This window comes from Lotus japonicus, chromosome 3, assembly GCF_012489685.1.
Source record: "Lotus japonicus ecotype B-129 chromosome 3, LjGifu_v1.2".
Classification (NCBI taxonomy): domain Eukaryota; kingdom Viridiplantae; phylum Streptophyta; class Magnoliopsida; order Fabales; family Fabaceae; genus Lotus; species Lotus japonicus.
Genome location: NC_080043.1, coordinates 7,846,767 through 7,899,083, shown reverse-complemented (window position 1 = coordinate 7,899,083; position 52,317 = coordinate 7,846,767). Strand labels below are relative to the sequence as shown.

The window sequence follows — 52,317 nt, the reverse complement described above, 5'->3', positions numbered from 1 at the left end:
GTGTACTATTCTGAAATGCCTACCTACCAAAGTTCAGCCACTGCAGGTTCTGGAAGTTCCAGAAATGCCCTCCAACGGTCATATTCTCTCAACAGAAATATCCTTTGCACCTTGGACTATAAAAGGCTGAAGAAAAGAAGAAAGCAAGAGCGAGAGAAAACAAAGAGCTGCAATACAAGAAAAGATTCAAGCCTCTACTTTCTTCATCTATTCTTATTTGGTTTACACTCAGCTTATTTAGAAGCAAACCTTTGTAAACACCAACCTCAAACAGTTGTTTGATTTTCCTTAAGGGACCGGGTAGGTCAGTATCCTTAAGAAGACTAAGAGAGTGAATCTTAGTGGTGATTCCTTTAGGAGATCAAGGTTGATCGGATCCTAGAGAAGACTAAGAGAGTGAATCTTAGTGATAGCTAAGTCAGTGTATTGTTAGTCACTTGTAGGTTTCAAGTGCAGTTGTAACAATTATCTGATTAGTGGATTGCCTTCATTCTAAGAAGGAAGAAATCACCTTAACGGGTGGACTGGATTAGCTTGAGGGATTTATCAAGTGAACCAGGATAAAATACTTGTGTGCTTTTCTCTTCTCTCTATCTTTATCCGCTGCACCATCTATCTTAGAGAAACCGAAAAGATTTACTTTAAATCTTAAGGGGAAAGTTTTTATATTGAAAACGCTATTCAACCCCCCCTTCTAGTCGTTTTTCACACCTTCATCTGATTCCTCAGAAGATTCTTCTTGGATCATCTTCCTCTGAGCTTTCTTTTTGATAGGAGAAGGAAACTCTGGAGCTGGCGGCAGTCTGCTGAAGAATTCATCGAGATCAATTTCAAAGCCTTGAGCCCTTAGGTCTTCAACATAGCACCTAATGGCTTCAGGATTGTCAGCCTGTGTCCACAAAGGGTAGTCATTTAGGGGCGCCCTTCTACTTCTGATCTCAGAAGATGTGTCTTCATGGGCAGGAGCAATCTTCTTCTTGACTAGGCCCATTTTCTTTAGAGAATTTGCAGTGAAGACATCACTGACAATAGTGGTCAGTTCCTCTGTGCATCCAGCATTTACCAGATCTTGAATGAGGCCACTCTCAATGAAGAGATCAGACAACAGTCTCCCAAATGGAATATACTTGATTGCTGACTTGATGGAGGCAGTGGTACGAGACTTCCGGATACACTCCTTCAAGTAGGAGAACAGGAAGTAGGGAAGGCAAATCTTCTTCTTGTCTTGGATGAAGAACAACATCGCCTTCTGGTTGAAGTTGATGTAGTCTGGGGAACTGCCCTTTGGTCTCTGGTTTATGCAGTGGAGCAAAATCTTGTGCCAGATCCTGAGCTTGGGATGAAGGTCCATCACTTTGTAATTCGTCTTGCCCGGTTTGTAATTGGTGTACAGGGCCTTGTTGGTCTCATCCTTTGTCTTGGGTTTCAACTTTGATTCAGTAAACTGGAAACGATACCCAAAAGCAGTTTCTGCACCCAGCAGGTTCACGAAAGACTTCTCTGTGATGATGATCTTTCTTCCAAGAATGTGAGATACCACCTGAGTATCATCGCAGTCGGCGTGCTTCCAGAATTCCTTGATAAGTTTATCATACACCGGTCCTCGAAGCCTGTTGAAGTAATTTCCCCAACCTTGAACTTGGACTTCAGGACGAAGATCATACCCATTCGTAGCAAGGTTGTCGAGGTCGAATCTCCATTCTGCCAGAACTTGAAGTTCCTCAGGAGCATATACGCAGTGAACGGCACAGCCCCGTTCTGCAATCGGAATAATCTGCTCTTGAGCTTGACCTTGATCTTGAGTCGGATTCTCAGGACCCCTTTGACCTGTTGCTAGACCAACTACCATATGAGGGAACTGGGTTGCATCTGCAGTAGCTCTTCTGGTTTGACTCACCATTTTTGGAGCGGTTGAAGGTTTAGGTAGAAGATGAAGGTTGAAAGATGAAGAGAGATCGAGAGAGAAATCGAGGATAAGCGGTTTTGAAATAGCAAGAGAGAGAGAGTAAAAACCGAAAGTGAAGGAGATCGTGTGTGTATAGTGGGTTTTGACAAATAACCGTTGTTGATTCAAAAAGCAACTTAAAATCAACGGTTGAAAATTAAAGATAGATAGTAACAGTAAATACACATATCACACACAGGAGAGAAGCACATCTACACGCAATCATGACAGACTGTCACACAGGCACAAGGAACTATGCATCAGAAATACTGACACACGTGTTGCTGTCTCAGCTTCAGAGTCAGTACCAATGGGTACACACACTCTGATTGAGTTACCTTCTGGACTAGACATCTTCTGATCAAGAAGTATCATAGTCAAAGGTTCTGATCCATCTTCACTCTGGACAAAAGTCCATGTTCAGATTTTTCAGAATAAAATTAAATCTATCCTCTGCTAAGGGCTTTGTAAAGATATCTGCCCATTGATGGTCAGTATCAACAAACTTCAGAAGAAGTACGCCCTTCTGTACATAATCTCTAATAAAGTGATACTTTACCTCAATGTGCTTTGCCCTTGAATGCAAGATAGGATTCTTACTCAATGAGATTGCAGCAGTGTTATCACAATAGATTGGGATATTGCTCTCAAGGATCTGATAATCCTCCAGCTGATGTTTCATCCAGAGCATCTGAGTGCTGCATATTGCTGCTGAGATATATTCTGCCTCTGCAGTTGATAGTGCAATGGTTGATTGCCTCTTGCTTGCCCATGAGACTAGATTGCTTCCCAGAAATTGACAATTTCCAGAAGTACTTTTTCTCTCTGTTCTATCTCCAGCATAATCAGCATCACAATAACCTGAAAGCTTATACTCTGATGTTTTCTTATACATCAAGCCAAGGTTAGTGGTGCCTTTCAGATACCTTAGGATCCTCTTAACAGCAGTTAAGTGGGTTTCCCTTGGATCTGATTGGAAACGAGCACATAAATGAACACTAAATAGTATGTCTGGCCTAGATGCAGTTAAGTATAGAAGTGAACCTATCATGCCACGATAGAGCTTCTGACATACTTTACCACTTTTATCTTCTTTCTCTAGAATGCATGTAAGATGCATTGGAGTCTTGCCCACTGTAGATTCCAGCATATTGAACTTCTTCAGAAGTTCTTTAGTGTACTTGCTCTGATGGATATATGTTCCTTCTGGTGTTTGATCAACTTGTATTCCCAGAAAGTACTTTAATTCTCCCATCATACTCATCTCAAATTCAGCCTGCATCATCTCAGAAAATTCTTTGCAAAGAGATTGATTAGCAGAACCAAATATAATATCATCAACATAAATTTGCACAATTAAGATATCATCTTTATAAGTCTTGCAAAAAAGAGTTGTATCTACTTTACCCCTTACAAACTCATTCTCCAGAAGGAATGAGCTGAGTCTCTCATACCATGCTCTGGGAGCTTGCTTCAGACCATAGAGTGACTTCTTCAATTTAAACACATGGTCTGGTTTCTTCTCATCTTCAAAACCTGGGGGTTGATGAACATAGACTTCCTCTGAAATATAACCATTTAGGAAGGCACTCTTCACGTCCATCTGATGTAGAACTATGTTGTGATTCACTGAAAAAGAGATCAACAGTCTGATTGCCTCCAGTCTTGCTACTGGAGCAAATGTTTCAGTGTAGTCTATTCCTTCCTGCTGGCTGTAGCCTTGAGCAACTAGCCTTGCCTTGTTTCTGACTACATCTCCTTTCTCATTCAGCTTGTTTCTGAATACCCATTTTGTTCCAATTACATGGACACTCTCAGGCTTCTTCATTAAGCTCCAAACATCGTTTTTGGAGAATTGATTCAATTCTTCTTCCATAGCCAGAATCCAATCCTTGTCCTGAAGAGCTTCATCTATGGACTTGGGTTCAATTAAGGACACCAATCCTTTCAGACTGAGCAAGGTCTCTTCAGAGGGTCTGAAGGCTGATCTGGTTCTGACTGGTTCGTCTTTGTTGCCCAGAATCAATTCCTTAGGGTGAGCTGCAGTGATTCTGCTCTTCTTCAGAGTTTGTGAGTTAGAGGGACCAGCTTCTTCCTCTGGTTCATCTTCCTCTGGCTCAGCTTCCTCTGGAGCTTTGCCTTTGTCAGAAACATTAATGCTTAAATCTGCAAACTTCTCAACTAGCTTTGACTGGTCAGAGTCAAGCTTATCGTCAAATCTAACATGAATAGATTCTTCAATAGTCTTAGCATCAGTATTATAAAATCTAAAACCTTTAGATCTCTCAGAATAACCAAGTAATAGACACTTAGAAGACTTAGCGTCAAATTTATGCAATCTATCCTTAGTATTGAGAACATAACAAACACAGCCAAAAGGATGAAAATAAGAAATGTTGGGTTTTATGTTCTTCCACAATTCATAAGGAGTCTTATTCAGAATTGGTCTCACAGAGATTCTGTTCTGAATGTAACATGCTGTATTTACTGCCTCTGCCCAAAAGTGCTTAGCCATGCCAGTTTCTTGGAGCATGGTTCTAGCCATCTCCTGAAGAGTTCTGTTCTTCCTCTCAACAACACCATTTTTTTGAGGAGTTCTGGGACAAGAGAAATCATGTGCAATTCCATAGGAATCAAACAGACTCTCAAACTTGTCATTCTCAAACTCTCCACCATGGTCACTTCTGACACGCACAATCCTACAAGCCTTCTCGTTTTGCACTTGAGCAATGAAGGTAGAGAACACAGCATGAGACTCATCCTTGCGGGTTAGAAACTTTACCCATGTCCAGCGGCTATAGTCATCAACGATAACCATCCCATATCTCTTGCCACCTATAGACTCAGTTTTCACTGGTCCAAAAAGGTCGATATGCAGAAGTTCCAACGGCCTTGAGGTTGAGACAACATTCTTTGCCTTGAAAGGGACTTTTGTGAATTTGCCTTTCTGACATGCTTCACAAAGAGCGTCTGAAGCGAACTTCAGATTGGGTAAGCCCCTGACAAGGTTTAGCTTGCTCAGCTGAGAAATCTTTCTCATACTGGCATGCTCTAACCGTCTATGCCATACCCACTGCTCTTCATTAACAGACAGAAGGCACTTCACATTCTGAGCCTCCAACTCAGATAATCTGATCTTATAAATGTTGTTCTTCCTCTTGCTGTTAAACAGAACAGGGCCATCGATTTGACTTACAGCCCGGCAGGACTTTTGATTGAATATAACATCATAACCCTTGTCAGCTAATTGACTTATATACAATAAGTTATGTGTTAAGCCGTCTACCAATAACACATTATCAATGCATGGACTACTATCTACACAAATAGTACCAGTACCAACAATTTTACCCTTTTCATTTCCTCCAAAGCCAACTTCTCCTCCAGGCTTAAGTTTCAGCTCTCGGAACATACGCCTTTCTCCCGTCATGTGACGCGAGCATCCACTATCCAGATACCATGATTGGTGTTTCAGTGGAGCTATCAAGGATATCTGCAACATAGATAATCTTGTCCTTAGGTACCCACTTTCTGGGTCCTCTCTTGTTAGTTACCCCAGAGGTTCTGATCACCTTGGGTGTCTCAACATGATATTTTAAAGGAATATTTGCATGATATTTAGTCATAGAGAAGGATCCCTTTTTAAGAGGGTTTTTAGCAACTTTAGCAGGTAAAGGATCAGGCAATATGGTACCTGAGGGAACAAAGCATTCATACAAGGATTTAGCTTTAGACACAGAGGGCTCATTTCTAATTGGTTTAGAATAGCTGCTTACGCCATAGATCATTGAAGCCATTAAGCTTCTATCCACGCTTTTAGCTAGGAATCTTTGAAAAGACTTTTCATACTTAGACTCATTTCTACAATCAGAGGCATCACAGGCAACAATTTCTTCTAACTTAGCAATCTGGTTCTTAAGCACAGAGTTAGAATTGATCAAAGCATGATTATCATTTTTCAAATCAGAAATAATTTTCTCATGTTCAGAAGGAGTCTTGGAAACAGCAGATAAGTCCTTTTTCAGCTTCTTATGCTTAGACAATAAGGAGTTATATTTATCCATGATATCAGACAAAGCATGTTTCAGTTCAGAGGTAGAGAAAGAAGCGATTACCTCATTTTCATCGTCTGAGTTAGGATCTCCTTCTGATTCTGAGTCAGAGTCAACAGCTCCCTTTGACTCTACTTCCTTGTCTTTGACAATAGCCATGAGTCCTTGGACTTCACCATCAGAGTCAACATCCTCTGACTCTGATTCATCAAATGTCACCATCAGACTCTTCTTTGTCTTGAAGTGCTTCTTTGGCTTCTTGTCCTTCTTCAACTTTGGACAGTCACTTTTGTAGTGCCCTGATTCTTTGCACTCAAAGCATGTTACTTCCTTAAGTGAGGACTTCTTCTGACCTAAGGATTCAGACTTTCCTTTTGCCTTTCCAGAGCCTTTGTATTTGCTCTGCCTGTGCTTCCAGATGCGATTGAGTCTCTTGGAGATCAGAGTCAGCTCATCTTCATCAGAATCTTCTGATGCTTCTTCAGATTCCTCTTCTTCAGCTTGAAGAGCTTTTGACTTCTCAGCCTTAGCCTTTTCAGATTTAGATTTCAAGGCTATGGACTTTTTCCTCAGATCTTGCATCTCTGAGCGCTTCAGCTCATGGCATTTCAAAATGCTGATGAGTTCTTCTAAACTCATATTCTCAACATCTCTCGTGAGCTCTATTGAAGTCACTAAAGGCATCCAACTTTCAGGAAGACACCTGATGACCCTTATGACATGATCTTTTGTTGTGTAGCTCTTGTTGAGAGGTCGTATGCCAGCTACAAGCAACTGAAATCTGGAGAACATTTCTTCAATGGACTCATTTGGCTCCATGATGAAGGATTCATACTTTTGGATCAAAGACAATGCATTTGATTCTTTGACTTTCTTGTTTCCTTCATGAGACATCTTCAGAGATTCGAAAATTCCTTTCGCAAACTCACGATCTGTAATCTTCTGGTACTCTTCATAGGAAATAGCACTTAGAAGAATTGCTCTTGCTTTGTGATGTTGTGAGTACAGCTTCTTTTGATCTGCAGTCATCTCTGACCTTGGGATCTTCTTGCCATCTGCATCAACTGGACGCTCGTAGCCATGCACAATAATATCCCAGAGATCTGCATCGAAACCCAGAAAGAAACTTTCCAGTCTATCTTTCCAATATTCGAACCTTTGACCGTCGAACATAGGAGGCTTTGCATTGTAACCATCTCTTTGAGTTTCACTGGTGGTGGCAGCCATTGTTTTTCACACCGGCCCGGATCACTGAACACTGTTAGGTGTGGTAATCAGAACTTGCGCTCTGATACCAATTGAAGGTATGAAAAACGGTAGAAAGGGGGGGTTTGAATAACGTTTTCAGTATAAAGCTTCCACCTTAAAGATTTTGACAAATCTTTCGAGAACTTAAGTGCTAAAGATAAGAGATAGAGAAGCACACAAGGATTTTATCCTGGTTCACTTGATAAATCACTCAAGCTACTCCAGTCCACCCGTTAAGGTGATTTCTTCCTTCTTAGAATGAAGGCAATCCACTAATCAGGTAAGAGTTACAACTGCACTTGAAACCTACAAGTGACTAACGATTACACTGACTTAGCTCACACTAAGATTCACTCTCTTAGTCTTCTCTAGGATCCGATCAACCTTGATCTCCTAAAGGAACTAAACAAACTGTTTATCAAAGAATTGTTTACAAGAGATTTGCTTCTAAAAAGCTAATAGTAAACTCAATGAATTTCAGATGAAAGAAAGCTTAGAAGAATTTGAATATGTCTTGCGCGTATATGAATGCTTCTAGCCGCTTCTTTCAGTCTTCAGCCTCTTTATATACTCCAAGGATTAGGGTTGAGCGTTGCATGGAAAATGCTACCGTTGGAGGGCAGTTCTGGAAAATCCAGCTTCTGCTATGTCTGAGACTGTTAGGTAGGTCGTCAGGAAGGTACAGTTGCTTTTGTACTTGGATAGCGACTTGACCTTTAAACCTAGGAGACTTCTGATCAGGGGAATGCTTCATATTGGAACTTGCGAAGCCGGTTGATCAGAGTCAGAGGGAAAGCCCAGATCCTCTGACCATTGTTTCTTCTGATTCTGAACTCAGAGGGAAGTACATGGTCTTCAGAGTATCTTGCTTCTGGACATAAGAATTTCACTAATCAGCTTCTGGATCTTCAAAGTCTTCTACACCATCAGAATATCTGAGCCTTCAGTGTTTCTTGGTTATCAGACTTTCTGGATCTTCAGAACTTCTAGTGACTGAGTCCACATCAGAGTTTGTATAACTTCAGAACTTCTGAAGCTTTTCCACTGTTCATACTGAACATGGTGAATGCGAAAGCGTTGCTTGGGTCGCTCTTTAACACAGTGCTTCTGATTTGTGTGAGATTGAGTTGAGGTCAGAGCCTGTAGATAGCACACTCAGAAAAACACGTTAGAGTACCACAATTGTTCATATCAAAAGGTTAACTTGTAATCATCAAAACATAGAGTTGTACTACTAGATCAAAACTTGATCTTACATCTTCGTATCGCATACTTTGCAAGTCGCATACTGTGTATTTGTACTCGTACCACGTGCCGGAGCCTATGACAAACCTAGTAACTATGGACTGTACCTATATGTTTGGGTTGGGTTTTTACTAAGAATGAGACATATTTGCCATTGCAACATGCTATTCGATCACGCCGCAACACTGCAATGTCCGCAACTGCAGTGCCTGCAACCGCTACCGCAGCCACAATTTAAAACCCTAGCAAAGTTAGATTTATAAGCTTAATCATTTTTTAGGCCAACACAATTAAATCTCAAAATAAATCAATAAATATAATTTTGAGATATTATATAAAATATAATTTAATTATATGATTTTATTTATTTAAATAGATATGGCTATTAAGCTTAAAAAACTTTTGGAATGACTTGAACTCACCTCTCTTTTATCTAAATAGCTTTTTTAAAAAATCCTAAGCCTAGTTTATTAGATTTGGCATGGAATCATATGACATTGAGTCTGATATAGGCTAGACCATATATTTCTATTGACAGTTTAGTTCACTTCAATCTCTAAATGAGATAAAATAAAGGGAAAAGAAAGGGAGATGTAGAAGAAGGAGAGGAGGCCATAAGTAATTAATAATAGTAGTAGTTTAGAAGAAAAAAATTGGTACATTGGAAAGATAAATGACACCCTCGAGAGATTGATCTCTGGACCTTCCCCTCCCCAACTCACATATTTCCCAACTCTTACTAGTTGAGCTATTTATAGTTTAGAAATTGAACATGAATTATTAATAAATTCTATTAAAAGTTAATAAAATATTAATGTAGGAATTATTTTACCCAATTTATAAAATGTTAAAATCTAGCTCGTGACTAAGTCGCACGTGAGCTCAACTTCAAGTTCTAACCTATTTCTATTTATTTTCCCACTAAATACGTACTACTACATTTTTTTTTGATAAGCCAAAAAAATATATTGAATGAAGTACAAGGGGTATTTCAACCCAATACATGAGGATGAGAAAAATAGCGGAAGAAAATACAACCCAGAACAAAAAGAAAAACCCCCTCCCCAAGGAAGCACAGCTTAGTAGAATATGCCTCGTTAAAACCTTTTCCGAAAAACCCCCTTGAGAAAAACCTGGAGAAGAAAAAAGAGTACACATTCTAGAAAGCAATAGCAACACTTCCAAGGGGAATTACAAAGCCCACCCACAAAATGAAAATACAATCAGATCATTAACACCCATAGACATACTATCACCAACAATGTCAAAGACAAAGCCTTCAAACCAATACAACAACCATGGAAATCGAGCAGCACGTGACATGAGTCCTTAGAGTCCACCATGACTTGGGAGGAATGGAAAAGCTTCAACAATTGCAACCGCCCACATATATTCTTAAACCAACCAGGCAAGAGTAAGACCCAGCAATGCAGAAATAGAATTCTTGCCAATTTCAACACTGAGCATGTAGAACTAGGAATTAACCCACCAAAACTTCTCCACTAAAGCCACTGCTTCATCCCCCATTCTGCAGAGACCTGAAAATCACAAGGAGAAGGCACAAACAACATACTTCAGAACGTTAATGCTGTGAGAGTTTGTGAACAATGTAAAATGTTGAATACAATCTGATTCTCATTCAATAAAAACCTCAGTATTTATACAATGACTCAACAACTAACATACTCTAACTAACTTGAAAGACTAACTCAACAGAGCTTGGGCCCAACTACACCTATATTACAAACAGCCCAAGCCCACATACAACTAACACCCTCCCTTAAACTGAACTTACTTCAAGTAAGACAGTTTAACTTCAACTGATCACAACTACACATGCCTAACTTCCTTCTAAGTCTTACAAAAGAATCAACCTTCAAAGGTTTAGTCATGATATCAGAAACCTGCTCATCTGTACTGCAATGCTCAAGTTCTATCTTGCCATCCTGAACCAAGTCCCTTAAGAAATGGTACCTCACATCTATATGTTTACTTCTTCCATGTAGAACTGGATTCTTGGACAGCTTAATTGCAGAGCTATTGTCACAGAAGATCTTAGAACAATGGCTTTGAGATGAGCCAAGATTGTCCAGAATTCTTCTAAGCCAGATGCACTGACAAGCACACATGGCAGCTGCAATAAACTCTGCTTCAGTGGTAGAGAGACTTACCACTGCTTGCTTCTTGGAAGACCAAGCAATTGAACCAGTTCCCAGAAGAAAGACATAGCCTGAGGTACTTCTGCGATCATCAAAATCCCCTGCATAATCACTATCAGTGAAAGCCACAAGATCTTCATTTCCCTTCCTGTTATACAAAATTCCCAGATCAATAGTTCCATTCAAATATCTGAAAATCCTCTTAACTGCCAACAGATGCAACTCAGTAGGTTTTTCCATGTATCTGCTAACCAGACATACAACATACATGAGATCAGGCCTAGTAGCAGTAAGGTACATCAAGCTCCCAACCATTTGCTTATATTGAGTAGCATCCACCTCTAAGCCACCTCCTCCTTTAGTCAACTTGCTGCCTGGTACCACTGGATTTCCAACTGCATTGTTGTTCTACATTCCAAACTTCTCCAGTATTCCTCTAGCATACTTCCCTTGACTTATGAAAATCCCCTCAGAATTTTGTATCACCTCTACACCAAGAAAATAGCTCATCTTGCCAAGGTCACTCATATCAAACTCACTTTTCATTGATCTCTTGAATGCCTCAATCATTGACATACTGCTGCCAGTAAAAATAAGATCATCAACATAGAGGCTCACAATCAGAATCATACCCTCCTCATCATGCTTAACAAACAAAGTATGTTCTGAAGGACACTTTATGAACCTTTCTTTGAGGAAATAGGACTCAATTTTACTGTACCAAGCTCTTGGAGCTTGCCTCAAACCATACAATTCCTTTTTCAATTTATACACCTTAAACTCTTCCCCTTCTTCTGAAAACCCAGTGGCTGATCAACATACACTGTTTCCCCTAACTCTCCATGTAAAAATGCACTTTTAACATCAAGCTGAAATACACTCCATCCTCTTATTGCAGCAAGAGCCAAGATGGCCCTGATTGTGTCCCACCTAGCTACTGGTGCAAACACTTCAGTGAAGTCAATACCATGTTGCTGAGCATACCCTTTTGCTACTAGTCGAGCCTTATATTTCTCTACTTCCCCCTTCTTATTGTACTTGGTCTTAAAAACCCATTTAACTCCAATACTCTTTGCTTTATCTGGTAAAACGACTAAATCCCAAGTATTATTCTTCTCAATTGATTCCATCTCTTTTTCCATTGCCTTCCTCCATTTCTCATCACTAACAACCTCCTGAAATGAGGAAGGATCAGTCAAGGATGCCAGAACATTGAGGCTAAAATTCTCATCATCTAACTCTTCTCCACTTATAAACTCTCTCATCCAAGTAGGCTGAACTACATTTCTTCTTTCTCGTCCTGATGAAGTTCCAGGCATTTCAGTTGCTGTGCTAGAAGACTCAACACTTCTTGTATTTCCCACAGTAGGATCTGAAGCAGCTTGACTTTCAGTTTGTAAGTCTGCCTCAGGTGATTGCCCTCCGGTGTCACCATTGGTACCATTATTTTCATCACTTAAATCATCAATATCAGCTGTTGTATCCTTTCCTGAGTGCCAATCCCACTTATCATCCTCATCAAATACCACATCCCTGCTTACAATAATCTTCTTTGTAACTGGATCCAGAAGTTTGTATGCCTTTGATTCTTCACTTACTCCAAGCAAAACACATTTGATGCTCCTATTGTCAAGCTTCTTCCTGTTGTTCTCAGGAACATGTGCATGAGCAGTACAACCAAATACCCTAAAGAAATGGACTGAAGGCTTCACATTACTCCATGCTTCCTCAGGTGTTACATCTTTAACTGCCACAGTAGGACTTCTGTTTTGAACATAGACTGCCCAATTCACTGCTTCAGGCCAATACTCCTTTGGAATTTCCTTCTCAGAGAGCATACTTCTGACCATATTCATGATGGTTCTATTTTTCCTTTCAGCCACCCCATTTTGTTGAGGGGTGTAGGATGCTGTCAGCTGCCTCTTGATCCCATGCAAGTTGCAGAAATTATCAAAATCCTTGGATGTGAACTCCCCACCTCTATCAGTTCTCAAGCAACCAATAGTTTCCCCTGATTCCTTTTCAATAACTGCTTTGAACTTCTTAAACACTTCTAGAGCAGAAGACTTCTCAGCTAGGAAATACACCCAGGTTTTTCTACAAAAATCATCAATGAATGTGATGAAATATCTCATCTTACTGTTAGATTCTGGCTGTATGGGACCACATATGTCAGCATGGATCAATTGTAGCCTTCTTTGTGCTCTCCAATTTCTCTTTTGTGGGAAAGGATCTCTGTGCTGCTTCCCTTTAAGACAATCACAGCAAATGCTCCCAGTTCCACTAAGTGTGGGCAAGCCTCTTACCATTGATTTCTGAGAGAGAGTTTTCAGACCACTTAAACCAAGATGCCCATATCTTCTATGCCACAGAACTAAATCATCATCAATGGACACCTTGTAACAGCTAGGGGTAATGACATTAGCCAAGACAGCAGACATTCTATTGGAGGACATTTTCGATTGCATAATGAGTCCTTTAACAGGGTGATAGACTCTACACCAACCCTCCTGAAATACCACATTCAAACCTTTCTCCTGTAATTGTCCTACACTTAGCAAATTGTTCTTTAACTCAGGAATGTAATAGACTTCAGTTATTACTTGGTTCAACCCAGCAATTTGCAATCTAATGTCTCATTTTTCTTTCACAGTCATCTTGGAATCATCACCCAATTTAACAGTTGTGGAGAAATCTTCATCTATCTCATGAAACCAATCTCTAACACCACACATATGATTACTACAGCCTGAATCAAAGAACCATACCTTTCTTTATGAGATTTCACTTCTGTGTGTGCCATGAGTAAAAGTTCTTCTTCATCGTCTTCCATTTCAGCGTAGTTTGCACTCTCCTCCCATCTAGGACACTCATACTGGAAGTGACCCAATTTGTGGCACTTGTAACATTCGACCGTTTCTTTGTTGAAATTGCCTCTTCCCCGACCTCTGCCACCTCTTCCAGATCTTCCTCGACCTCTACCAGTAAATTTTCCAGAATTTGACACCTTCAATGCTTGTTCTTCCTCCTTGTAGCCACACATTCTCTGCTCATGAACCAGTAAGCTACTCTGCAATTGGTCAATTGTAAGAGTACCCACATCATTTGACTCCTCAATTGAACAAACCACATAGTTGAATTTCTCAGTCATGGACCTCAAGATCTTCTCCACAATCGAGGTCTCTGTGATTGCCTCTCCCTGTATCTTCATCTTGTTGGCAATTACCAGGGTTCTTGAGAAATACTCGTTCACAGTCTCTCCTTCTTTCATTCCCAGCACTTCAAATTCACGCCTTAGAGCTTGCAATTGAGCCCTCTTCACCTTGGTGGATCCTTGACACTTCTGCTTCATGGAATCCCAAATGTCTTTTGCAGAATCTTTGCAGAGAATGGTCTCCATGATGTTCCTCTCGATTGATTGAAACAGATAATTCTTGGCCTTGAGGTCCTTCAATTTTGCTTCCTCATGTGCCTTTGTTTGCTCCGGAGTTGGATTCTGAGGAAGTGCAGGAATCCCTGATTCAATCAATCCCCAATACTCCTTTGATCGCAGCAGATTATCCATGAGCATAGCCCAGTGATCATAGAATCCATCGAATTCGGGAACCGATGGTTGCAGAAAGGTTGATTCCTTCGATTGATCTGCCATGTTTGCCTCTTCTTCGCTCTTCTTGATCAAGCTTCTTGATTGGTCTTTCTCTTCTCCGCCAAGATCCCAATTGTTCTTCTCTACTCAGCGGTTCTCTTCTCCGCCAAGAACCCAGTCGTTCTTCTCTACTCAGCGGTGATCAAGCTTCTTGATCGTTCCTCTTTCTCTTCTCTGCACTTTCCTTCATTCAATCACTCCCTTCCGATGGAACTGCGGTTCTATGGTTCAGGCCCCTTGCGGAGCTCTGATACCAAATGTGAGAGTTTGTGAACAATGTAAAATGCTGAATACAATCTGATTCTCATTCAATAGAAACCTCAGTATTTATACAATGACTCAACAACTAACATACTCTAACTAACTTGAAAGACTAACTCAACAGAGCTTGGGCCCAACTACACCTATATTACAAACAGCTCAAGCCCACATACAACTAATGCAATACAAAGTACACAATAACTTCCCAGACAGAAATTATATATTCAAATAAAAGTAGTGGGGCAATGGCCCCATATTAAATGTAGAACGTCTGCCCCAATTGATGTCTTCCATGCCCTTTATGTAACTTTTTTTAAGGGTTAAGTATCTAACTTTATTACTGACATACCTAGTTCATGTGGTAGTTGTTAAAATGCAACACCAAGAAGCAAGAGAGCTTGGGAATAAATGTTGGTACCAATTAACCTTAAAAAATAACTGTCAATTTAGACAATCCACGAAATTTACCTAAATAGGATCGCCTCCCGATTCGAAGAGAAGAATATTTGTGGACCAACAAAAAAATATCATGATCAATGTCAGCTTAAATAACTATTGATTTAATTTCCTTTAATACATCGTAACTAATAATGACAAATCATTATCAATGTCAACTTTTATTAATAAATATATTTAATGACATATATCTTGATTTAGTACAACTTATGTTTATGATATATATGCTGTAATTTATATGCATCGTGATGTGTTTTACACTATATACCTGTGTTTTGTACATGGTCTCACCCCTGTCCACAAATCTCTCGTACGCAGCCTTCATTTCCTTCTCTTTCATACCTCCATTTGATCATCTAATTCTGAAAGCATCACCATGACTCCATGAGAACACTGCAAAATATGCACGTACTTTCTACGTGACTTACAACGGTGACCCGTGCTAGTGTATCAAAAAACCCCATCACATCAAATTCCAGTCTAAGGGTACAAAATTCTACCAATTAAGTTTGATTATATTATAACACCCCAGATCATGATATTATCTTATAGATCTAACTCATGAAATATACATGTAAAGAAAAAATTAAAATGGGATTTTTATCAGAGAATTTCAGATCAAGATATCAAGATATATATTTTTACTATCTTATATATATTCAAGCAAGAAAATATTAAACACGATATTGGTACAAACCAAAGCTAGCTAGGCAAACTAAATCATGTGAGGGTTATGAAACTTTTGGAAGGAACAACTACCGTTTCTTGAACCGTCGGGCTTACACCCCTCCAAAGCAAAAATACAAACAAGAAACTGAACAAAATCAATGAGAACTCTCAAAATTATCTTAAAACATGGAATCAATGGACTGAAAATCGCTTGATACACTAGAACGGGTCACAATTGTGCATCACATGAGCTGAAATTCATACAAAGATCTTGAACCATTCATGGCACAAGCTGCAAAAGCAATAAGAATATAATTAGGTAGTAGTGTGATGAAGAGAAAGAAGGTGAGTTTTGATGCTGCAAATGCAATGGAAGATGCTTATATAACAGTGTTAAATTTGAGGCGTGGGACACCGACAAAGTGACAAATCGAATTTGATCTATGATCTATGGTGGTGAGTTCTTAATGTTTACTCGTTAAACATGCAAATCGAACGTCAACCGTTGGATTACAAAGCGGTACACGTGTTTCCCATCGAAGACGTGAAGCGAGGATCTCATACCATAATATATATTGATGTGCGGGTACCCCGTGCGCAAATTTGCTTAAATATTTTATTGTAAATTTTAACTAGTATTTTTTTTAAAAGAATAAATATAAAGACTTTTTTTTTAGAACAATAAATATAAAGACTTACAGTGATTTTTGTGTGTATATATTTATGTCATTTATGTATTAAGTAATAATATATTTCTACATGAGGACTCCATTTTTTTATTTCTTAGCTTTTGATTTTTTAAACTAATTCCTTTACTTTTTCTAATTAAATGTCAACTTTAAAAAAGAATTAGGTTTTGTAATTAACTAATTAGGGTGCTTGCTATGGTACCTTAAGTCAGATTAAGGTGTGATACCCAAAATGACTTGGTTCAATAAAAAAGACTCATGTATCGATTAAAATTTTGATTTTATTCTATCATAGTAATGCAGTGTTCTATTCGTAGAGACGTGAGATATGCGAGTTGTGTTTTCTGAGATTTGTTCATCTATCAATCATGTTTATTTTACGCGCATCTCCATTACCATTATTCGTTCTCACCACTCGTTCATTTTTCATTAAAAAAGTGAATTTCATGAATTAAAGTTAATTGACAAGTGAAGTAAAATCTAAAAATGTAGTATTTACCTTGAATAATATGATAATAATCAATTAAATTACTTAATGCGGGTACTACACCTAAAAAAAATTCAGAGTACCATAGAATTTACCACTAATTAGTGTTATCATTCCTTTAATTATTTAATATTTATAACCATTATGACTGATGATTGGTGGAGGACGCAGACTTTCAGGTTAGGAGGACTAAAATAATGGGAAAAAGTACATTTTTTTTTTTAAGTTAAGTATATTTTTAATCTTTAAAAAATTGATAAAATTTTATTAGTATCCAAAAACTCTAAGTAGAGCATACAAAAATGATATATAACTAACATATAATTAAAAAAATTAATATATATATACATATATATATATATATTTGTACTGCATAAAAAATAATAATTCTTAGTCACTCCAAATATAGTAAAGAATATAACCATGGGTTTGTCCGAAGCTTTATCTCCAATGAACGTAGTATCATTTAAGTCTACCTTTCGAGGCACTCCATCGATGTGTGCGACATCACCTAACTCCTCGGTCTGAGGCTCTGCCTTTGATGAGCATGATAACATCCAAATCCTCTGCCTGAGTCACTGCCTCTGAAGAGCACATCATTTATTTGAGTCCTTCGTCCGAGGATTTGCCTTTGATGAGCCCAACATTTATTCATGTCCCTCGTCCGAGGCACTGCCTCCCATGAGCGTGTCATCATCTAAGTTCACGATCCAAGGCATTGCCTTAGATGAGCACAACATCATCTAAGTCCACTGTCTGAGGCATTAAAATGTGCCTCCGATGAGCATGATATCATCTATGTTTGAGAGACTGCCTATAATGAGTGCGACATCATTAAAGTCATGCATCCAAGGCACTGCCTTCGATGAGCAAAAAGTTTATAATCCCTTCGCCCGATGGAATCTCTCTAATTAGCGTGTTATCCATTCTAGTGTTTACACTATGTCTAGCTCTTGGTATCTACCAAGATTTTTTATTACTTCAGCCAAGTATCAAGAACTTCTCATTTAAAAGTATTCTACATGTTTTCTCCTCAACAAATATTCTAAAGAACTCCAACAAATATTCTACAAGACTTCTCCTAGATCCAAGAAATTAAGGATTTTGCTTCTGCTTAGATTCTCTTTAGAAAGAGTGATGTAGAAAGTCTAAGATCTAGCAATACACGATACGACTCTAAGGAATACTAAGCAATACCGCAATGCCCGTAACCGCAACACCTGCAACCGCAATCGCAACTGCAATTTAAAACTCTGAGTTAGACATTAGGGGTGGGCAGTTAACTTAAGCTTAAACTTACCCAAGTTCCACAAAAATTCTGACTCCGCCACCAAATATAGGCCGAGTTCAGTAAAGTTCAAAAGTCAATTTGAACACAAGTCATTAAAGTTGATAAAACAATATTGATAGAGATACCATTTTGTCCAAATTCCCTAAGCTTCATTACCTCCATTATTTTAAAAAATTTGGGTGCATACCTTCATTATTTTATGCCCACGCGGGGAAGTAACTCATTATTATTTTTTTCAGATGATGCGTTTTGTGACGTAGTTCCAAATTGAGAGGAAGAAGACAGCTACCATAATAATTCAAAGTGAAACTTTACATTAGCGCATTTCCGTTAATGTGTAAGTTTACTCTTTTTTTTAATAAAAGACTCATCGTATTGTTAGAAGAGGTCTATGAATTGATTCCTGACAGGCGCAATTCATCTTTTCAATGTAAAAAAAATATTATTAACCGTCGCGATATGTGGACATTCCCTTATTAGTATCACACTTGTAACATGATTTATTGGAAATTTTTAACCGTTGCAAGCTGGGCATATTAAAAAAATGTGAAACACTGTGTATGGCTTGGCTTATATATAAAGTTTTTTCTTAAATATGTTTTGGTCTCTAAAATTAGGGTCTTTTGGTTTAGACTCCTCTAAATATAATTTTTTGATATACACCCATAAATGTAAAATAATACTGAGGTTTCAGCTCATGCTTAGGGTGGAAATAGGTCGGCCGAGCTAGGCTCTGCGTGAGCCTGGCCTGCATTCTCTTTTTGTGGCCTAAGTCTGACATGTGGCCTATCAATAGGCCAAATTTTAAAGCTTGGTCTGGCCTTTTATAAGGCCTGGCCTATAAGCCTACTTAAAAGCCTATTTAACAGAAAATTTCACCAAAAGAAGGTCATTAGGCCAACGGACTAATAGACTAGCGGGCTAATATGCCTTTTTATATATCATTTCATTTTCTTTTCAAATAAATAAACTTGTATATCATTGCATTTCAAAGAACAAAACCTCAATTATTTAAAACAGACACAGCAAAAATTAAATTATATATAATTATATTATATTTATGTATATTATTAATAAAAATAATAGATAAGTAGGCATGCCTATCAGGCCAAATAGTAATTTTTAATTGTTTGGGCCTGACCTTTTCAGTTAAACAAGCATTTTAAAAGGTCTAAGCCTGACCTTTTTAATAAACGAGTCAGGCCGGGCCGAGCCTCAGACGAGCCGAGCCATAGGCTCCTGACGAGCCGCCTGACCTATTTCCACCCCTACGGCCATGCTGTCACCTTACGCCGTATAGAGGGACCTAAACTAAAGAACCTAGATTTTAAAGGACTTAAGATATGATAAAAAATTAGTTTTAGGTCCTCTAAAATTTTGGATCTTTGGTTTAGGTCCCTCTATAATCATAGTTCCTTGATTTAGGTCCCTCTAAAATATGTCACATCAGCGTCCGTTAAGTAAAGTTAACGATAGGGGCTTATTCCTCCATATTATTTTCAAAATAAAGGTATATATAAGAAAAATATTTAAAGGGACCTAAACCAAAAAACACTAATTTTAACTATGTGGTCTACTATATTCATTTCCTTTATTTTAAGTCAAGAACTTGAGATTTTTTTAAACAACTTGAGATTGATATTGCTTGAAGTGATCGCGTCGGCAGTGGCGGAACCAGGAAAAATAGTATGAGAGGGCCAAAATAAAATTTAAAAATAAATTATAGTTTTTAATTAGGAATAAACACAAATATACACACAAAATTATAATTAAACTAGTTTATATTTTTCTTAAATGAAAGATATATTAATAATAAAATAGCCTAAGCCAAAGAAGCAAAACAGGCAAAGTACAAGTTATATGAGGCTGAGAAACAAAAATCCACCACCAACCCGCAAAATGGCACAAGCGTAATTCTAAGAGAGAGTCTCATTGAAACCTTGCTAGGAAAAACCCATTGAGATAAAAACCTAGCAAGGAAAAAGAGTACCACAATCTTGGGACAGCCATTTCGCAACAAGATTCAAACGAAAACAACCCCTACAATCATGAAAAAGCTAATATAGCGTAGCTGAGAGAATACAAGAAATTAAAGATCCCAGAAGAGTCAGACTATGCATTTTCGTATTGCAGCAAACATCAGACAGGAACAACATCATAATACAGCAGCAACAACAACAAAACAGCACCAGCAAGCTTATATTTCGGATTTCAGCAACAGCAACAACACCAGCATGGTTATAATTAAACTAGTTTATATACTCCTTGAAAATGTATTATAAGTTATATTAATAATGTTAAAATTTTATTTTTCATTTTTTCCAGTTTTTTTAATCTCGGGTTATTTTTTACATTAGCTTTTTTAATTTTTCATTCTCAAAAGTGTTTTCTTGGAAAAAAAATAAATTATTCTTTTACTCTTGATTATTAGTTTTTGAGAAAAATTATAAATTAATTTTAAGCTCTAAAACTATTAGCACTCCTCTTGTAAGAAATGGTCTAGGACTATTATATTTCCAACACTCATGTTTCTATGCAAAGATAAAAGATATGATTGTTTTAATTCTTGCACTAATTATAGTATAAAAGTCTCCATCGAAAAAATTATAGTATAAAAGTTACTAAGTAAAAATTAAAATAATGTCCATTAAGCCTCATAGAAATTTTAAAAAAATAGTAGAGAAAATAAGTACATGAAAGTATATTTAAAAATACCTTCAAGCTTGTGGAGAGAGAACACACCAAACATTGTTATATACACAGTCATTTTATAAAAGTTGAAACATTTCTGAATAGAACTAAAAAAAGGTTGAGGAGTCATTTTATGCTCTAAGACTATTAGCATTCCTTTTGTAAAAAATGGTCTAGGACTATTATATTTCCAAGACTCATGTTTCTATGCAAAGATAAAAGATATGATTGTTTTAATTCTTGCACTAATTATAGTATAAAAGTCTCTATCGAAAAAATCATAGTATAAAAGTTACTAAGTAAAAATTAAAATAATGTCCATTAAGCCTCAAAGAAATTTTAAAAAAAGGCTTAAATGCACTCTTGGACCCTCATGTTTTAACTTTTTGCGATTGTCAACCTTTATCTTTTTTTTTTCTACGAATGGGAACCCTATTCTTTCAAAGCGCTGCACCGTTCACCCTTCCGTCCAAATCCGTCAAAAACTTGACGGAACACGCTGATATGGCCTTCCACGTGGATAAAAGGGGGATTTAAAAAAATGGCTTAAATGCACTTTTGGACCCTCAAGTTTACATATTTTGCGATTGTTGACCCTGATCTTATTTTTAGTTTGAATGGAGACCCTAATCTTTCAAAACGTTGCACCGTTTACCCTTCCGTCGGAAGGCTAGGTAAGTGGGTTCCGTCAAGTTTTTGACAGAAGGGTAAACGGTGCAACATTTTGAAAGATTAGGGTTTCCATTCGTAGAAAAATAAGATCAGGGTCAACCATCACAAAAAATATAAACTTGGGGTCCAAAAGTGCATTTAAGCCTTTAAAAAAATTGTAGAGAAAATAAGTACATGAAAGTATATCTAAAAATACCTTCAAGCTTGAGGAGAGAGAACACACCAAACATTGTTATATACATAGTCATTTTATAAAAAATGAAACATTTCTGAATAGAACTAAAAAACAGGTTGAGGAGTGGATCAAAAACACTACACACAAGAAACTAGACAAGGATCTCAACCAATGGGCCAATGCAACTCATTTGTTATTTACTGCAGCGTTATAATATATATATGTATTGAACCTCGGGAGGGCCATGTCTTAACGTGGTTATACCATCTATTTATAATATATAAATTGTGAAGCGCGCAATCTAACGGCGACACCTCATCATTTATTCTTTTAACAACAATGTCCAGCTCAGCATTTTGGCTGATGTGTCACGTTCCATTCTTCTCAAGCATTCAGAACTAGAACTAAAAATCCTGAATCACGAAACCTTCTCCAGCAATAGCATCAATCTATCTCTCCTCTAAGCTCTGAGTGCACCAATGTCGGCTCCTCTCCACGCCACGCTTTCTCGACCGCCGTCATATCCACGTCTGCAATGTCATCGTCCTATAGAACCTGCATCGCTTCGCCGAGATATATTCAGTTTCATAATCCTCATAAGTCATAATATATATTCATTGGAACAATACCAGGCCATAATTACATATGGAGAACTGAAGGTTTCCATGGGATGTTCAAAGGGAACAACACTAATTGTACTCAAATTGTCTATAATTCTGCTGTTGAAGTTCTTCACTTGCGATTTACGAACACACTTACAAGTAAGATTTACTTTAGATACAAAAAGATGCCTAATTGCTTTTCTGTTTAGCATTCTTTTTATTGACTTTTAATTCAGGTGTTATATTTTACCAATCAACTCAGGGCTATAGAAAGTTGGCTTCAATCCTCTTTGATCGTTTTTCTTTTACTGCACAATTTTATTTAGTCACCCCTGTGGCTAATATATTTCTATCAGTTCGTATTTTTTTTTTAATTTCTCTGCTGTTTTCTTTGACCTTTACTTTTGATTTGGACAGAGTATCTGTATCAGCTACAAACTGGAAATGGTATGTTCACGTTAACCATTTTTTCTTATGGATTTGTGTTCGCCTAGATAATTTATGAAACTTAGGTTCCTTCTTCATCTTTGTCATCTCACCTCTTTGCTATGATATAATTTTTCCACCTCAGTTATTTTGGTGATGTGCCTCTTATTTACTTATGAATCATATCCCTCTTTCACACTGAGTTTATCATGAAAGTTTATAGGTCCCCAGCTAGAGGGTGGTGCTTCTTGGATGTTATTCGTATTATAGTACTTGACACATTATTATACCTATTATCTCTTTGAGCACTTTGTGTAAAGTGAACTTGTATGTATCATTTAAGGCATATATCTACATAACCTCTTTTCATCAGTGTTTTTCCCTGGTGCAGGAAGATGAATGATATAGTAGCTTCTGGTTCTGAAATGTGTGTGGTGTGCCAGAACTCCCAGGTTAGTGTGCTATTAGCCTATTATCCAATTGTGGATTATATTCAATATATTAAATTTGTTTTCACTAATTTGTGATGTTGATTTTCATCACACACTATTTCTGATATCTCTATCTTCAAAGAAGCTAAAAATTCTAACCAAATTTTGTGTTGAATGGCTAAATTAGGGAAGAGAGAGGAGAAGTATGATATCATTGTTGGAGTTTGCATAGTAGCTAACCATGTAAGTTGTAAGATCTCTTCACATAAACAAACCATAATGCATCTCAATAAAGAGTTACCAACCCTTTCTTCAGTGTAAATCATGTCAAACATGGAGCTAACATGCTTTCTGAAGGTATAAATAGTTATAGTCATAATCTCAGAAAGTGAACACAAGTCCAAATAAACCAAACAACAAAGAAAATGAAAAACTAAGCACCAAAACATTAGGAATGCGTCACCTTTTTAAAATTTAGCTTGTCTCAAAGGTTCACTTTAGAGGGTGAACAACATAGCTATAGCCATTGATTGAGAAATTAGCGGTTTAGAGTGTCTAAAAATGCATGCATATATATTTCAAACTATGGAATTATTGAAATCTCAATAATTGATTTCCAAATAATGATTTTAACCTCCATTTTATCCTTTAAAGTCTACTTCTCACTTTAGATGATCTAAATCCCACAATCTCACTTTGAAAAAGACATTCTTTTATGTTGTGATGACAATAAGCTCTTTCTTCACTTGCCTATTATATATATATTATATAATAACATTCAAAAGAAAATGTACAGGATGGACCAGTAAGTATCTTCACACACAAGAAGGTCTAAAGTGAACAAGGCTATCTAATTCAATTATTTTTGTTGGGGCATTCAACTTTAGTACATTAACAGAGAAGGGATGTTGCCTTTTATTTGACCTAAATATATGTTCACATCTATTTTGCTTTTGGTGCAGATCTGATTGCATACACGACTCATTTACTACCATTTGGTGACAGGCACATGGGGATGGGTTATGGTATTGAAGTTGGACAAATAAAACAGTTTCTTTTTTCTCTTGTGATTACATATTTGATTTTTTTTTTACTTATGAATTTACATGACCTTTGATTTTAAGTTGTTACTTTTGCTAAACAGCCTAAATTGTACTATGTAACCAATGCAGTTGCATTCTGCTATTTTAATTAGGGGAGTATTGAAAAGGAGCAAAGCTACTATGAAAATCTACACCATAACATGTTTTTTGTTCCTCTACTAAGTAGCACCCTGAAACATGCACTTCAAGTTTCAAGTTATCATCAGTTCAACTCTATATATTTTGTAAGTTGCATGGTTCAAGAGCGGTAAACAAAGTGTGACTGTCGAGACCTAATTTTAGCCATTTTAACTCTAATTCAGTCTTATTCCCATTTTAAATAAGACATTGCACTCATTATTAACTGGAAATGCATGTAGTTTGACAAAATGTGTGCAATGTCTCTTCCCATTCCAATGATAAACAAAAAATGATCACCCTTTTGCGCCCTTATTTTTCATGAAATAGGGGTACTCTCTCAAATAAGAGTAAGAGTGCATTTGGATACACAACTTAATTAAGTGTCTATGAAAATATTTTTTTTATCAAATCAGTGCTTATCCATAAGCCAATTTGAGAATTTTCTTTAAAAAGTTGAAAATAAGTTGTAGATGAGCATAAACTCTTATTCACATTTACAAACTTATGAACTCTTTCAAACACTACCAGCATGAACTTTTTCTCAATTAAGTTCTTCCCAAATGGGGCCTAAATCACATTTGTCTTGAGAGTCGAGACCCAACTTTCCTACCCAAAAGTTTCTACTAATAATTTCGAATTTTCCTTTAACAAATTATGCATATGTTATAAAATAGCCTATTTTTTATGAAGAAGTTCTATTGCGCCAATTTTTTTTTTCAACTATGCGTTATTGAACAAAACATCTGTTTCACAATCCAATCACTCTCAATATCAATATTTTTCAACCAATCAATAACAATAATTAACAAACTCACAATCCTTATAACCAATCAAAAGTGAAGGATAACAGACTGAGCGTATAACCAATCAAAAGTGAGGGACAACAGACTTTGAGCTTAATGATGGTTGATTTACTCAAACAAAAAATTTCAAAACCCCGGATGACTTATGACAATTGTCTCAATTTTATTTGTCCGCGCAACGCGCGGGTCTTAGTCTAGTTGTTAATTAGTTACAAACTTCAATAATTATCATTAATTTTTCATACATTATAGTTTATCTTTCAGAAATTGAAGACAGGAGTAAGATACAATCTTAGAGCTCAAACCAAGAACGTAGCAAACATTATGAATAAATTGCAATGCATACATAATGATTAGTTAGTAAACCTAAACCATTAAAAAAAACAAAATAGACCCATCAATTTATCCACATTGAGCATGTTAATAATGGAAAGAGCTATAGCAGAAAGCTCAAAAACATCCTTGTTTCTCTTAATGGTGAAACGGCATTGCTCTTTTCCTTGAATTTATCTTCGCATGTTGTAGATGCATCTAAAACCGAGCTTATCTTGACATTAAAATTCGCATAACGCTTGACCTTGTAATCTCTAATAGCTTCTCTAATTGTTGTAATGGAATCAGAGTAAACTTCAAGGCAATCATCTAAGCACTCTTTGATAAACGTGTCTAAGCTCTTCTTCTTCAAAAGCTCCTTGATCATATATATTGTATCGGTCACGCGTCTAAGCTCTTCTTCTTCAAAGCTCCTTGATCATTGGAAGATAAGCCTAAGCGCTCGCGAGGAAGACCTACGAAGCAGACTACGGATGCGAAGAAGCGAAAGGGTGTGGGAGAGGAGGAGCATGGTATGAATCCGAGACATGTTCTTGATGATGAAAAATAGGTGTTCTTGTTCTTTTGTCTATATGACATGACACTGGTATCCCCTTTTCTTCCCATTGCTCACGCCCTGGGTGTTCCTCAATACATCTTGTTCACTTCTTCAGCTTCCATGTTCTCCTTCTATTCCTACTTCCCAGTTTATATCTCAAGCTCCAAACTCCTTCCCTGATGTTGTTGAGATTCCAGGGGTTTCAGTTTCAGCAATACCCAAATCATCAATCCCTCCTCCGCTTATGATCCTCAACAGTACTATTTATGGCAAACTTTTCAAGGAGGACAATCATAAGCTCTCAGAACTACATAGGGTTTTGATCAATACTATTGAAGGACTAGAAGCAGTGTCCCTACTAGAGGCTCTCAACTGTGGAAAAGTGGTCAAAGATTTGCCCCCAGTTCATGCAGTTGGTCCTTTTGTGCCTTGTGAAGAGCTTGAAAAAGTTGATTAGCAGAGGGGAGTACCATCAATGAAGTGGCTTGATGATCAGCCTAGCTTGTGGGTCTGTGGTGTATGTTAGCTTTGGCATTAGGATTGCCCTTGGAAGGGACCAATTGAGAGAGTTAGGAGATGGGTTGGTTAGAAGTGGATGCAGATTTCTGTGGGTGGTGAAGGACAAGAAAGTTGACAAGGAAGATAATGAACAAAGGTTGGATTGGTTGCAAGGGGCAGAGCTTGTGGAGAGGATAAAAGAGAGGGATTGGTTGTGAAAGAATGGGTGGATCAAAGAGAGATTATTGGGCACAAGGCTGTGAGAGGGTTTGTGAGTCATTTTGGGTGGAACTCAGTGATAGAAGCAGCATGGTAATGGTATAAATTAAAAATTGTCAGTGATAATGCTAAACGAGCACAATAAGTAAATTAAGGTTGGTTCTGCTGAAGACCTTTTTCTGCAGATAAATTTTCTCTTATATGATCATCACTAATAGAAGGGAAAGTTTAATTACCATTGATAACAGTATATATTTTGAAGAACTCAATCCTAATCAGAACTTATGACTACTCAGGTCTGGTCATGTGATATGCTCTTTGCAAACAAAGGTACGTAGTATGTTCAAAGGGTGATTGATGCATCATTGATTCATTGGTATGATCTGTGTTTCGCAGTTTAAAATCAAGTTAGAGAAGAGATACTGAATCACTCAAATCAAGGACAGGGTCAAACTCTTTGATCAACATCAACTTATCAGATAATCACAGTATTAACACAAAACATCACTCAAACGAAAGACCTATATCAAAATCAACGGTAATCTTAGCATAAAGCAAAAAATTATTAAAAATTAAGGTAAGAAGAAATTGGAAAGGGATAAATTAAAAAGAAGAGAAGACATGTTTCTTCTTCAAGGATCTGGTGAGAATGGACTAGTAATTAAAAATGTTAGAGCATCTACAATAATGCAAGTTCCTTACACCATTGCTTTGCGGCTTTGCCATAAGCAATTTGCTTAACTTGTCTTGCTTTGTTTAATGACTTTTTGAGTTATCTTCCTTGGGGCTTTTTTATGCTTTGTTGTGGTTGTTGATTCTTTGGATGCTAGTTTTGGTTTTGGGGTTGGAGTTTTTTCTTTGTTGCTCTGCTGGACAGTCGGTTTTTTTTTAGTCATCCTCAGTTTACTAACTTTTGCGTTTCTTCCCTTTTGAGAAGGACCATATCCATATATAATAGTCATGTGATCACTTAAAATAGTCAACTTTTTTAAAAAGTCACATGACTGCATGTTTTAATATAAACCGTTTATGATTAGATCTAACGATCGTGATTTATTCTTATATCCTCACATATAATCAACTTCCTTTTTATTTTGAAACTGATCAACTTCCTTATTTTTTTTCAGTACATAAGTGCTTAAAAAACAAAACACAAAAAACTAACGCCTCAAGAAACGAGTGCCACGATAGTCCTCTGTCAACAAAGGGATGACAGCCACTGGAGGGCTCGCCAAGAAGCTATAAATCTGCTAGACCCCGACGCACCTTCCTTAGCAAGCACATCTGCAACTGCATTCCCCTCCCGGAAAATATGTTCGAACTTGACCTGCCAGTCCCTGTCCAAGAGCTCTCGAATCAAATCAAACACAGTGGCATACGCAAGGAAACGCCCAAACCCCTGCTGCAGGAGGTTCGTAGCATGTTGAGAATCAGAGAAAACTACTACCCGACAAATACCTTGCTGCCAACAGAGGCGCAAACCAAAGAACATCGATCGCTAGAAGTTCAGCTTGCAAGATCGCGGATATCCCCACGAATGCTGTGAAGCCAAACTGCCACATACCCGCAGCATCCCTCACCACACAACCCGCACCGGCACGCCCCGAATCAACTTCCTTATGGTATACATACATTTTTTATTTTCAAAAAAAAATAATAATTTGTTCTAGAACTTTTTATGGGAAAAACGGTTGACTTGAAGATGGTGATCGAAAGATATTTTTATTAAGTAAACACTTTAATAACGAAGACTAATCCCAATAATTGATACTTGAATACCATTTTTGACACAGATGTCAATAATATTATAATATCTATCTAAATTGCAGTGAAATATTATACTGTTTAACATGATGGCCGCGCAAATATAAAATCAAAATTGTCCATATATACCTGCACAGCTAGCTACCTTTTCCAAATGGTCCATTCAAGAGAGGAATCAATGAGCAACAGTAGTAGTGCTGTGAAAATGATGCACGCGGTTCACTACGATGCCTATGGCGGAGAATTGAAGGTTTGGTCCATTAATCTCTTTTTTCTTTTGTTTTGTGTGTTTGCATAATTATATTACTTGAACTATATATATATTAACCCAGTTGCAATTGCTTGTAATTAACTAAGCAGCATGTTGAAGTTTCCATTCCTACTCCAAAGAAAAATGAAGTTCTACTGAGATTGGAAGCTATCAGTATTAATCCAGTTGATTGGAAGATTCAGAACGGTCTTCTTCGCCCTTTGATACCTCGAAAATTTCCTTACATTCCTTGTATGAACTACTACTCATAGTTAATTACTGCTATATCAATCACCAATTAATTATCTTAATCTGTATACTAGCTAGTAGTGATTAAGTATAACATCAATATTCATGCATATTTGCTTTTATTCTTGGAATCAGGTGGTGATGTAGCAGGAGAGGTAGTAGAGGTTGGATCACTAGTAAAAAATTTCAGAGTTGGCGACAAAGTCATTGCTAAACTCACTCTTAAAGTACTTGTCTAACCTCAAGAGTTTTAATTTTGTTTGTCAATTAGCTGTATATATTTCCATATGTATAATTTTTTTTAGTAATAACTCATTTACACTTCACATTCTCTTCCATATCATTTGCACATATTTTCTTTCTATTTTTCTATACATTTCTTGTTACCTCACAAATTATATAATTTATTTCTCTCATTTCTCTTCTTATTTATGTAAGGTGAAAATGAAATATCAACAAAACATTATTAACTTTTTAAATCCAACCACCTAATTATTTTGTAGATTTTTTTATAATTTTATTCTGACCAAGACAAAATCCTAAATCTAACTGTTCATGTCTATAAAATATATTAAAAAATCATCATGATGCCCTGTCACATTAAAATTTGGGAGAGTAAAGGCATATTTGTTTCCAGTTTTCAAAAACTATTTTTGAAAATAGTTCTCATTTTCAGTTTTTAAAACAAAAATACCAAAATAGCCAAAAGATGTTTTCAATTTCTGTTTGTTTTTAGTTTTCAGTTTCTGTTTGATTTTAGTTTTCACATATCAATCTTCTAAATGTTGGAAACATGTCATTCAAATTGTTTTCTTCTTCTGAAAACTGTTTTAAAAACTGAAAATTGAAACTGTAATCAAACATGTGTTTTAAACTCTACTCCAAAATTTAGCATATAAAAGTGAGAATAGTCTTTTTATATATAAGGGATATCTTAGTCACACTTTAGTTAACTTGAGACTTCTCAACGTATCCTCCACGCCTAAGGCCGGACATTTGGAACGTGTGGTTTGCAGAAATGACCATATACGAGTGACATATTTAGGATAGACTATAGTACTATATTAGAATTTGAGAGGTCTAACTTTACCCCAAAAGCTAAGTTTAGAAGTGAGGATTGTCTTCCTATGTATTAAGGGTTATCTTAATCATATCTCAAGTTAATGTGAGACATGTTATGTACCGCTGGGTTTGAAACATATTCTTCTTAAATTAATCCTCTAGTAATCTTATGATCATTTAGAAATTTTAATAAACTAGCTACTTGTTCAATGACAGTATGGAGGTGGATTGGCTGAGTTTGCTGTGGCCACTGAGAGGTTAACAGTTGCTAGACCATCCCAAGTCTCAGCTGCTGAAGCTGCAGGTATACCTGTGGCTGCTCTCACAGCTCATGATGCATTCACTCAAATTGCAGGACTCAAGCTTGATGGAACTGGAACTGGCCAACACAAGAACATTTTAATCACTGCTGCTTCAGGTGGTGTGGGTTCCTATGCTGTTCAACTCGCTAAACTAGCAGGGAACACCCATGTGACAGCCACTTGTGGAGCTCGCAACATTGATTTGGTTAAGAGCTTAGGTGCTGATGAGGTTCTTGACTACAAGACTCCACAAGGGGCAACACTGAGGAGTCCATCTGGGAGGAAATATGATGTGGTCATACATTGCACAATTGGAATTCCTTGGTCAACTTTTGATCCTGTTTTGACTAAAACTGGGGTTGTGGTTGATTTAACACCTGGTGTGGCCACATTCATTAGTTCTTCCATGAAGAAACTTTTTTTTCCCAAGAAGAAACTGGTGCAATTTATCCTAGACATCAAAGGTGAGGGTATGGAACATCTAGCTCAATTGGTCAACGATGGGAAACTCAAGACCATTATTGACTCTAAGTTTCCTTTGAGCAAAGCTGAAGATGCTTGGGCTAAGAGCATTGATGGCCATGCTACTGGAAAAATCATCGTGGAGCCATAATAGCTAGGTGCTCGATCCCAGTTTGCCTGGATCAGTTGTATGTTTCTAGTTTCAACTTTCAACTAATTAATTATGTTTAGGTGTTTGCTGTGGTGCCCGCATTTTTCAACATGGGTAGGTACAGGAATTTGACTGACCACTAGTATTTAAGCACATGATCTGAACTTACATAGTGTTTTAATATATCCTTATACTTTCATTAATTGTGAAATAGCCCCAATTTTATTTTACTATTTAATACATGACCCTAGTAAAATTGAGGTTGCCTCAGTTAAAAACATTTTCACCATTTGCTTCTGGAATCAACTCGCGAGGACGGAGAAGATGAGCATGGCTGTGAACCATTAGCGAGCTGACTCGATCCTCCACTTCTGTTCGCTTCTTCATCTTATTTCCTCCTCATTCGTTCGCTGAGTTAAGGTAAGATTACTTTTGTTTTCTTTGTTAGACAGTTTGAGTGTTGTCAGTTAGTATATGTGAGATGTCTCGTTCGTCTCCGTTTGAAAATTTTGGATCTAGCTCCCCTAAATTAACGATTAATTTGATTAGTAGTAGCTTCCATATTATGTTGGTGTTGATTGTCATTTTTAGAGACATTTGAACCCTAATTTTACTGTTATCCGAAACCCTAATTTGTCGGTTGGGGAACATTTGGGATTTATTGGAACCCTAATTTTTTTAGATGACAAATTAGAAGTGGTAGGGTTGAATTGGATCGTTATTGGTAAAGCATAAGTCACGATTTGTCCAATGCGTAATAATTGGGGCTGATTTTACTGTTATCCGAAACCCCAATTTGTCAATTGGGGAACATTTAGGATTTAATGGAACCCTAATTTGTTGAGATGAAAAATTAGAGACGGTAGGGTTGAATTGGATCGTTATTGGTAAAGCATAAGTCATGATTTGTCGAATGCGTACAAATTGGGGCTGATTGTACCCAGATTTGCGAAATTGGGAAATTAGGGTTTATAATTTATCGAATTGGGTGTTTTGGATTTTTAAATTCTAAAATTTTAATCTGAAAATGCATATTATTGGCATGCTATAACTTATGTGTGGTATCCTATTTTTAGTAGGTGTTACATGAAGATCATGACATCCCAATCACATAGCTCCCCAGGATCTTGTAGTCATGTTGATTATGAAAGGTTATGCAAATGTGGTCTGTTAGCTTCGTTTAGGACATCCTGGACAGAATTTAACTATGGACGTCGTTTCTATAATTGTCCTGCAATGGTAATCATCGTTTCTGGTTGCTAACACGAATTCTTGATTCAAGTTGTTTGAATCACATATTTTTTCTTTTCTTTCTTCATTTTTACAGAAGTGTGACTATTTTGTCTGGGTTGATCCTCCTCGACGCATCCAACAACGAACTAGTAGACAACCAAGGAATCAAGCGAGTACATGTTTTGTTAATCCAGTAGCTGAAGAAGAAGAGAATAGTGGCCATGAGAATGAAGATGCCAAAATTAAAAAACTGGTGGATGGAATGAAGTCCAGGGACCAAATGTTGTTGACCGTAGTTTTTGGAATTCTTGTGGTGGTCCTAATTACGTTATTGCTTGTAATTTTGAAGTTGTAATTGTTGTGTTTATTGTCTTCGAATTCTTGTATTAGACTAAGTGTGGATTATGCTAAATTTTAGCATTTTGGTGCTTAAGTACATTTTGGTGGTTATAAGTTAAGTACATTTTTGTGGTTATAAGTACATTGCTAAAGTTATATGTTTATCATTGTTAGCCCTAGATGTAAATGAAACTTCATGGAAAGGTTATTCATCTTCAGCAATGAATGAAAACATGGTACAATTTTTCACAAGCTTCATGGAAAAAGATTTATCTAATCTCCACAGTTAATCTTGAATCTTAAACAGAAAACCTGGATGCAGTGAAATGAAGTGGAATGAAAACTAAACCGAAAAAAAAGAACTTGGGCCAGGCCCATTTCCTATGTCTATGAGTGAGCGAGTCTACCCAAAAACTTCAAAAAAATCCTAACCTTTGCTCTGTTTTTATAGGACAATAGCATGTGGTGAGTTGTATCTGTATGACCCCATACATATCAATAAGGATAAGCATTTCACAAGTAAAGAACTTAAAGATGTAAAATCAGCCATTAAAACATTTTCCAATCTTAACAAAATGCAAATCAAACCGAAATTAGTCATAAAGGCCCAAAAAGATTGTCAGCAATGCCCAAAAATTACAAACCATGGCATAATTAGCCATAAAATTGTCATAGTCATAATGATAACAACAGAAATAAACTTAATTTGGTTGAGAAGGTGATCCAGGAAAAATTCTCTTCCTCTTCCTTGTACTGAGACATGAAGAAGGACTACCAGAGGTTGAAGTAGTGTCAGATAAATTAACAACGCTGGATGTGCTTTCACTGTCCCCACTGTTATCATCTGGATCAACATGTTCATCTTCAGCATCTCCAGCACCATCATGATCATCTTCAGCATGTGCAGCAGCAGCATCCAATGCAAAATCATCATCATCATCATCATCATCATCATCATCATCATCATCATCATCATCTGCTGCATCCCTTTCAGACTCTGGGCGCTCCTCAGTGCCAACACCTCTGCATTCAAGAAAGGCAGATGACATCTGCCGTGCTTCTTGTCGAGCAAATTGGTTCCACCCAGCAAAGCGCATCGGTTCCATATACCGCAGGTATAGAGTTATCAGAAATCCATAAGGAATGCCCATGGAGTTATTTGCTTGGACACGCCTTAAATGTTGGTGGACGAGATTAACAGGGTCTAACTTAATTTTCTTCAAGATGTGATAAATGATGAACACATCCAGATCTGTGATATAGTTATGTTGAGATACCCTTGGACAGAAGACGTTGACAGCCATAAGGAAAACAAGGCTGGCAGCAGGGGTCAGATATATGACGCGGGTGGCATTTGCATTGGAGATTTCCTGCGCGCCATACACAGTTTGGCGAATATCATCCATGTCCTTCCCACGTTTCCAGTCCTTATCATATATTTCCCCTCCAGTTGGGATTTGAAGAAGATCGGAGATTCTGTCAATGTCAAATGACAAATCATAGTCCAGAACCTGCCCTTTCAAAGTACCTGTTTCATCGAACCGGGCACAGCCCCAGAATTCTCTCACAAGCTCTGGAAAGATGGTTTCCTCAGCAGCAGCATAATTTATGTGCATAAGCGAACTAGAATGAATACGTTTGGTGCCTGGTATGTTCCACTCCAATAAGTCATGAATGTCAATAAAATATGGCTTGCAGATGGGTCTATTTGCCATTTGAGCCTGGAATCAGAAATGTGAGAATTTACAAGGGATCAGAAAATGTAGATAATTCACAAAAAACCGCCATCTAAATTCATATATTAGAAGCATTAATAGGAAGCAATTATGATTTATTTGGGAAAAAAACTCTGAAAAGGGGTAAACATTGAAAAACATACATATACTGGTTTTTGTGAATATAACACACATAAAACAGGTTTCCTCATTACAAACTACTCAAACATGTTAATAATAACAATGTTAAATAAACGAAACCACCAAACTCATAAAACATCAAACAGGTTGAACTCGAAGATGAAGCAGTTTTGAAGATTATAGCCCTAATCTATTATAAATAGAGTATAAGAACAATTGACAATACCCATAATCGTTTGTAATCCAAATCACACAGAAAGCATTATACTTCATGATAGAGAACGAGAAATAAAGCCCTAATTTCTAAATTGAGTAATTGACAAAACGCTTACAAGATTCTAACCGAAACCACAAAGAAAGCAATCGACATGATGATAGATGAAGAAAATTAAAACCCTAACTTCTAATTTGAGAAAAAAAATGGAAAAAAATGGTGTGTACCTTGAAATTCCGCAGGTGTCGAAAAACCTTTGCAGTGGTTGTGGAAATCTCTTCATATATTCAAGGGGTAAGGCATCGTGTGTTGATATTGCACCGGTTGAGATGCTCGAGTATGGTTTCAATTCTCGTGTCAGCAGCCATTTGGCAGAGTCCTTAAGAGAAAATTGAATACCTTGATGGTTTCCAATGCAGTGATGATTAGGGTGGCTGATGCGTTTTGGGAAGAAAGGGGCTAGGTTTTGTTTTTGATTTCCCAATACCAGAGGACCAATTTGTGAGTGTGTGTATTTTGTTAGTGAGGAGAATAATATTTTTTGATTTTCATAAAATAAAAAATAAGCATGTTTGGAAAAATAATAAAATAATCGCTTTAATTTTTTATTAATTAATTTAGTTAGAAAAAAAAGTAATGTATGCTTGTTTTGTTTTAAAAATTTAATTATGCAAAAATTTTATGCTAAAAGTCAATTAATTTATGCTAAAATTTGAACTGCATAATTAATAATAAATCAATTGTTAATTTGAGAAATAAACGGAATATTTTGGGGAAATATTCAATAGGAAAAGTAGTAAATGCTAAAATTTTAATTTCAAACGCTAAAGTTTTATTTTGGCGTTTCCTCATAAATTTTAATCAGACAAATTTTCCTATCAATTAGTAATGTGAAAAATATATGGAAAAATTATGAGGAAATACTTGATAGTAAAATAAAACGCTAAAATTAAAATTGATGCAACAATATAATTGATATATCAATTGTTAATGTGGAAAATATATGGAAAATTTATAAGGAAATACGTTATAGAAAAATTATACGCTAACATTGTATTTTCATACTTGAAATATCAAATGTTTGGAAAAAATAAGGGAAAATTTTGAGGAAAAAATTAATTTTGCGAACTATATGATGAATGCTTCGGGAAAATTATTTGATACAGTACAGGTTTTTTTTGTGACTGAAATAGTAATATAACCTGACACCTAAATTCCTTTGAAAACATTTTGATACTCAAATTTTTTTTTTCTAAAATGAATGAAAGAGTGACAATAACGCATAGCAATATTTAGTTCAACCATTCACAGGAAATAGTAGATATAAAAAGACTACATAGCAAAATTATAGTCATTTAACCACCAGCAGTCACAATATTTAGTTGTCCAAACAGAATAACCGGGATAAAAAGTCGAAAATGATCAAGAACAGAAACAGGACAAGATTCAACACACGATCAAGCAGTTAAATGTCAGAAAGTAGGTGCCCAGAAAGTAATGAAAAATCTCAAGTTGTTGACACAGCTGCATCCTTGCATATGTCCATGCAGGTCAAAGCTTTTTTGGTAAGGACATCATACTTGTTGTTAAATTGATTCATTGTCAAGTCCAGAGCTAGCCTCAACCTGGAACCTTCATCAACCTGCGTAAATACCGATAAATAATTAAAAATTTGAAGCAAGTAATTTATAAAATATTTAAGTATGAAATTCTTATTTACCTCAATCTTGTAGTGAATGAATCCATGGTGTGACATCCATTTAGCCACAAATATTCCACAATCATTCCTACAGGCACAACAAGAAGTTAGTTTTATAGCTAAGTAAACATTTTGGGTGATGAAGGCACAATATGGTTACTTAGTGATGAAATCAGATAAACTACAAATCAAATCAAGCATATGCAGGAAAATTTGGGGGAAAATTCAACCTGAAAACCTAATTAAAAAATAAATAAGCCAAAACAAGAGTCTAAACAGGAACAAGAGTGCTTGATGGTTGGATGAGAAATTCGTGAGAAAAAAATGCAGAAACCCTATCAAATGCCAAAAGGGGCTAACCTCAATTTCGTAATCCCTGCCTTTGAAATCCTGATGGTTGGATGAGGAAAGAGTGAAAAACCCATAAAAATGATCTCTGAGGTATTTATATGGCGTTTTCAATTCCTCACAATGGCCAGTAGAGTTTTAGGCGTGTGTGTAGATTCAATCTGCAGCCTTTGAATACTGTGCAAAATTCTTCTTTCTCAATGCCGGAATCATTATGTCTGACCCTGACATTTATTAAAAGTGGGATTAGTTGGGTCATGATTTGTAGTAGGAAAACGCTGATAAACAAGGGAAGGAAGAAACTATCTTCTGGCGCGTAACGGAGATGGTAGAGAATTTGTGTTTAACAGCTAGTAAGACCATTTACTCAGATATATATATTTTCAATTCAATTTCTACTCAAACAATTGTCTTGGTTCAGTGGCCAAATTTTTATAAAATTTATAACATGTTAAGGGTTCAACTCCTACATAGGACCTAATTTTTTTTTATTTATATATGTATATATATTTTTTGCAAATTCAATTCTTATTAGAATGACGCCTTTAAACTATTTTCATGGTTCCAAGTTATTCAAAACACCAAGCTATCCAAATCGCTCGCTCACCCTCGTGCATGGCTCACACAACGATATAGTACGAGTCATGTGTATCACATATTAGGGTTAGCGTTACGGTTCATTGGCCTAACACCATTAGTCCCACCGAACGACGAATCAATGCTTATTAGGTTATGTTAGATGATGTAGGGTTCCCGCGATATAGTGGCTCACACCAAGCTATCCAAATCGCTCGCTCACCCTCGTGCATGGCTCACACAACGATATAGTCCCAGTGGTTTGCACACTATCTATTCAACCTTGTTTGGTAGGGTTCGATCCCACCCAACCTTTTTTATTTTTTAACATTTTCGTATTATTTTGCTCCATGTCTTTAAATATGTACTTTGGGATTTTGTTTAGAGTTTAATGGATATGCACTGACAGTGTAAAATAGTTTTACACAGACATCCAATTGAATTCCGCCACTTGATGCATTAGGGTTCATGTGCTAGAATGTATTAGACAGAAACTTTAAATATTTTTATTGGGATTTTATTTACATCTATTTAATTATCATTAGTATTTAAGTATATCAATTCTAAATATTATCTTTAAATACTAATTTTGAGATTTTATATACATCTATTTATTTATAATTGTCATTTAAGTATAACAATTTTGAATATAACCCAATTTATTTATCATTACTGTTTAAGTATATACTCTGTAACTCTGTTGTCCAAGTTCCGCCACTTGATGCATTAGGGTTCATGTGCTAGAGTGTATTAGACATTTAGACTATATAGTGGCTCGCACCAAGCTATCCAAATCGCTCGCTCACCCTCGTGCATGGATCACACAACGATATAGTGCGAGTCATGCGTAACACATATTAGGGTTAGCGTTACGGTTCATTGGCCTAACACCATTAGTCCCACGCAACGACGAATCAATGCTTCTTAGGTTATGTTAGATGATGTAGGGTTCCCGCGATATAGTGGCTCACACCAAGCTATCCAAATCGCTCGCTCACCCTCGTGCATGGCTCACACAACGACATAGTGCGAGTCATGCGTAACACTTATTAGGGTTAGCGTTACGGTTCATTGGCCTAACACCATTAGTCCCACGCAACGACGAATCAATGCTTCTTAGGTTATGTTAGATGATGTAGGGTTCCCGCGATATAGTGGCTCACACCAAGCTATCCAAATCGCTCGCTCACCCTCGTGCATGGCTCTCACAACGATATAGTGCGAGTCATGCGTAACACTTATTAGGGTTAGCGTTACTGTTCATTGGCCTAACCCCATTAGTCCCACGCAACGACGAATCAATGCTTCTTAGGTTATGTTAGATGATTTAGGGTTCCCGCGATATAGTGGCTCACACCAAGCTATCCAACGTGCATGGCTCACACAACGATATAGTGCGAGTCATGCATAACACTTATTAGGGTTAGCATTACGGTTCATTGGCCTAACACCATTAGTCCCACGCAACGACGAATCAAAGCTTCTTAGGTTATGTTAGATGATGTAGGGTTCCCGCGATATAGTGACTCACACCAAGCTATCCAAATCGCTCGCTCACCCTCGTGCATGGCTCACACTGCGAAGTGGATGAGATTGAACTTTATGAAAATTGTGATTTTATATACATCTATTTATTTATAATTGTCATTTAAGTATAACAATTTTGAATATAACCCAATTTATTTATCATTACTCTTTAAGTATATACTCTGTAACTCTGTTGTCCAAGTTCCGCCACTTGATGCATTAGGGTTCATGTGCTAGAATGTATTAGGCATTTAGACTATATAGTACGAGTACAGTACGAGTCATGGCATAACACCATTTAGACTATATAGTGCATTAGGTTAGCGTTACGGTTCATTGGCCTAACACCATTAGTCCCACCGAACGACGAATCAATGCTTCTTAGGTTATGTTAGATGATTTAGGGTTCCCGCGATATAGTGGCTCACACCAAGCTATCCAACGTGCATGGCTCACACAACGATATAGTGCGAGTCATGCGTAACACTTATTAGGGTTAGCGTTACGGTTCATTGGCCTAACACAATTAGTCCCACGCAACGACGAATCAATGCTTCTTAGGTTATGTTAGATGATGTAGGGTTCCCGCGATATAGTGGCTCACACCAAGCTATCCAAATCGCTCGCTCACCCTCGTGCATGGCTCACACAACGATATAGTGCGAGTCATGCGTAACACTTATTAGGGTTAGCGTTACGGTTCATTGGCCTAACCACATTAGTCCCACGCAACGACGAATCAATGCTTCTTAGGTTATGTTAGATGATTTAGGGTTCCCACGATATAGTGGCTCACACCAAGCTATCCAAATCGCTCGCTCACCCTCGTGCATGGCTCACACAACGATATAGTAAGAGCGTTCGAATCCTAATTTAACTTTTTTTTATTAAGATCAACCTTAAGTCACCTACTTAAAAAACTGCGAAAGTTAGCTTATCAAAAAAAATTATAAAAAATAAAACTGCCAAAGTTTGGATTTGAACCTTGGACCCATAGCTAAATTGGTGTGGCATTAACCACTTTGACAGTTATCGACTTTTGTGATCTGTTCGATTTAATAGGTATAAGTCTAATAATTTAATACAATAATCATAAAACAAGAAAGCAAATGAAAGGAAAAAAAAATTGAGACATGAACTCGAACACGGGACCAGCACGGGACCACCACGCGGATTTTTTAAACTAGTATAATGAAAGTACCAACGAACCAGCACGGGGACCAATGCGATTTTGTTTTCATCATTGCTTCTTTTTACCACCTTTCCGTCTTCAACTGCACCTGTTACATCAACTTACATGACCAGATATCAATGTCTATTCAACGAATGCTTCATATCTCATTGAATCTTCCATGAATGCTTTTTTCTCCTTCTCCTTGATTTTAATTTCAAAGGTGGTTTAAAAGTGGAACACGTGTAAACATCTCATTTTGCATGGAACTCCAACCATCATGTCTTTTTTCTTCCCCTCTATAAACTCTTCCGTTCTTTAGTTTGGATTTCAACCTACACAAACATTTCTGCCATAGTCATATATCTTCCCAAAGTACCCATTTTCATGAGAACATGTGTAAATAAATCAATTTTACTTTGTTCAGGTTTAAATAAAATATGGCGTTATTGAGTAAACATTTTAATGAGAATAGATATCTTATGTGAAAATAACTCAATTTATCTATTAATGAAAAAATAAATTTTATATTGTTAATTTTAGTATTTTAACACTAGTTTCTAGAGAGAAACAAAGATGCAGACATTGTTGTTTGGGGCTGCGAAGTGGATGAGATTGAACTTTATGAAAATTGTGATTTTATATACATCTATTTATTTATAATTGTCATTTAAGTATAACAATTTTGAATATAACCCAATTTATTTATCATTACTCTTTAAGTATATACTCTGTAACTCTGTTGTCCAAGTTCCGCCACTTGATGCATTAGGGTTCATGTGCTAGAATGTATTAGACATTTAGACTATATAGTACGAGTACAGTACGAGTCATGGCCTAACACCATTTAGACTATATAGTGCATTAGGTTAGCGTTACGGTTCATTGGCCTAACACCATTAGTCCCACCGAACGACGAATCAATGCTTCTTAGGTTATGTTAGATGATTTAGGGTTCCCGCGATATAGTGGCTCACACCAAGCTATCCAAATCGCTCGCTCACCCTCGTGCATGGCTCACACAACGATATAGTGCGAGTCATGCGTAACACTTATTAGGGTTAGCGTTACGGTTCATTGGCCTAACACCATTAGTCCCACGCAACGACGAATCAATGCTTCTTAGGTTATGTTAGATGATGTAGGGTTCCCGCGATATAGTGGCTCACACCAAGCTATCCAAATCGCTCGCTCACCCTCGTGCATGGCTCACACAACGATATAGTGCGAGTCATGCGTAACGCTTATTAGGGTTAGCGTTACGGTTCATTGGCCTAACCCCATTAGTCCCACGCAACGACGAATCAATGCTTCTTAGGTTATGTTAGATGATTTAGGGTTCCCGCGATATAGTGGCTCACACCAAGCTATCCAACGTGCATGGCTCACACAACGATATAGTGCGAGTCATGCGTAACACTTATTAGGGTTAGCGTTACGGTTCATTGGCCTAACACCATTAGTCCCACGCAACGACGAATCAATGCTTCTTAGGTTATGTTAGATGATGTAGGGTTCCCGCGATATTGTGACTCACACCAAGCTATCCAAATCGCTCGCTCACCCTCGTGCATGGCTCACAGTGCGAAGTGGATGAGATTGAACGTTATGAAAATTGTGATTTTATATACATCTATTTATTTATAATTGTCATTTAAGTATAACAATTTTGAATATAACCCAATTTATTTATCATTACTCTTTAAGTATATACTCTGTAACTCTGTTTTTCAAGTTCCGCCACTTGATGCATTAGGGTTCATGTGCTAGAATGTATTAGACATTTAGACTATATAGTACGAGTACAGTACGAGTCATGGTCTAACACCATTTAGACTATATAGTGCATTAGGTTAGCGTTACGGTTCATTAGTCCCACCGAACGACGAATCAATGCTTCTTAGGTTATGTTAGATGATTTAGGGTTCCCGCGATATAGTGGCTCACACCAAGCTATCCAAATCGCTCGCTCACCCTCGTGCATGGCTCACACAACGATATAGTGCGAGTCATGCGTAACACTTATTAGGGTTAGCGTTACGGTTCATTGGCCTAACACCATTAGTCCCACGCAACGACGAATCAATGCTTCTTAGGTTATGTTAGATGATGTAGGGTTCCCGCGATATAGTGGCTCACACCAAGCTATCCAAATCGCTCGCTCACCCTCGTGCATGGCTCACACAACGATATAGTGCGAGTCATGCATAACACTTATTAGGGTTAGCGTTACGGTTCATTGGCCTAACCCCATTAGTCCCACGCAACGACGAATCAATGCTTCTTAGGTTATGTTAGATGATTTAGGGTTCCCGCGATATAGTGGCTCACACCAAGCTATCCAACGTGCATGGCTTACACAACGATATAGTGCGAGTCATGCGTAACACTTATTAGGGTTAGCGTTACGGTTCATTGGCCTAACACCATTAGTCCCACGCAACGACGAATCAATGCTTCTTAGGTTATGTTAGATGATGTAGGGTTCCCGCGATATAGTGACTCACACCAAGCTATCCAAATCGCTCGCTCACCCTCGTGCATGGCTCACACTGCGAAGTGGATGAGATTGAACTTTATGAAAATTGTGATTTTATATACATCTATTTATTTATAATTGTCATTTAAGTATAACAATTTTGAATATAACCCAATTTATTTATCATTACTCTTTAAGTATATACTCTGTAACTCTGTTGTCCAAGTTCCGCCACTTGATGCATTAGGGTTCATGTGCTAGAATGTATTAGACATTTAGACTATATAGTACGAGTACAGTACGAGTCACGGCCTAACACCATTTAGACTATATAGTGCATTAGGTTAGCGTTACGGTTCATTGGCCTAACACCATTAGTCCCACCGAACGACGAATCAATGCTTCTTAGGTTATGTTAGATGATTTAGGGTTCCCGCGATATAGTGGCTCACACCAAGCTATCCAACGTGCATGGCTCACACAACGATATAGTGCGAGTCATGCGTAACACTTATTAGGGTTAGCATTACGGTTCATTGGCCTAACACAATTAGTCCCACGCAACGACGAATCAATGCTTCTTAGGTTATGTTAGATGATGTAGGTTCCCGCGATATAGTGGCTCACACCAAGCTATCCAAATCGCTCGCTCACCCTCGTGCATGGCTCACACAACGATATAGTGCGACTCATGCGTAACACTTATTAGGGTTAGCGTTACGGTTCATTGGCCTAACCCCATTAGTCCCACGCAACGACGAATCAATGCTTCTTAGGTTATGTTAGATGATTTAGGGTTCCCGCGATATAGTGGCTCACACCAAGCTATCCAAATCGCTCGCTCACCCTCGTGCATGGCTCACACAACGATATAGTAAGAGCGTTCGAATCCTAATTTAACTTTTTTTTATTAAGATCAACCTTAAGTCACCTACTTAAAAAACTGCGAAAGTTAGCTTATCAAAAAAAATTATAAAAAATAAAACTGCCAAAGTTTGGATTTGAACCTTGGACCCATAGCTAAATTGGTGTGGCATTAACCACTTTGACAGTTATCGACTTTTGTGATCTGTTCGATTTAATAGGTATAAGTCTAATAATTTAACACAATAATCCTAAAACAAGAAAGCAAATGAAAGGAAAAAAAAATTGAGACATGAACTCGAACACGGGACCAGCACGGGACCACCACGCGGATTTTTTAAACTAGTATAATGAAAGTACCAACGAACCAGCACGGGGACCAATGCCATTTTGTTTTCATCATTGCTTCTTTTTACCACCTTTCCGTCTTCAACTGCACCTGTTACATCAACTTACATGACCAGATATCAATGTCTATTCAACGAATGCTTCATATCTCATTGAATCTTCCATGAATGCTTTTTTCTCCTTCTCCTTGATTTTAATTTCAAAGGTGGTTTAAAAGTGGAACACGTGTAAACATCTCATTTTGCATGGAACTCCAACCATCATGTCTTTTTTCTTCCCCTCTATAAACTCTTCCGTTCTTTAGTGTAGTTCTTTTGATTGGCTGCATTTTGCTCAAACCATGATGTGCAACCATATGTGCCAACATCTGGAGCAACATGGTGAAATTTCATATGTTGTTGGTTCAGTCGTTAAAGTCAAGTTTGTTGTGAGGTTGCTGATTGTATGAGGAGTCAGAAAACTTATTCTATGCTGTGCGTTTTATCTTCTGAATGCGTGTTTGTTTTAAATCTTGGCTGAAGTAACAAGATTGATAGCGTGTGAACCAAGTCTATCTCAAAGTTTGAATTCTGTTACTTGGTTCTGTTATTTTATTCTGGTAAGATTTGATTCCATGAAGATTCTTTCCAGAAGTGTGTTAGTGGACTCTATGACGTTCAGCCCATTGAAGATCCAAGCCCCAAGTGAACGTCTATATAAAAGGAACTTGTAAACCCTAGCTGAGCACGGATTCAGAGATTCAGATATTGATCTTAGGGTTTTGTTTGTGAGTCCTCTTGTGAGTGTTGTATCAACGTAGTGCTTTAGTTCATCAAAGTACTGAGTTGAATTTGTTTAGTTGAGTTGTAATCTCATCAAACTGTTTTTGATAAACATGTCTTGATCACTGTGGCAGTGATCGTTAGGAGTTAGAGAAAGTTTTCTCATAGCTTAGAGGAGAAGGGCTAAGCTTGATTCACTTGTGTAATAGTGGTGAAAATATAAGAGGCTCTATACTAAGGGGGAGTACTTAGGTATAGGAGGGACTTTTATGTGACCTGAGAACTATTATTTGATAGTGAATTGACTCCTGGATTGGTATCCTCCAGACGTAGGTGATGTTCACCGAACTGGGTTAACAACTCCTTGTGTTTTAACTGTTTGTTTGTTTTTGATACTCTGATTGTGTTTTGTTGTGTTACACATTGTTGCAACATTGTGTATCACATCTGTCCTAGGTGAATACGAATTTCATTTAGTTTGGATTTCAACCTACACAAACATTTCTGCCATAGTCATATATCTTCCCAAAGTACCCATTTTCATGAGAACATGTGTAAATAAATCAATTTTACTTTGTTCAGGTTTAAATAAAATATGGCGTTATTGAGTAAACATTTTAATGAGAATAGATATCTTATGTGAAAATAACTCAATTTATCTATTAATGAAAAAATAAATTTTATATTGTTAATTTTAGTATTTTAACACTAGTTTCTAGAGAGAAACAAAGATGCAGACATTGTTGTTTGGGGCTGCGAAGTGGATGAGATTGAACGTTATGAAAATTGTGATTTTATATACATCTATTTATTTATAATTGTCATTTAAGTATAACAATTTTGAATATAACCCAATTTATTTATCATTACTCTTTAAGTATATACTCTGTAACTCTGTTGTCCAAGTTCTGCCACTTGATGCATTAGGGTTCATGTGCTAGAATGTATTAGACATTTAGACTATATAGTACGAGTACAGTACGAGTCATGGCCTAACACCATTTAGACTATATAGTGCATTAGGTTAGCGTTACGGTTCATTGGCCTAACACCATTAGTCCCACCGAACGACGAATCAATGCTTCTTAGGTTATGTTAGATGATTTAGGGTTCCCGCGATATAGTGGCTCACACCAAGCTATCCAAATCGCTCGCTCACCCTCGTGCATGGCTCACACAACGATATAGTGCGAGTCATGCGTAACACTTATTAGGGTTAGCGTTACGGTTCATTGGCCTAACACCATTAGTCCCACGCAACGACGAATCAATGCTTCTTAGGTTATGTTAGATGATGTAGGGTTCCCGCGATATAGTGGCTCACACCAAGCTATCCAAATCGCTCGCTCACCCTCGTGCATGGCTCACACAACGATATAGTGCGAGTCATGCGTAACACTTATTAGGGTTAGCGTTACGGTTCATTGGCCTAACCCCATTAGTCTCACGCAACGACGAATCAATGCTTCTTAGGTTATGTTAGATGCTCTAGGGTTCCAGCCACACCAATTTATTCATGAGCGTAACACCATGATTAAGGTTAATTAATCTATGACAAAAGAAAACATATTAATTGCCAAAAATAAAATAAATTATTTTTTTATATAACTAAGTTTAAAAATGTTAACATATTAGTAAAAATAAAAAAAATGTCCGAGTTTAGGTTTGAACCTTGGACCTAAGGTTAAATAAGTGTATCATTAACCACTTTGACAATGATTGTTTTTGGTAACCGTACTTGATGCATTAGGTTATCTACGCTCAGTTGTACTTCGAATTAGTGCAACCGTGCATTCTCCACCATTGATTAAGATTCCAAAGGGTTCCATTTAAATAGATTAAATCAACGTCAAAGCCTGGCCGCGTCCAAACCGTAGGATTAAATGAAAGGTTGGATCCAAAGGGCAAAACGATTCAAATCACTCCGGGAAAATGAACCATTGCGGAACACGAAGTAGTGAGGTAATCAATGAAACACGTTTGGTTAAAACTTCACAACCGCACTCACCACCTTTCCACAACTATATAAATACTTCCATGAGGCAAATAAGGAAAACTCACAAACCCTAAACACTACACTAGATCTTCTCCTTTCTCGTCTTCAACTTTCCCAGAACACTCCACTACCAGATTCATGGAACCTTCCGTCTGGGGATTCAACTGGAGAGCTTTCACGATCCAGTGGGATCGGGAAGATGTAACTTTGCAACACTACACTACACTTGTTGCTTTCTGTTTGATTTTTTCAAGTTTGTTTACTTACGTCTTTGTTTCTGTTTTTGTTTTCTGCAGCAACGTTCTTTCTTCATCCCAAAAAACTTCTGGAATGACTGGGCAGACGAGATCGACGATGAAGTCACCATCATCGACCCTGTGGGCAACTCCTTCTCCTGCCGTCTTCGCCGCTGGGGCAAACATGCTTACTTCTGGAAAGACTTCAGTAAAAAGGTGATCAGCCTCTACCATCCAAACGGCCCGGTCCGATTGCACTTCCAGATGCTAGCCTCTGGTATTTTCATGATGAGGATGACGGTGGATGGTGAAGGCGAAATCTCCTACCCCTGGCACAACAATGGCCACCAGGGGCGTTTTGTTCATGGGGGCTTATGGGATTAGGCTTCCATGCCCCCCCCCCCTTTTTTTTAATATGAAAATGTAATCCCCCATCCCCTTCCCCCATCCCCTTCCTCTTCCCCTTCCCCTTCCCTCTTCCTCTTTGTCATGAATGAAATTATGTTATTTTCCAATTTTTGTTTTTTTTTTGTGTTTTTTTATCTCCACTTTTCCTTTCTTCAAACTGTTTTTTTATTACTATTTTCGAGCACAAATAAATCTTAATAAACAATGGGAAAAACCATAATAAAAAAAATGAAGTTAACAAAAACCAACCAAAGGATTGGGCTATACTAAAACTTTTTTGTTTAAAAAACCATTGTGGAATTTTAATTTAAAGTTAAAACTGACTAACTAAAACATATGGTAATTTAAATTGAAATTTACGTATAAATTTTGTACACATTTTTTGCTAAATCTTTAACTTAAGATTTAAGTAATAATAATAAATTTAAGTAAGTAATAATAATAAATTGCATGACACTAGTTCTTTGTGATAAGACGCGTGGAAAGGTGAAAAGCCTTCTTCCTGCAATTAATTTTTTAAACTGCGAACCGTCATCATCATATCTACTCAACCATCATTTTTTTCTCTTACCATTCACTCAATCTCTCCCTCATAAAGTTCGAAGTTATCCCATCCCACAAGAAGTAAAAATCAAAAACCAAACGTTGTCTACCTCTTATCGATCCAATCAACCCAGAAAACATAAGGTAAATTTTCGTTAGATCTTGCTTACCTATTACTGGAAAAATGGTAACTATATGGTGTTAAAACGATTTTTATCATGCACAATGAATATATGCTCTTCTTTGTTTACCATATCTGACAAAAAAAATTGTTGGGACCCATGAATTTTTTTTTTAACTTATACTCAAAAGCCCCAGATTCACATTGTTGAAAATTTGTTTTTATTTGAGTAACTATCGTTTTCTACATACACTGTCACCTTCTTCACATGTTATGGGTTACCCTATTGAGAACCTTTTTTGTGTCTTTGTCTTCATGCAGTGACAAAATGGACTCTTTTGGGACTGTTACGATCATTTAATAATTAGGTAAAATTTCTTTCTTTGATACATACTATTTATAGAATAAAAGCCATATAAATTCATAACGTCTCCCTTGTCCCAGTGGTTAGCACACTATTTATTCAACCTTGTTTGGTAGGGTTCGATCCACCCAACCTTTTTTATTTTTTAACATTGTCGTATTATTTTGCTCCATCTAGTTAAATATTTACTTTGGGATTTTGTTTACATCTAATTATTTGTCATTAAACTTCAAGTATAACAATTGGGATTTTTATTGGGATTTTATTTACATATATTTATTTATCATTAGTATTTAAGTATATCAATTCTAAATATTATCTTTAAATACTAACTTAATTTTGAGATTTTATATACATCTATTTATTTATAATTGTCATTTAAGTATAACAATTTTAAATATAACCCAATTTATTTATCATTACTGTTTAAGTATATACTCTGTAACTCTGTTGTCCAAGTTCCGCCACTTGATGCATTAGGGTTCATGTGCTAGAGTGTATTAGACATTTAGACTATATAGTGGCTCACACCAAGCTATCCAAATCGCTCGCTCACCCTCGTGCATGGCTCACACAACGATATAGTGCGAGTCATGCGTAACACTTATTAGGGTTAGCGTTACGGTTCATTGGCCTAACCCCATTAGTCCCACGCAACGACGAATCAATGCTTCTTAGGTTATGTTAGATGCTCTAGGGTTCCCGCCATGATTAAGGTTAATTAATCTATGACAAAAAAAAAATGATTTTTCGCAAAAAATAAAATATATTATTTTTTATATAACTAAATATAAAAATTTTAACATATTAGTAAAAATGAAAAACTGTCCAAGTTTAGATTTGAACCTTGGACCTATTGCTAAATAAGAGTAGTATTAACCACTTAGACAGTGATTGTTTTTTGTTTTTTATAAGACTCAAAATTTATATATTCAGTAAAAAAGAAACTTTTTCACCAACTTTTTATATTTCCCATATGATCGATTACGATCATTCAATGCTTATTCGATTATTCGATTATCAAGAACATAAAACCATCACAACCCACTCATAGGAGAAATCGAGAGGGTAGACATTCTTCCAAGCAGTGGACGGCGATTTTAGGGTTTTTTTGCACGGACATTTGAGACGCTTGCAGGCACTCATCTCTGGTAAGATTCTTTCAATTTTACAGAATTTTCACTCCATTTTGATACTTGATATTCCTGATTTCTTTTTGATATTCATGAAATTTGGGTCGCCGATTTAGTTGTGCATGGAAAACATTGAGTTCACAAGTTTTTGTCAGATTGAATCGCTTTCCGTTTCCCTTTCCCCCCTGATGTTCATGCATGTTCTATTTCTAATGGGTATTGATTTCTTTATGTAACTTGTCATTACGAATTTTCCACCCTTCTTCGGTATGATAGTGACCTTTGCCTGCAGTACAAAAGAACTAATTAAAGTTATATGCCATGGTCCATCACAAATTTTTCATCTTTGTTCAGACTGACAGCGACCTTTGACCATCTGATTATGTCTTTATGGTATATGCCATATTCATGTTCAAAGTTTCCACCTTTCTCAATACTGATAGTCTCTTTTCCATTTTTTACCAAACATTTGTTTATGACAAATTTTTACTTAAATTACATAGTTCCAATTGTAACTCATTTCCTGTCAAATTTAATACTTTGCCTTTTTTCACTTACTGTCAGATTGAATATTTTGCCATTCTCCCTTTCCCCTGATTTTTCATGCATGTTATACATCTAATATATTGCTCTTATCTTACTTTCCCTCTTCATTGTGATGAAAATCATATTGAATAATCTCTGTCCAATAGAATACTTTGTGTGTGTTTGTCCTTTACCCTGATTTTCTTGCATGTGCTACTTGTAAACGATTTATTATGTGCTCTTTTCTTACTTTTCCTCTTCATTGTGTTGAAAATCATATGATTTACTTCATGTTTTTTTGTGCAAACATGTTTATAGAAGCAAGTACTGTGTTCTACTATGGCACCCAGTCAAAAAAGGATCCCCGAGCACGATTTCGTTGCATGTCATGAACAAGCTATGGTAATAGTCTGCATTCTAACTAGATACTATCTGTTCATACACATACATGTATATTTTAGTCTGATGATTTCTTACTTGGATTTCCTCTTTGTAGACTCACTTAGAAGTCCCTGAGACATTGGTCAAGATGGGCAATTACCGGGTGGACTGCACTTGGTATCTGACTGACCCTCTAGGTGTAACACACAAAGTTAGGTATGAAAGATTGCATGGAAAAGGGTACTTGACAACAGGATGGTCACGGCTACGCAATGTCTTTTGTTTCACTGGTGTGTGCTGGTTCCTCTTCAAATGTGTGGGCAGGTCAAGATTTAAGATTGTTATTTTCAATTCTAAGCATAAGCAAATCAAATATCATGGCTGGCCCGTGAAGACAGAGGAAGATGATGTTAATAAGCTTCGTGAATACCTGTCTGTTCCACCACCTACAGTAACACCCCCTTTCAAGCGTATTCCCAACTCCACCTTTGTGCTATTTAACCATGAATCTGAAAATCCCTCCTTCACTGTTACCCTCAAAGACCATCATGCCAAAGGAAGCCAACTAGTAACTTGCTGTTCTTTCTATATTTATTTTCATCAGCATTTTTAATTCTTGTACCATGTAAGCAAGCATATAACCCATGTTTTATGCAATTTCTTAGGACCTACCTGTGAAAATTGGGAAGCACTTAAAGAAGTTTGGATATGATCCAGTGTTTCTGAAAGGTCCATATTAGGGTCTAAATGATAAACTGGTGGAATGCAAATTCATTCATGGCCGGGCGAAGAGCAAGTTTGGTAGTGGCTGGAGGGAATTCGTTAGAAAGTATCAGCTTGCAGAAGGGGATGTCTGTGCTTTCAAGTTTCATTACATGAATCAGAGAATTGTGGACATCATGATTGCCTTTGCTGATTAGGGTGGAGTGGAGATGGAAACTGGACTGGCTGTGTTTTTTTTTTTTTTTTTGCTGAAATTTATAATTTGAACCTAAGCTATACTGTTTGGTAACCGTACTTTTATGTTCACCGACATGTTCGGTGACGTTTTGGAACAATTTCGGTAGCTATTGCTGATAATCTTTGTTACTGTTCTTAATTATTAGCGATAATTTTACGTTTTGCTAGTTTAATTTGTCATGTTTGAAGTTGATTTCTACTGATGATATGTGCTAACTGGACCAAAATGAAAACCTTTGGGACTATAAAAGGATCTAAAACGCAGTTTATATTGATCAATGGGCTAACAGACCAAAAACAAAAACTTCATTGCTGGTCTTCACAACAAAAGGCCAAATCAAAAAAAAATTTGGGTTCAGCCAATTCTTATTGTGAACAAAGGCAGCTTTAATGCAATCAGTGATCAGCTATTTTTTTTTTGGTTGTGGTAATTTTATTGTTTGATCATTTTATTTTGAACCTCACTTGTAACAGGCTCCTGGTTTTTGGGCTTGACCCTTTTGTGAGATGAACAACACTCTGACCCAAAAAAAATGCATGAAATAAGTGGACACATATTGTAAAGTCTGCACTTATATTGTTTTTTCAGAAGATGTTTTTAAAATATAATTTAATAATTTTTTTCCTTCACACAAATACATAATTTGTTCCAATATCAAAATCAAACTGACTTAAAATGAAATGCTTTCAATTATTTCCTAAACTAGAATTTCTATTGTGTCTCCTATCGACTGCCGCCAACGTCGATGAAAATGTCGGGAGTAAGCCAGAAGGTCCAGCTTGAAATAGAGTTTGCATCTGAACTCCTTGGTAAGGAACCTGGACATTTTGGTGCTGTATAAACTGTGGAAACACCTGAACTCCATTAGTCATATTCACGGCATAAGTAGGTTGCAAAAATGGAAGTCCAGCTGAAGCACGAACAACAGGATAGTGGACTTGTTGTACAATAGGCTCCATGTTATAAACCTGTACCTACCCAGATTATGTCCACGAGATAACAATTTAATGAGAAACTTGAGTAAACACCACTGAAGGGAAAATAAATAAATTATACAACCATCCTAATTACCTGATTCACAGATTCTTGGGTCAAAGGTATTTCCTGTGGATGCGGGGGCAACAAAGTAACTCTGTTGTTATCCACATCACCGCGACCTGCATTATTCGGTGAACTCTGAGTCTGCACAGGTTATGACCGGGAATCAGAGACTCACACATTGATGCATTTAAGTA

The 52,317-nt window shown here is 37.0% G+C and overlaps 2 protein-coding genes, 1 long non-coding RNA gene and 1 pseudogene across 5 annotated transcripts; 3 read left to right on the top strand and 1 right to left on the bottom strand.

Moving 5' to 3' along the window:
• Window positions 1–10,286: 10,286 nt before the first annotated feature.
• On the bottom strand, window positions 10,287–10,964 carry LOC130743529 (secreted RxLR effector protein 161-like). The gene has a single exon (XM_057595778.1). It carries the CDS (start codon window positions 10,962–10,964, stop codon window positions 10,287–10,289), a length of 678 nt encoding a protein of 225 aa, XP_057451761.1.
• An 11,069-nt stretch (window positions 10,965–22,033) lies between these two features.
• On the top strand, window positions 22,034–24,406 carry LOC130742479 (uncharacterized). 2 transcript variants are annotated; one of them, XR_009021164.1, is made up of 3 exons: window positions 22,034–23,166; window positions 23,333–23,388; window positions 24,108–24,406. It is a non-coding gene; the product is annotated as an uncharacterized LOC130742479 (long non-coding RNA). The 2 variants fall into 2 exon arrangements; XR_009021165.1 differs by lacking the exon at window positions 23,333–23,388.
• Window positions 24,407–25,888: 1,482 nt separating this feature from the next.
• On the top strand, window positions 25,889–26,856 carry LOC130743528 (UDP-glycosyltransferase 708G2-like; annotated as a pseudogene).
• Window positions 26,857–28,624: 1,768 nt separating this feature from the next.
• Window positions 28,625–32,668, top strand: LOC130749178 (quinone-oxidoreductase QR1, chloroplastic-like). Of its 2 annotated transcripts, none has more exons than XM_057602490.1 (6): window positions 28,625–28,773; window positions 28,884–29,025; window positions 29,158–29,249; window positions 30,301–31,419; window positions 32,079–32,238; window positions 32,327–32,668. In XM_057602490.1, exons 1-4 carry the CDS (start codon window positions 28,678–28,680, stop codon window positions 30,997–30,999), a joined length of 1,029 nt encoding a protein of 342 aa, XP_057458473.1. In that variant the 5' UTR covers window positions 28,625–28,677; the 3' UTR covers window positions 31,000–31,419; window positions 32,079–32,238; window positions 32,327–32,668. The 2 variants fall into 2 exon arrangements, with proteins under 2 accessions (XP_057458473.1, XP_057458472.1); XM_057602489.1 differs by having other exon boundaries at window positions 32,076–32,238.
• The last annotated feature ends 19,649 nt before the right edge of the window (window positions 32,669–52,317 follow it).

Bases quoted from the DNA above. Each gene is read 5' to 3' on its own strand.
- LOC130743529 (XM_057595778.1), bottom strand. From the start codon at position 10,964: ATGGTTGGGAGCTTGATGTACCTTACTGCTACTAGGCCTGATCTCATG.
- LOC130749178 (XM_057602490.1), top strand. From the start codon at position 28,678: ATGGTCCATTCAAGAGAGGAATCAATGAGCAACAGTAGTAGTGCTGTG. The intron at 28,774-28,883 runs GTTTGGTCCATT...TTAACTAAGCAG, and splicing joins CCTATGGCGGAGAATTGAAG to CATGTTGAAGTTTCCATTCC. The intron at 29,026-29,157 runs GTATGAACTACT...TCTTGGAATCAG, and splicing joins AAAATTTCCTTACATTCCTT to GTGGTGATGTAGCAGGAGAG.